General features: G+C 36.8%; 1 long non-coding RNA gene across 1 annotated transcript; it reads left to right on the forward strand.

Annotated features, from left to right (window-relative positions):
- Positions 1–5,550: 5,550 nt before the first annotated feature.
- Positions 5,551–32,928, forward strand: LOC143172772 (uncharacterized). Its single transcript, XR_012997409.1, has 4 exons — positions 5,551–5,596; positions 8,408–8,490; positions 31,761–31,960; positions 32,802–32,928. It is a non-coding gene; the product is annotated as an uncharacterized LOC143172772 (long non-coding RNA).
- The last annotated feature ends 17,846 nt before the right edge of the window (positions 32,929–50,774 follow it).

Here is a 50,774-nt window from a genome sequence, read left to right on the forward strand (position 1 = left end):
CCGACCCAGGTGCAGGACCCTGCACTTGGCCTTATTGAACGTCTTGAGTTTCACATGGGCCCACTTCTTGAGCTTGTGTTAGGAGAGCTAAGGGACAGTTGGAGCTGAGTTTGGTGAGGGATGATAATAATAATAATAATAATCATCATCATCATCATCATAACAACAACAACAACAACAGTTTTTACTGGTATGTTGGCCAGAAAAGGAAGATTGAAAAAAAAGTATCACCCCCTCGTTAAATAAGACAGGACAGCTGGTGACAACTGACATGGAGAAAGCTGAGGTACTCAACATTTTTTTTTTCCTCAATTTTAATGATAATCTCTCTTCCCACATCTTTCAAGCCCCTGCAACTCAAGACAGAGACTGGGGGAAATGAAGCATCTCCCATCATAGGAGAAGATCAGGTTAGAGACCACCTGAGGAACCTGAACATAAACAAGTCATAGGACCTGACAAGATACATCCCAGGGTCCTGAGGAAATTGGTTGAGGTAGTTGCCAAGCCATATTTGAAAAATTGTGGCAGTCAGGCAAAGTACCCAACGACTGGAAAAAGGGAAACATCACATCCGTTTTTAAAAAGGGTGAAAAGGAAGACCTTAGGAACTACCAACCCATCAGCCTCACCTCTGTGCCTGGTAAGATGATGGAGCAGATCCTCCTGGAAGACATGTCAAAACATATGTAAGACAGGGAGGTGATTAGAGAGACAGCCAGCATGGCTTCAGTAAAGGTAAATTGGGCCTTCTACGATTGAGTGGCTCCATGAGTGGACAAGGAAAGAGCAGCTGATGTCACCTACCTGGAATTCTGTAAGGCCTGTGATACCATCCCCCACAAAATTCTTGCCTGTAAATTGGAGAGATATGGGTTTGATGGATGGAGTATTAGGTGGATAAGGAATTGGCTGGATGGCCACGTGCAAAGAGTTACAATAAATGGCTCAATATCATTGTGGAAACCAGTAACTAGTGGTGTCCCTCAAGGGACCATACTGGGACCAATACTACTTGATGTCTTCATCAATGACATAGCTAATGGGATTGAGTGCACCATCAGCAAGTTTGCAGATGACACCAAGCTAAGCGCTGCAGTTGATATGCTTGAGGGAAAGGATGCCATCCAGAAGGACCTTGACAGGCTTGAGGAGTGGGCACATGTGAACCTCCTGAGGTTCAACAAGGCCAAGCACAAGGTCCTGCACCTGCGACAGAGCAGCCCCCCATATCAATGTAGACTGGGTGATGAATGGATTGACAGCAGCCCATCCCCCAGAGAAGGACTTGGGGATACTAGTGGATTAAAAATTGGACATGAGCCAGCAATATGTGTTTGCAGCCCAGAAAACCAGTCAATTATATCCTGTGCTGCATCAAAAGAAGCACGGCCAGCAGGTCGAGAGAGGTAATTCTTCCCCTCTGTTCTCATAAGACCCCACCTGGAGTACTGCATCCAGCTCTGGAGTCCTCAGTACAAGAAAGACCTGGACCTGTTAGAATGGGTCCAGAGGAGGGCCACAAAAATGATCAGAGGGATGGAACAGCTGTCCTATGAAGAAAGGCTGAGACAGCTGGGGTTGTTCAGCCTAGAGAAGAGAGGCTTTGGGGAGACCTTATTGCGGCCTGTCAATATACAAAGGGGGCTTATAAGAAAGGTGGAGAGAGACTTTTTATCAGGGCTTGTAGCAATAGGACAAAGGGAAATGGTTTTAAATGAATGGTTTTAATTAATGGTTTTAAACTGAAAGAGGATAGGTTTAGACAGGACATAAGGAAGAAATGTTTTAAGATGTGAGTGGTGAAACAATGCAACAGGTTGCCCAGAGAAGTTGTGGGTGTCCCATCATTGGAAGTGTTCAAGTTCAGGTTGGACAGGGCTTTGAGCAACCTGACCTCATGAAAGATGTCCCTGTCCATGACAGGGTGCTTGGACTAGATGATCTTTGAAGGTCCTTTCCAGCCCAAACCACTCCATCATTCCATGATTTGTAAGAATCAGACAATATCCTATGTCACAAAGGATTAGCAATGCTTTGGTTATATCAGTCATGGTAAAAAGTTGTCATCATTATACATGATTGTAATTTTTATCTATATGTACCCATGGTGACTGTCAGAGAAACAGAATGTGCAGACTGGCACATTTGCTATCAGTTCAATATTAGAGAATTTCTCAGCATACAGCTACCACTGAAAACTATGATACTAACATCTATGTAGTATGGCAACCATTTTAGCACTCTCTCTATATTTTCCTCCGTACTTGCATTAATTAAAAACATTGTGTTTGATCTTTTGATGATGCTGGTAATCCATTTTTGTGTGTGTGTGGTCTTTCCACGTATTTCTTTTTCACCAGTGAGTTGCTTACTCCTTGAAACTTGTCTTCCCTGAGCATTTCTCTGTTTTAAGTCTACATATTCCAAACACCCCAAAGACATCTTAATATTCCTGGGAAAGTTGTTTGCTCAAGGAATGCCAGTGTGCACCACATTTGCCTATGTGTACATAAATCTTAGTTTCTAGTTATGTAATAAAAAGGCATAAATTCTTATTGTGCTCATGTTTTAGTTAGCAAAATAACCCCTTATAGGGGTAAATGTAGTGGAGTTACTAACAGTGAGGACTCTGTTATGCAGGGCTTTGGAAGCAGGTGCAGAGGAACTTTCTGTATGAGAGGTAAGCCAAAAAAAGGCCAAAACCTCAGAGTTTTGGAAGGGGAAGAGAGCATCTGGCAAGAACACTGCACCTAGTGCAAGCCAGAAATACAAAGCAGCTGACGGTGAAAGATCATGTTTATATAAGAACCACCAAATTGCTTCTCTGAGCCCCAGGTCCTGACCTTGCTTCAGCACTCCCCTGGGAGCAGTTCTGAAGCCTTCTCTCACCTGCCAAAAACTACAGTCAGCCCTACTGTCCCTTACAGTTATTGGGCTTTGTGTGATTGCAGCAGAGCAGTTCTGGTCTGACCGTGCCCTTTCCCGCCTTTCGTAAGTATTCCTTTTCATTCACACACATATGGGTGTCAATGTAGACGTTTCCTCATGCTTCTGCCCAGTATTTAAAATGCTACTTCTCTGCATTTTCTATTAATTAACAAATAATTCTTCTCTTCTTTCAGATTTGCATGTCATCTGTACTCTCAGTGCAGTAGTAAATCACATCTGATCCTGGCATGCTTCAAATTTAATTGAGCTTTACAACTTGGATTTTGCTACTAAAAAAAAGAAAGTAATCACAAATTCCTGAAGCCCAAGTCCCCAGTTAGTCTGAAACACCACGTGAAGAGCTGGCACAGAGACTCCTTCCACATCCTCTTTCCAGTATCACACAGACCAGTATATGAGATTATATTAAGGGTAAAGTTCCTGTCTGGTAGTCTCAGAATGGAGCCACAAGCTGCTTCCTCTCTGTTTTAACCGCAGTACAGCAATGTCTCTGACCTGCAAAATGCAAATTGGCTTCAATGGGAATTTGTCTGAATAAGGACTGTGGGAGCTTTGCTTATGGAGAAGTGCAAGGGTTTGCAGGCATTCCATCCATTATATTTTATTGCATGCATGCTGGTACTTGTCCCTGCTCACTTCCTCGCAATCCACGGGGAAAACTTGTCAATGGCTCTGAAGGAATTGTACTCATGCCTGGTGTTTATACAATAAGAGTTTATACTTCCACAAGTATCTCCTTGTATGGTATAAGGCCACTCTGCAATATTTAAGTGCAAACGTGAAGGGAGGGGCGGTTTTCTTTGGGAGCGGTAGCTTCATACTACATGGGCTTTTACAGATTGCATTACTGAGTACTGTGTTTCCCATGATGGCAGTGGAAAAAAGAAAAAAGAAAAATGAAATTTGATTGATTCCAGATTTAAGTTTACTTGCCCTTTTTTTTTTTTCTTTCTTTCTTGGTATCTCTTTGATGATTTAAAAAAATAATTTGGTTTTATACTCTAAATATTGAGGGTTGACTCCCTCTATAATTAACACAAATATATGAAAATCTCACTACGAGGCCTGAAAAACAGCTACTTCTTACCCATACTTATATTTCTTATTACTCTATTTTTAGCCATGCAGATGTTATATTAAAACTGTATGCATGTTAATAAGCATTTATTATGTTTTCTAAAACTCCCTTTGCAGATATGAGTTTGTGAAGTTAAAGAAGTAATGAAGCCATTAAGGCCTCATTCAAAGCCAATTTGAAAAAGGTAAGCACAATAAACATAATAGATCACTATTCTGCTTTGGAATCTCTTATCCAGTTGCAAAACAAACAACCCAAACTGGTACATAGGCTTCCAATAATTTAAGGTTTTGTGTTGGATGAAAGCTTGAGTGTGACAATCTTTTTGTTTCCATTTAAACAGAAGCACTGGATTGGATGAGCAAGAGTTCTCTTTTGTTCTAAAAAATAAATCAAGCATTAATTTCTCCCTGTAGGATCTCTTTTCTGTAAAGTATGAATAAGGATGGAAATCTGTGCTACTAAACCTCAAGCAGTGAAATCCTAAGTCTCTGGCACCTAAGTCAAGAAAGGCTTAAAATGCGGAAATGCTTTTATAGAAATATAAATAATGTAATTTGCCTCCTGAACCTAATCTTCCATCATTATCCAGAAAAAAAAGGCAACAGCCACAGTATAATTTTTACTTTAATTAACTTTATGGCTTCAATTCAGCAATTGTATTACAGGGCCTGTGAAATCCTATTGACCCAGTGGGAGAGCTCCATGCAACACATGCCACAAAACAAATCTTTTGGCTTACAGGTACGATGGGTGGTTGAATGCTGCCCAGTTTGGGATGCAGTCTTTCTTGTTGGGGCTAACCTGTGAGAACAGGGGAAAAAGTCCCTTTTAAGAGGCAGAATACTTTTTCTTATCAGCCATCATGAGGACTGTGGTCTGGGCTTGCTGTCATCAGTCACTGGCTGCAAAGCTTTCTTTCACTAGACTATGCGTACTCTATATCTTAACCCAATAACTATAAAAAAGTCCTCCAACTTTCAGTTACAGGAATTCCTATTTATTACTGATCTGGCTCATGGGTCTTAGAGCTATTCCAAAGGCTAGTGTGTCTTCATTTGTTTTGATTCAGTCTTTAGTTTTGTGAGTATAATTTTATTCTCCTTAAAATGTTTTCATTGTAGGATTTTTTTCTGGATGCTGACATGCTCTATTGTGCTTAAGCCAGACACTATTTAATTCACTATCATTTCCCCTTTTATTCTGTATACACAGATAAAAGAAAGCTACTTGGGCATATGTCCTGGTTTCGGCTGGGATAGAGTTAATTTTCTCCCTAGTAGCTGGTACAGTGCTGTGTTTTGGATTTGGTATGAGAACAATGTTGATAACACACCCATGTTTTAGTTGTTGCTAAGTAGTGCTTACACTAGTCAAGGACTTTTCAGCTTCTCATGCCCTGCCAGCGAGAAGGTGGGAGGGTGCACAGCCGGGACAGCTGACCCAAACTGGCCAAAGGGGTATTGCATACCATGTGACCTCATGCTCAGTATATAAACTGGGGGGAGTTGGCCGGGGGGACGGCGGTCACTGCTCAGGGACTGGCTGGGCATCGGTTGATAGGTGGTGAGCAATTGCATCATGCATCACTTGCTTTGTATATTCTTCTATTATTATTATTATTATTAGCAGTATTACTATTTTACTTTATTTCATTTCAATTATTAAACTGTTGTTATCTCAACCCATGAGTTTTCTCACTTTTACTCTTCTGATTCTCTCCCCCATCCCACCAAGGGGCAGTGAACAAGTGGCTGTGTGGTGCTCAGCTGCCGGCTGAGGTTAAACCACAACAGCATATTAGTGCAATTAGAACATCTTTTGTAACTCTTGAGGAAAGAAAAGATGTTTGATTCCCTGCCCCCATTGCACCCTCAAAGATACCAGGCTCATTTTGGGTGTGCTTTGGATGTTCTAATTTAGTTAACAGCATAAAACTAGTCCCTTCTCAATCTCATAAAGAAACTGCTGTCTATTTAAGTGAATCTAGGAGTTCTTTTTCCCTTGCTATGTGTATTTGATGTTGTTTCAAGCAAAACTATAGTGATTTATTTTGTTATGGTTGCATGCCCATTGGTTCTGTAGGATAGTTTTGAGCATATGAATAGCTATACAAATTTCATACAGTAGGGGGTTTTTGGCCCGACAAGCTTGTAGACATAATATGCTGTTCCTGGTGAAACAGTGTTGTGGCTCACAGTTAATCAAAGTCCACAAATGGATGCAATATGCTTAGTAATACAGACCTGAATTCAGTCAAATGATGCAATTTTTGTTATTGTTCTACTCTGGAGGATAGAGAGTTTGCAGATTTTCCTTTCTTTGAAAGACACTTACCCACATAGACATAAGAGGTCAGGCCAAATTTCATAAAGCCACTTAGGAAGAAGGCCAATTTTATATGACAGTAACAGATTAAGCTCAAGTGTTTATTTTTCAATCAGTTCTTATTGATTCAGAAAACGCAGCTATTTAATTGCATATTCAGTCTTCCTGGCCGTTTGTAGCAGCTACTTGGTATGCCAACTGTATAGCAGCCTAAGGGGCTACATTTTCAAAGCAGGGTGCACAAATCCCATTAGGAGTAACTGGGACTGGCTGTTAATGTGTAACCCTCCATGTGCATGCTTTTGAGAAAAATTTAACCGGAGATGCCTATGTCTGAAATGTTACATCTGTATCTAAACAGCAACTGTATTCAAGACCTGTTCTGCTACTGTATCTAATTTTAACTTTTTATCTTATTTTATTTTATTAAATTGACTAGATTAGCTGAGGCTTCTGCAGCACCTAGCTGAAGATTTAACGGTGTGGTCCTGACACACACTGGTGCAGCCTAAGCTCATTGACTGTGTCCTTCCCACTGTGTAACTCAGTGACTAACAAGCCACTTGTGGTTTTAGCAGAAGCCAGTTTAACATGAATGGGACCTTTGTGGAGCATTTTGTTCTGTCTTTCTCTGGAGCAAATGCCAACATGGTCGAGATCTAGAAACTTGCTGTTCCATTGTAATAGGATATGCATTTAAATTAGAGCTCTGTGAGCTGAAGGATACTCATGTTAGCATCATTTTCAGTAATCCGGTGGAAAATCTGCAAACCCTGCCTGAATGGCTGGGCCTGAAGGGCTTAGAGGCTGGATGCAGGCTGGCAAAGAACACCATGTATTTAATGTAGATATTTTGTTTCTGCCACACCACTAGCAGTAAAACATTGCAAATAAATCCTATTATTTTTCCTTCCTTTCTAACATATTATTTCCACACTTACGATTTCAGAAAGATGTTATTTCCAAAGTCTGGGTTTAAAGCTTAACATGTCTTGGATGACACCTGTCTCAGTGCTGTTGGTTTTTTTTTCTGTTGTTTTTTTTTTTTGTTTGTTTGTTTTGTTTTGTTTGTTAATGTTTTATCATCTATAAAAAGGTAAATTTCCATTTGCAGCTTAGCTCTTGAAATACTACTTGTTTTATCTTTGGATTCAGTGTCTAAATCTGAATTTATCAAGAGGTTTTTTCTACTTTTTTTTCTTCTTTAAAATGCATTTTTTCTTTGGAAAGGAGGAAAAAAAGTAAATCTCTTAAGTCTGTCATGTAATTAAAGCCAGACATGCTCAGAATGCTTCATGAGTCTTAGTAAACTAGTGAAATAGATTTTTATTTTTTTTACTGTGAGATTGTAAAGTGCCTCAGGACAAGTAGCACCGTGTGAGAAGTGCTGTGAAAGAGTAGCTCATATCATATTAATGTCAAGGAGAATTTCAGAGATCTCTGTACAAACTAGCTCATTGAGGAACAATTACAAAACAAGTCTTAGAAGGAAAACTTATATGCATCTTAATGTAAGATATTGCAGAAAGTAAAATTCTGTTTTGTTATCTTAATAAATGCATGCAAGTATTAGTTAGGCAATCCTTTGCTGTTTTAGAGCAATATAACTTTTTTTTTTTTTTTGTTAGGGAAAAAAAAAGTTTGGCTGGATTTTGCTAGGAAACTGAACTATATCCACAGCAAAAGACAAATAATAATAATAAAAAAGTTACTCCTAATAGCTAGACTTCACATGACCATTTATGGACACATCAGTATGGAGATACAAAGGGGGTTTTTCCCACATCAGAGTATGTTGTCCTTTTGAGACAACTGATCTGGAGGTGGATCTTTTACTTTCTGCTGTGTTTTTTCAAACATTTATCTTTTGTGAATTATTTTGAAAAGTCATTCCAGTAGGACATGAAATTGCCCCTCAACAAATCTGCTACACAAACACTTCTAATACAACTTCACTTTTAATGCAGAGATATGCATAGGAAGCCTTCAAGTTTCTCCATTAAATGTGAGGCACTCTTTCATTAAAGTAATAAAAGCCCTTACTTTCAGGTAATATTCCTGGATATATTTGGGAAGAAGGCAAATAGAAGGCAGTAGGAGTGAGAGCTCAAAATTCACCACTTGCTGAACAGGTGAGTTATGTATGTGTATGTGTATACTCCTCCTACCCTTATAGTATTCCCAAACCAGGCTTTCAGTACAGAAGTCCCACTTGGTACCGGACCACCTCTTCTGAGTTTAAAAATCCTGTTTGAAAGCTTCTATTACTGAAATGTAACTCAGTTAAAGTGTCAAACACAACATTACATGAAATGGGAAGATTTTCTTGAGAAAGCTGTATAACCTAGTGAACACTATTCTCTGCTGAGAAAGGCACAGAAACTGGTGTTCAAATAAATTGCAGAATTCAGGAACAGTTCTTATTTATCCTCGGTGGTGCTTCTTACACCTCCATATGTGTAAAAATAGATTCTTGCTCATTTTTTGAATCCTACTTCTGTTAGAAGATTAGGAATAGTGCCTCAGATACTTTAAAAATATTTGAAAGCAAGTTCACAAATTTTTTGGAAATAAACAGAAGCTTCAGTAGGAAGGCTGGGGACATCCAACACATTGACCCAGACCTTTTCAAATATTTAGATCTGAGAAGCTATCTGCAATGATATGCCTTCATGATTTGGATTTTGGTGATGCCCATACAGATATATGTTGACAATTTGATAAGGGTCTAAGGACAGCCTCAGTGGAAAGGAATGTCTAATGTGGTAGAACTGTGAGTTATGCCCATGGCAAATACTTCAAGAGAATGCTGTAAAGCAAAGAAAAACAAAGAAAAAAAATGAAACAGTGACACGAGAGACTCCCAACTAGCACTGACATTAGAAACAACCAAAAAAATGTTTTTCTAACTGTTAAAATATCATAATTGAGAGAAAGTGTGGCTGTAAAGAAGTTTTCTTAAGGTTATATGTTATAAATAATTTTCTGGAGTCCACGAGACAACAATCTTCTGATCCAATCTTTCCACATCCTTACAAGTTTATTTTTAAGATAAATATTAGGAAGAGGAACTGAAAATTAGGGAAAGCAGTTTATCCACTGTTTCTGTTGCATTTGATTATATATGCCATCTCCTTGTGGGACGATCTTGTGGTAAGTTAATTTAGGCTAATTCATTATTTACTACATCCAGAAAGCAAATTAGTTAATTACTACTTTGGCTCTCTGCTCTTCTCTGTTCTGCATGCTTTTGGCAGAACATTCAACCGAGTTTGTAAGATGTCTCAAGGTAAAGAAGGACACAGAATCTGCTTTTCATTTTTCTTATTGGAACATTTTGCTGGTGGCTAAAGAGTGAGTTAAAAGGAAAGTTCTGTACACAAAAATTGTCTGTGTTCTCTTGTTTCTGCTTTTAAAATCCCATCATTCCTTTCCTGTCTGTTGAAGTGTATAGCATTTGGAAGCTTTACTTGCCCCTTGGTGCCTACTAACTCAAACATTTAGTTGTACAGGTAACCAATTTGAAAAATTGCTTGTTTAAAAAAATACAGATGCTGTTATGTCATTTGAACTTTGCACTTAGGTAATTTTGTATGACTGAAGGCTTCTTTCATTTTTGTCCAGCTCCTTCAAGTCATAAAAAGACAAAACTAAAAAAAAAAAAAAGTAAGAGAGATGTGGGTAAGACTAGTTAAGCTTGCAAATAGAAGACATTTAAACTGTAATCTGAACTCTTAACAGCAATTAAGCATCCTGTTCTCAGTGCTACTGACATGGCCTTACTTGTATATGCCTCTATTACCTTGCAATAATCCACTTAGTAAATAACTTACCTTGGCTTGAAACTTCCACCTAAGGTAAAATACAGCATAAAGAATTGGTAAAGAACAGTAAAGAATACCCGGTGAAGTTTCTGGTTCCAGTTTTGTTTTAAAACTCAGGAAGGAAAAAACCAAAAGTACCAGAAAAAATAATTTCATGGCCTTTGAGACCTTGATCACCCTTGGCACCCCTTTTCCTCAGGAGTGGTCGGAGTCTCTTCTGTGCTGGGAGTTATAACAAAGACAAACTTTTCTGAGCAGTGGATATGGAGCAGTAGTACATACTATTGCAAGAATAGAAAATGGCATCAGCTTCATCATCTTCAGACCCAAATGTCTTCAGTTTTACTCTCCAGCCCTAAAAAGCACAATGAGTTTGCATTTGTGTATAGCTTAGTATCTGTTAAGGCAAAGCACACCCAGACAATTTTTAAACCCTTAGGCAAGGAATAGTGAGCAAGTTATTAATAAAAATCCTTAATTAATGAAAAAAAAAAATTTTTGAGTTTTAAAAAAATCTGGGACTTAAAGGTTTGTTGCTTTTGGTTTTAATGAGCGGTTTACTTATCACTGTTTCATCACAAGGCTCTATAAATGCACGTGTGCTCTTCTGCCACAAGAACTACTACTCAATGCAGTAAATGTTAAGGCTTTAATGCTCACTGCATCTTATTGATTTTAGGTTATTAAAAAATCCATGATGATTTGTTTTCCTTCCTGTTGAGTTATGAAGTGGGGCAATCTGAAGATAGAATTTTTTAAAGCTGAAATATATTCAAGCATACACATACTTCAGCACCAGGGAGTCCTTTTGCACTGTGGACCTTTCCGCTGCCTTTGCTATGTAGTAAAGTTTTATCATATTTTTTGAAAATATGCTGATGAAATGGTGATAACTGTTCGTATTGAGGCAAAGAGAAGCTGGCAACTTACATGGAAGTTGTTCCTGTACAGGTGATCTGTTGGAATCACAGAACTATCAGCATTGGAGAGGAGATAAATCTATGGGTTTGACAATATAGAGTGGGTAACAGAAATGTCAGGTAATGTTTTCCTGTTAGACATCTTTTGAATAACTAAATAGAAGATTTAGGTCAGTAGTACACAATAGTAGATTGAAAGGACTACTTTATAGCATTAAATCTTGTAGAAGCAACATCTTCTAGAGGAAAGAAAATTGTTTTCTTTTTCATTGAAGCTTTTGGGGAAAAAATGTTATTTTAAAACACAATTAAAAATACTTGATTGACACCATCTCTGTGGTTTTTTATATACATACACAAATATTTTCTCTGTAGATAATTATTACAGTTCTTCTGAGATGAGGAGCTGCTTTTCTCCTTAATAGGACTTAGAATAATTCATTAAAAATCTTTGCTGAGTGTGAGTATTTCCCTCTGAAGGTTATTTGTATGACCACTTTTTAGAAGCCTTTGATTAGTAAGAAGTGGGATTCCTGGAAAACCAAAGGAGATTATTTGAGAAGGACTTCACATTATTAATGATCTTTCTTTTTGTAAGCATAAAGTTCAGCCATAATATTTTTGCCTTCAAGAAAAATCCCTTCAGTAAAAAGCAAACTTTTTCTTGACAAAGATTTAAAAAACCTACTGAATGAGTTTTCTTCCTTTTTTTTTTTTTGTTTTTGTTTTATACTATGTAAAGCTCAGAAGTTTTCAGTTGCAAAGCACTGTCATTGTGCTGTGAAAACTTCATAACATTAGTTTGTCACAGGATAAATGATGTTCCCTCTTTACTAACTCACAGCAGCCCAGTTCATGCTTTATAGATCAGTACCAACTCCCACACCCTTAAATGTTACTGTCAGGTCTTGCAAGTATTGTAAGCACTACTTAATAAACAGGCAGATGTTTTCTTAACAAATGTTTCTGAGTTTTTCCATACAGGACTCTCTGACTGACAGTTTATACTGCAAATATTTTGCAGAGTTCATAATAATGTTTGTGCTTCACAGTGGTTGAAAAGACGTGTGAGAAGGGCATGCCTGCGGGCTAGAAAGGTCATTCTGTTTAAGAAAGGTGAGATGCCTCCTCTGTGGCTGTGGAGAAACGCTCTTGGTTCTGGAAAAATTGTGTTTAGCAGGTAATGGTATCAAAATGTGTTATACTACAGGAAAAAAGAAGTGTTTTTTTCTGTATTTAAATGGAGGCAATATATACCTTTATTTTTGTAAGTAGCTGATTCTTGAAATCCTTTTTTCTTTGATTTTTTTTAAACTTGTGTTGCATTTACTCTGCTTATACAATAGACAGCAGTGCCTAGCAAGTGTAATTATTGTGTAGTTCTAGTTTACTTCAAATTTTGATTCAATCAGAATCCCTAAATCTGACAACCTATAATCAAACAAAGGGAGTACTCTAGTAGGTGGGGATTAACAGAAGGGAATTAAACTGTCATTTTTCAACAGCTTAGACCAATATGAAAGCCCATTTATGAGTCTCTCAATAAATATCCCTTTTGTTTTGTCTAATTGCTGGTTTGAATGTATCAGACTCATCAATGGGATTAGGGTTAATAGATGTTTGGTCACGCATAACATGCAGAGGAGGAATCTGATACACACACACACAAAAATTGCACTTAATGAGCTTAGCAAATGTTTGCCATATTTTTAATGAACCCTGGGGCTGTCATTTAGAAATGCTTAGCAACTGCTTTTCCATCCTTGAAAATAGACCAACTGAAGGACATTAACACTATGTACACCATAAATAAAGTGAGCTATTTAAAGATGCCAACTGGGAGGTGGGAACGATGACATTTTCTGTGCAGGAGCCAGTGATACTTAACACTTCGTGTGTGTGTTAGATCTCTCAAAACCCAGACAGGCATCTCTGGTTTCCTACAGAGAATGGGTGTGAGTGTTTGAGGGAGATCAAATAACTGCTTTTAAAAAAAAAAAAAAAAAAAGTCAAACCTGTTTATGATACAGTTTTCAAAATCATTATTCCCTGACTTTTTTTTCTCACCCTCCTCATCTTGTTGCCAAATACTTGCAGAGAGGATTTTAAAAAAAACAGATTATTTGTTTGCATCATCTGCTCCCAAGCTTATAATTTCTGCCTTTGCCATTAAGCAGAACGCTTCCTTAAACAAGTGATGTGGCAAAGAATGGGCATACTCTGGGGGATTGATTGCACAGTAGATTTAATGATCCATTCATTAACCTCTGGGACCTGCGCCTAAAACCAATGCAGGCTGATTAATGGAGAATTATTGGAGCAAACCATGTGTCATGTGGTGTAGTTATTTTGACTGGACATAAAAGAATCAGGTTTTCCTTAGGGAAGGGCTTGATTTGATATAATAATGCAAAAAGTGTCATTCAGATGGATTATGTCTAGAAGAAATGAATGCTTTTTAAGACTTCAGTTACCATAGAGGCAGTGGATCTAAGATCTTTTGTCTGCACACAGAAATCTTTTGAAACATCAGCTCTTAAGACCTTGGATGGGGAAAAGAATCTGAAAACTGAACTGGCCTTTAAATGCTTGTTCCTGCTGCGATCAGTCAAAGCAGACCCTGCTGTGTCATGTGGGTAATGCTTTTTAAAATCTGAATAGCTGAGAAAAAAACAATATCATTAGCTTAGAGAGTTCACAGATGTCACCAGACAAGGCTGTGACTACTGAAAACTTGTGTTTCACTAGCTTATTTTTAGTTAATACAGTAAGGAAGACTTGCATGCTATTTCTGTTATACTAAAGTGGACGCCCCAGCTGGTGTAAAACCAGAGTGGGTTTATAAGGGAGGTGAAACAAGAAAGGCCTTCAAACATCTTTCATCTAATAATGCAAATGTGAATAGAAACAGTGTTGAAATTCAATAATTATGTCTTCAGTTTGCTTGCATGATGTTGCCTACGTGAGCAAGAGGGACGAAGTTCCTTTTCTCTCATTCTACTTTTAGCTGATATATTATCCTTCTTGAAATTAGAGGGGGAAATACGATGACTATCCTCACCTTAACTTTGACTTCCCAGCACACATATTTCAAAATCTTGGAAACAATCCTTTCTGCTTTTCATTTATAAAATATTTTATTCAGAGAACTAAATAACCCTGAAGTTCTCTGTTGGCGTGCAGAGACTTTTTCGTCTACCCCGAAATCAGTTCAAGACAACTAATACCTGGAAATGTTTTCATATATAATAGTCAAGCTATGCCATATACAAAAGCTTTTGGCCTTATTTCAAATCTCCGGGAAGAGGCACCTACCCTACAAAAAACTACCTCTATGCTATTTCATTTGTGTTTATGTAAAATAGACAAGTGAGCTGTTCCAGTGGTATGTTACTCAAAAGCAGTATGAAGTCTTGGAACTGATATGAAGTGGTATGGCCATTCACAGCTCTACAGGCTGTGTATTCTGTTATGGTTTTTGGATAGGGGATTTCAGACTGCAGCTCATATCATCATTGGTAATGTAGTTTACATGTTTTACTGCCTTATTTCCAATATGCTTTATTTCTTTTGGACCAATTTAACTTGTATTTTCCCACTGATATTTTTATATAGGAATTTTATAACTGCATAGCAAAATCTTCACATTTCTTAAACTGTTCAGGGTGAATATTGCTTCATCATACTTCAGAAAATAATCTAAGACTAAATGTTGACAAGATCACTTTATATACAAAATACAGTGTACATTTTTGACCTACGTAATCTTAGTTTTAAAGAGGTTTTCCAGCTCTTACAAGAAGAAAAATCTTTTCAGTTTACAAAAGCTCAAGGAGGAAAGATACAGTCTGACACCAAATCTGACTTCATCACTGTTTGTGTTGCTATGAATAAGAGATGCCAAAAAGCTAATAAATACCAGGAAAGAAAAAAAGGCCCTGCTGAGAGTGGAGGCAGGTTCAGGAGGGATTGGACTGACTGCATGGCACAAAGGAGGAAGCAGGTGTTGAGCTGCTTGGGGAATGTCCATACACATGAGCAGTATAAATCTCTCCCCAAAACAACATGACTGTGAGGGAGAAGGTAAATGACAACGCGGAGTGTATCAGAATAAAAGACAGTGAGATCAAGACTAGGCAAGACCACGCATGTTTCTTTGAAAACTTGTGACTTCCGCAGCTATTCGTCTGGATGCAAAATTATACAGAAACTATTTCTTGACCTCACCATTTGTGCTGCGGAAGACTAGTAGTGCAATATGCTGCCTTTTTGGGTTGAATTTTCTACAGGACAATGGGAAGTGGTGGCAGGCTCCTGCCCAGTCCTTCACACTGCTGTTGCTACAGAAGTCACGGAGGGAGGCAGGGAGTGCGATCACTGTTAGCACAGGCAGTTTTGTACCAAAGCAAAAGGCATTTATTTGGTTATGTTCCACTTCCCCCAACTCAGCTTTGTTTTTTTAATACAGCCTCATGCAAACCCATGGAAAGGTCTGCAGGGCTTCAGCCCTGAGTTAGTGCTCCATATGAGGATGGACTACAAGCTGGTTTCCTTTGAGAAAGAAAAAAACTGTAAATACTTCCTAAACTGGAAAGGCTATTGCAAGTCAATTTCAGGCACCTGTGCCTCTTGGCCTGAAGATTTTGGAAAGAGTGTGGTAACAGGTACTGCTCCTGCATCTGCGTGTGTTAGCCTGTACATGCACAAGAACACACTGAGCATAAAACCTGGGGAAAGCTCCCCAAGTTCATCATGGAGACTGTCTCACCTGATGGTCTCCTATAAATCAGTAAGATTGATGCCGTTGTATTGGTCAACATGTAAAATAACCTGTCATCAGTACAGAACGTGATGCGCAGAATATCAGTGTAACTTGAAATTCATAGCACTTTAACACCTGTTTCCATAGCTACAGTGTAATCCAGACATCTGAGAGGCCAGCCTGCCTTTGCCAGGCCTGTCATTTCAGGGAAATAAATTAAGAAAGCTGATCGCAAGGCCTGGATTATACAATTTCTTTAAAGTATAGCAACCAGACCTGAAGTCTAACCAGCAATGAACATCATTTGGACGAAATGGCTAAAACATATTTCCTGTAGCCTTTGTAGGAAAATTTGAATGTAGCCTCCTCTATATCTTTTTTTCCCGCCCACAAACAATATTGTATGTTATACCTGGCAGTTATATTTGCAGGACCATATTTCTTGATTTTTGAGAGGTTGTACTGTATTCTTAAGTGAAGCTTTGAAAAAAATAAACAGATGGAAAAATGGGAGGGAACAGGCGTAGGAAAGAGATACAGTTAAGTGAATGCTAAAGGGCAAAGCTTCAGTGCCAGACAGTTATTTGCATATGCACAATATGTTTCTGTCTAGAGGCATATTTTCTCAAAGTCTGTGTGTATATTTCTATGACTCTATATTTATCTGTATTACTGGCAACATATGTATGGCTATGAATAGAGTTTGGGTGTTTGCTGAATGATTTATGATGCTACTTAATTTTTTTTTTTCTTTAAATACAAACTGGTATTGAGAAATGATCTCGTGCATGTAGGGAAATCAGAAAGAAATACAGGCATCACTTCTTAAATAGAAAGCACTAGAATCCACAGAAGATGAAGCTATATACATATTTGTGCTTAGAGGGCAAATATATAATGGGTATGCATGCATGTTTTCTAGGCCAGTTCATTTGTAAAATGTTTAACAAGGGGCTGAAAGCTGTCCTAATATTTGTAGGACTGAGGAGCAAGGCTATACTCTGCAAAGATAATTCTCTGCTAGCCAGATTTGGCTAGCAGAAAGGATCAGAGGTTCTTTTAAAATCATGTTTTGCACCCACTAATTTGTGACATTCCAAGAGAGAGGGAGGAGAAAGCTATGTAAATGTCTCATAGCTGCTAACTGCATTAGGTAACTGCCCTGGTATAGCACTACAAAGGGTCCACGTGGGTAAATATTTGCCATCATCCTAGAAGAAGGGCTGTATTACTGTTGCATTTAGCAAATGGGAATACCAAGTATGTCTATAGTGGAGAGTGGGAAATACACTCCTTGACTATTAGGTAATTTATCACCAAGTAATTTATGACTAAATCACATTTGATTACTTATATCAGTAAGTACCAAAATAAACAAGACAACTTTGTATGACTTTAAGTAATCAAAGCCTCGTATCTTTTCTTTTAAAGGCAACATATTTGTTTGGCTTTGCTTCTATAAATAAATCATTGTCCTTTTATTGGCATTAATATAATGGCACCATAATGCCATACTTGACTTTTCCTTTTATAAAGCATCTTACTGGTGAATCGTCACCTAATAATATAAGAGATAAATCCAGGCTGAAATATGGCTTAAATACTTGAAGGACATAGCCAGATAAATTCAGTGTTTCTATTCGTGGGTATAGTGGTGTTTTTTTTTCCTAGAGGCGGATATAAAGAGGCATGATATGTTGACTTTGACCTGTCATGCTGAAGCTATTACAGTCTGCCAAATCAGTGATCCATAAGCTAAAGATTCTCAGTACAAGTCTTGACCCAATAAGCTGAAATGTCTCAGTAAGTGTTGTTATGGACTTTTGAAAGAATAATAAAATGGATTCTTTGCAGGGCCTACACAATTAATAATTCAGTAGTCTGAAAGGTCTCTGAAGATACTGCTCAGAAGTAATAAGTAAATAACATTTTTATACATTTTATTTCTGTGGTTCTAAAGGTGTGGGTTTTCTTTTTATATTTCCTGCAAAGTTTCCAGACAAAATAATGTCTCTAAAACTACGTTAGTTTTGGTAGTTGTTCATAATTCATAAAAGGAAAAGCTACCTGAATCAATTTGTTAAATGCATGGTTTGGAGTATTCTTTCCCTTTTGACCCTTCAGAAATTCTTAATTATGACTCATATTGCATTGCTACGTATATACTTGAGGCTTCAAAAGGTTTCAAATCAGGTCAGCAACCCTGTTTGTCTCATGGTTTAATCCTTACCTAATCTTACTTAAATCTTAGTTCAAGCACTAGATACTATAACTCTAGATGCTAAGAGTCATCATTTCTTCTCAAGATGCTGAGATGACACTACTTCTTAGTAGAAAGAAATCAAAGTAAGGACAACAGTTTAGGAATTTCCAGCGTCTCTGTGTGATGGGAGATACCAGCATATTTTAGAATGAGATACTAGTCCAGTCCTTTGGATGACATTATTACTCAGTAATATACTAAGGAATGGTTCAGCGAAGATAGGTTTAAGTGAAAGTCCTAACATTGCTGAAAATGAAAATAGTTGGGTCTACTTGCCTCTGAGTCCAAATGTTGTGTCTGTTTTTAACTTTGTCCCAGAAATCTATAAAATAAAATAATGAGCTTGTGGGATGGAGGTGTGGTGTTGGGGGAGTAGTTTTATGACAAGGTAATGACATAAAAGAACACATGTAAAATATTTTAATCCACTCTGATTAGCATATAGAAGTTCTGAAAAATATGAAATGGAAAGTTTTAATTAAATAATGATAAAAATCATTAAGATAAGAATATTCTGTGGAATTCAACAATCCAGATTCTGATAGAGGCTAAGAATGTACATGCTTATCAAAAAAGATTAGAGAAAGTCATGGAGGGTAAGTCCAACACAGCTATTATATGCAGGAACCAGCAAGTCTGTAAACCATAGTCACCCAATGCCGTGAAGATGTGCCAGGGAAAAGCATCACATTATGCATATTTTCTTTGTTTTATTTTTCCCTCTGTGTCTGCTCCTGGTTACCAACAGAGACAGGATGTTAGGCTAGGTGGAGCTTTGATCCAAGAGAAGGCAGTTCTTATCTGGAAACTCTTGACCCTGTAACTTTTTATGTCTACCTTCTCTGTTTTAGATTTGCATTGCTGCAGAGAGTAGTCTGGGTGTGTAAATGTATGCACAAACAAATGTGGAAAAATAAGAGGAAAGAAGAATGCTTTCTGATGTAATTAGGAAAGAGGACAACAGAGATTTACTGCAAATTCAGATCCTAATGTGTCATTAGTCTTTAGAATTTATTAGACTCAACAGTTCACTTTAAACACTTTTGTTGTAGTTGTTGTGCACTTTTGAATACTTGGATTATTCCATTGCTTGGAGTTATGAGCACATCCAAATTTTTGTGTTAACAAAAATTATGTTAATGAGTTGATAGAGATCCACTTTAAGGAAAAAAGAAAAATAGAACCCCCTAGTTAATGTTGTTAGTATGTTTAAATGCTTATTTTTGAAGAGGCATAAGTTTGAGAAGATGTATAAGAAAATCTACAAACTTATACTTTCACACTGAATAGAATACAGGTAAGTTTTTTAAAGATCTGTGTAGGTCTGGAAAGATGAAATCTCTTAGGTATTTCTTTCAGTCTCTAAATACCTAACATAATTGGTCTTAATTCTTAGGTTCATAGGAGCTTTTCCAATCTCAGAAACATCACCTCCCAACCCTTCAATATGCTTCCAACCTAAAAGCTTGTTGAGAAATTTTGAACTTGTTGGAAGTAGAGGGTAGTTGGAGTCTATTAAAAATCAGGCAGAATTTCCCACACTTTACCATAAATACTTAAATAGAATTAAAAGAGGTCCTGAATGTCTTGTCTTCTCTGCTCTGAAGGGCATCCTGAAGATACAGTCAACTTTACAACTCCATTAACTTCCAGTTATGGTAAAATACAAACTTACAATAAATTTGTTACTTCTTTAGTTCCTGTTTTCTTTCTTACTTCCCATTTTGCTCGCCATATTCAGCTTTCTATTTGCCTAGACTTTTCTTACAGATCATCTAAGAAGGCAGCTGTTGTTGGTATTGTTAATAATTGTAGCAGATTTTGGTTCCTCCTAACGGATTCAGAAAATGAAGACACAGACTATCTCCCTTGCAATGCCATTTCGGGTCAAGTGGCAGCAGGTTGCACATCAGCGCTTCTTCATAGACTTGTCCATTTTTAAGCAGTTTTCCATCAGCTTTCAAAATGGACAAAGAAACATTAAAAAAGAAGGAACTTGAGCCAAAAGGCAGCTTGTCCAAAGCTCCACTGTGGCCAAAGATGTTTGGCACTGCCTGCCTCAGACTTGCCATCAGCCAGGATATTGATGGACTTAGCAGAAATGACTGCTGTTTCACAGAAGATGCCGCAGCAGCACTTTGCAACACGACTTTCCTCCCTGGTGCAGCTGAGGAGCAGCCAGCCCTCCCCTGGACTGGGAACAGATGGCAAAGGGAAAAAGACAAAGCTTTTGCTACCTACAGCTACCACCAGCAGTTCTGTAATACCTTTGATCGCATTCAGGCCCTTTGCTCTACCCTGGTCCCAGAACTTACTGGAGTGCTCAGAAATTTTGCTGCTCCCTTTTATCTTTTAAAAACAGAGCCTGACTTGTTTAAATTTTCTTTTTTCTTTGGTGGTTTTTTTTTGTTTTTTGGTTTTTGGTTTTTTTTGTATGTGTGTGTTTTCTTGACTCTATGAATAAGAGGAAGGAGGAAGGGAAGAAATAATTTCCAAGGACATGAGCTTTTGTAAGGTTCTCTCCTAGCCTCCTACCTCAGGTTCAATCTGTTTAAATAAATGGCATGGTAGCAAAGGCTGGAGCTGGGCCTTGTTCTGTAATCCAGTTGCCCAGAGTCAAAATGTGCCAGAGGTGACATTTGGTGACAGGATTTAAAATCAAAGACCCCTCTCTCTAGCAGTGCTGGCCAGAGACCAGGGCTGATGCTGGGCTGGCTCTGTGAAGGTGGCAGAGGCTGTTGCCACCCCAGGCTGGCATGTGTCACAGGCAGCAGCTGCTGATGGGATTCAGCATTGCTACTTTCCTCCTTAAACACAAATAGCTGGACAGCAGCAGCTTTGGGAAGAGACGTGTAGGGTTAAGGAGTACTGGGACTGTTTTGTTTGACATAAGAATCTCTAAATATCTCTAAAAATTTGCAAATTCTTCACTCTTTTCTGGCATTAAAGTCAGCTGGTGCTCTGAGATGAGGAAATTGAGTGAACCCATCAGTTCACTCACCTTCTACCTGAAAGCACAGTGCTTCCCAGAGATAACTAAACCTCAAAGCAAATCTGACCTAGTGCTTTTTCACAAGACTATGCCAGGTTCAACAGTCAGACCCCTGGAAAGATTCATTGCAGTACAGTAAGAGTAGTCTTAAGGTCTCCAAGTGTAAATCTAATCTCACATGTCTTTCTCTAGGATAAGAAGTCATCCCAGGTTGCCCAGAGCTGATATGAGTGTCTAAAAAAATTAACAGCTCTTTCTACTGGTTAAGGAAGGAAAATGTGATGATGGCTTTCCAGTTCATTCAGCAGTGCTTTTCCCTGAGTTCTCCTTAAAGTGGTTACAGTTGCACTTCAGTATTGATTTGGAAACAGGGCCAAAAGAATACAAATATCTGAGTGAACTTGTGCTGTCAGTGCTTGTAACCCATGTTTGCAGTTTGAGTAAGCCAGTGTGTGTGTTTTCCAGGAATTTATTAAAAAGCAAGTAGACAATTAAACACACATATGATTAATCTACAGAATGAAAAGCCACAATTAAAAATCGAATCAATAATTCAAAACATTCAAATTAGTTAAATAAGGAAATTGAAATTAACGCATCATGCTGTGAAGCTGAGATTACTTTGCATAGATTTGTATTAATACTCATTATGGGGGATTTGGAATCTTAAATTGACAAGAAAGTTAAAAACTCAACCAGGATTTTAGACAATCCAATGTGTTGACCCAATTAGGTGAAGTATATGTGTCTGTAAGACTCACACAAGCATTCTGCACATGGTATCTTACCAGAAGAGGTAGCCCAGTGAAAATCCCTTGATTCATGTTACAGAAACAGTTCAGGCACTTAGAGCAACTCTGGTTTACCACTTTCCATCATTGATGCTACTTTCTTTGGGGTTTTATACTTTACTGTGTAGAAAAACAAAGTCTGGAATCAAAGCAAAGGTAATGGGTTAAGAACAACATCTTTAACTCACAACAATCTATTAACTCATTTAATGACAATTTGGCATACAGAAAACCTTTTTAGGAAGCTATTAAAGAATTCTTCCTCACAGAGATGTGCACATATCTGTTCTCCATATACAGACATGTCAATGACAGTATAGAGATAGATGTTTAAAATAGACCTATTAAAAAATAGGTGTTGATAGAAATCAAGAGAAGGGTGTAATTTTTCTCAAGTAACTCACAAAAATGTCATTTGTTATCTGAAACTGAAGTTCTGTTCAGGCCTGAAAATGCAGAATCCCCAGACAAAAGGGTCCTAGTTGCTTACTTCTTCCTCCATGTGGTCTATTCAGAAAAGGAGAGACCATATAGTTTTGTCTCCTCTTCATGACATAGGAGGACTGCTTTTCTTCTGCACCTCTTTTTACTCTTTGAAATTTATTGCCTCGTGTCTGCTTCAGAGTTGTTTCCAATTGATTCAAAATCAGTTAAGTGAATGTATGTTTTCTGAACCTTGTCTTCTGCCTAGTCTCTAAGCATTTCTAAGCAGTCTCTAAGGATTGTGGCTCCATCACTGAAAAAGTATTTAATAAGATCTGCTCAGGTTTTCCACAGATCTGATTTTAGTCTAGAAATGTGAAACAAGATAGCAGAGTTAATAATGACATGCATTTTCTGTATTCTCATGTGTTGTTCTATGTTCTAGCATTTCTTACATTATTTTGGGCTTCTCAATAAAGAATTGGGGAGCAAATGAAAGTGGATTTATTATTTGTGTTTTAAGTCAAAAGCCATTGGGACAAACTATATTTTCTGAGAATAATTTCTATTTATTATTAAAAAAGATTTTTCTAGTCTTATCTCTGAGCTTGGACTATGATCTTTGTGTAGTCATTGCTGCAGATTTTCATATAGTGTAGTGAATTATGTGAAAGAAATTAGACCATACAGTTCTTCCAAGATAAATTCTGCTGTAGCCACATAAGGATTACTGTTGTCAGTCTTCATAGTAAAATCAATAAAATTGTGGAGATAATGCTGCCATTAAACATCAGTTGCAGCTTGATCTGTAATGTGGTATAAATTAGAAGAGTTTTCTTGCATCTGTATGTAGCCAATATGAAAAACATTTTTACTTTTTCTATCATTAATTGTTCCATTCAAACTTTTACCCTATTTTTTATGATAAATGCTAATTTTCTTCCTCAGCAAAGTAGTACATCCCAGGAATGGGTTTTTTTTTGCAATTGAGAAGAAACACACACATATAAAAACAGCACAATGACGAAAGGTGGATTCACAGAAAAGAGCTGCAGCATTTATTCACCCATCATAAACTAATAAATATACATAGGTAAATAAATTCATTTACTTCCTGCTAGCCCTAAGGTATAGCTCCACTTACTTTCTTGACTGAACAAACAGTTGATGGATGATACACTAGTCTGAACACAGTGGTTGTTGAGATACTTCCAAGTACAATGGACCTGGTGGCAGAGGGGTGAAAGGAGAGGACTGTATGCTGAATCTGCTTAGTGGTCCTTAGAAGTGAGTCTGGCTGCAGGTGTGTGGATGCCTGATTGCTAATTGAGCCTCCCAAACAAGGTGCCATTTACAAACACAAGTGCTCTCTCGTGGGCTGTAGGTACCACTGACATGCATGAATACTGAAAGAGAGGCTTCAACTGGATTATGGAAAATTACTGAAGGTTTGCTAAGGAAGAATCTTAGTGAAGATTTGTAAGACAGAAATGTCCATTCCTGCTTATTTTTAAAAGATATCTCAAGACTATGACTGTAAGAAGGGGGTTTGCAAACACTGTGCTGAAATTAATTGGCTTATCCAACATGTCGGTATGAAGCCTGACAAAAGAAGTTGTGAGAGATAGGAAAATCTTAGTAAGCAAGCTCTCATACATTGTTTATGATGTAATTTCTATTACATGTATTTATGATGTAATATTATTTATCTGCTTGAACAATGATAAAATATTAAACAAGGAAGAAGGTCTTTAAGCATGCCAGTTTCAAGCTGATGGAAGGCTTAATTAAAGTCACTTGCTGTGGGTTTTTTTTTCCATTCTGTCTGTTGCCTGCATTCATCAATGGTCTCTGAGAGGCTCTCACACTTAAAAGTAAAAGAGTAAATATTTTCATTGAATAAGCATTTAAAAAGCTCTGTTTTCCTCTCATCTATAAAATCACAACCTAGATCCCTGCATTTAGCAAAAGTTCATTCATAATCACATACATACAACATCCATGCTGTCTGGCTGTTCCTTATGAACTTATTGCTCCTATACATGACTATTTAGAGTGACCACTTCATAGCAATCCCAACTAGCTACTTCTACTTGGCTCTTCAAATCAGAGCACTTGACGATAAATTAGGAAGTTGGCCATGAGCTCCTGGCAAAAAAAATAAGATATGCTAAGCATAAGCTGAGCTGAAAGTTATCACACCTGCATATTTTGTACTGTAAAGAATTGCATTCTGTAATTTGAACCAACTCAGTTTTATTACTTGCTCTTTAAAACAAGATTTTCTTTCCATATGGTATAGGTCACATGAAGCTGTTTCTACACAGCAGGTCTGTGTAATCACTGCTATCCCACCTTTCCTCTTACTAAGATAGCTCTTACAATTCCTCAAGCTGCCCTCACCTAGGAAAGAAATGATTGAGGAATTTTACCCTTTTGAAGCTAATCTCACTGTTTTGTCACGCACAAGTTGCCCAGATACATAGCAGTAGTTGCATAAATGATATGTACCCAGCTTCTATGCTGGACAGCAAATAGGTGCCAGCAATGTCACTTCTCGGCATTCTCAAAATCCATTTCAACTGCAGTGATTGATCAATAATGATCACTTGTTTTCTCCTGGTCAAATAAAATCAAATGAAAAAACCAGCTTCATTTCCAACCTCCTCCAATCTGTGGAGTCACAGATTGGAGGAGGTTGGATATGAAGCTGGTTTTTGCATTTGATTTTTCAGATATACTTTTCTTTTTATCAAAAACAAAAGTGGGATCAAAGGAATGTGCCTTCGTGGGTACACGACTCAACTAACTACTGTGCTTAGCCCATGCTATTTATCAGGTACGGCCACATGATTTAAATAAAGAAGACACATGGTCTATAAAGAAATTTGGTTTAGAGAGCCTTTCAGACCTCTTTCCACTGAAAACATTTTCTCATCGTTACAATATAAATTTGGATATACAGCAGTGAAGTTTTCTTTTGTTAACTATCTAATAATAGCAATCCAGAAATCATCCTGAATACATCTGTATATTGTGAAGAATATAATATGTATGCCATGCTCAGTGTGACATGTAAATACTTAAGTCTGAGAAGCCTCCAGCAATTCCATCTTCTTTATAATTATTTTATGGCATAGTTGCACTAGAAAATAATTTTTCACACAGCTTTTAAATGGGATATTGCCATAATTTGGCAAAAAATATTTGGAGACAAGCTATTTTTAAAGCTGAATTTACTCAAGTATGAATTTAATGAAGTGTATTACATATTCTTGTTTTTTTAAAGTCCCAGAAGAAGTGGGACTTTTGGCAGGTGTAGTAAACCACTTTTCACCTGCCAAAGGAAACCAAGATAGTAACTTCATCATACTGCAAAACCATACTGAAATTATCTAGAGAAAACAGGATGTTTTTCCTCTTCTGTGCTCACTCGAAAAGACCGACTCTTATAAATAAGGTCTCAGATCCCCAGAGCATTAATTTACATGAGATTTCCTCCTTCGGTCTTTTTGTTTTCTCCTCCCTGCCCCCCTCCCTTTTTTTTTTGTTAAATGTACCCAGGGCTCCTTCCTCAGAAAAGTCCAAAGAAGTCCATAGATGGATGCCTTTCAACCTTTCCTTCTAGTTATATGGCTTTTTATAGCAAGACAGTTTTGCCAGCAGCCTTACAGTTATATGATATCTGGAGATTTTTTTTTTTGTCCAAGATCAAAGCAGAATAAATTAAAGACCTGTTTTAAGGGATAACTATCTGCTTCTTGCTGACATGTTTTATTGAATTTTGATTTAAAATGAAAAGGAACCAAGGACTTAAAGCTATATGAATTAAAGCCACATATGCAAAAATGATATACACACTTTTTACTTTTGTTGCTGTTATAGAACTGGGAGCTAAAATGACACAAATGAGATGAAACACACAACAAAATAGTATTTTGTATTGTAAATTAATTTTGTAGTACCCAACTGAATGACCTTGTATATCTTCTTAGGGATAGCAATGGAATGAGCTTTGAGGGTTAGCCTTAAAAAGACATGCACTCTCCATATAAATCAAGCTCATTCATATATTGATCAATAAAACAAGACCTAGAGCAACTCTTGAAGGACTCTTGTTATAATAAATTGCTTCTCTCACATAATATAATCAAGTACAATCTGTTCAAGGTCCTTTTCTGCAATCATCATGGAACCATCTAGATGCATGTGCACAATAACAGGAAATGGGATCATAAATACAAAGAAGAAGTCCTTTTACTGTTTCTCAGACAATCTGGACGTAATTCAGCTAAACAAATGGATTTCTAAGTGTTTACTTTCTGCTCTCCCTCACTGCAGTATAGATGATTATTTCCATGGACACATACAAGCTAGAAGTCAGAGGAAAAAACACCAAGTCCACTGTTGTTTTAAGCTTTAAAAAAAACCCCTGACATTAAGCAACACAGATATGTTTTTAGTAGCTGAAATGTATGGTGTATTAGGTCTTGAATACCATAGTCTTGAAAGTCAAAAGCCCTAAGGGCAGATCAAGAAAGAAACCTCTCATCTATCCCTTACAGAGGTCTCATGTCTCACTAATCCTAGTGTCAGGACTGCAAATTCTGGGGAGACAAAATGATGCATTCCAAAAGCTTGAAAGGTCTTTTTCTTCTGTTTTAAAAGTAAATTTACACTCATATGAGTGCACCTCTGCACACATCTAAGCATGTGCACATTGATATATCCCAATTTCTAAAATCTTGAATGAATGGGTAAGGTGGGAAGGAGCATTGGTTAAGTTACAAACTGTGATCTGAAATTTGTAAGTTTCTCTCGCAAAAATCATGGTCAAAGAAATTCCTGAGCAATGGAAGTGTTGAAATTTGAATCCAGACCTGGCTATTTAAATCCAATGTTGCCTTCTGAATCCATATGTAGCAGTGGCATGTAAAATGTCTTATTTACATAAGCTTTAATGACTCCATAATTCATGAGTGGCAGAATGATTGAGTTACAAAGGTCATTTGGAATAAGTGAGCATAAATTGCGTATTCAAAAGTCAGCCTATTGTATGTTCTGCTTATGGATCATGATTTTCAAGAACTATTTAATTCATACTACATGCCTTGTACTTGAAATAAAGCAGCAAATTTCTCATAGTGGCAGTATATATCCACTGAACACAGATGGAGAAGTGAGAGTAGCACCAGGGTATTTTGTGCCCTTTTTTTGTGCTTTAAACGCAACAGGGCCATAGAAACTGGAGACAAGATGGCTTTTAGGGATAGTAGGGTGGAAGGCACAGTTGAGCAAACCAATCATGATGTTATGAGGCAAATATTTTAAAAAAATGGGGTTTGGTTGACAGTAGTTGTAATCAAATGCTCACACAGTAATTACATACTTTCAAATGCACAAGCCAAGATTAATATTAGCTGTGGATTGTCATCATGTAATAAAAGGAAGGAAAGTCTTTGTCATCTTAGTGTGCAAGATGACAAAGTGAAATGTGCAAAACATTCCAGTTTCACATTTTGAAAAAGGAAATGGACAGCTCTGCAAGTGATTCTAAAGATGATGCAACTACTTCAGGTCAGTGAAGTTATAGCAATTTATCTCAAAATTGCTGAAGAGATTTCCTTACATTGGTTTTGTATGTGTATGTTTTAATTTGAAATTATGAAAGACTAATTAATTACTAATACCATAAATAAGAATCAGGCCTTCTTAATGGTAATACCAATTTGCTGCAACAGTTTTCACCAGTGCTGCAAAATTTCTGATTAAAAAATGTTCTTCTCTTTTATTCCACAGCACTTGCATGTATAAATTATCCAACTAGAATAAAATGTGAAACTGATTCTTATAGTGCTGTATATTATCAAATACTACTCCAATAAATGTAATTAAAAGAACACTGCTTAAAAAAAAAAATCTTACTCTCTATGGCATGTATTTCAGCATAATAACACTATATACATTATGAGTAAAAGAGCTGCCTGTGAATATGGTTCTTGGTTCTTCTATAGAAAGTGAGCATACAAGATGGCTTTAAAGTCTATAGGTATGTATTTCTGAAGTGTTTGAACTCAAATATAATATTTAAAGGCTATAAATAATTTACATTTAATGTAAAGTGTTTTCAACGGCAGATGGTGTTAAATTGACATATTTGTGATGATTTGTTACAAAATTATTTATGTATAGATGTTTTCATTTGTTTTTGATAGGTCACTGTTTAAAAAGTTGATGGGAATTGTAGTTATTAATAGCAACTACATATGGCATTCATAACGATCTATCTTTCAATTTATTACACTTACTGTATTAAGAATATTTTGTTAAGAATAGACCAATATATTAAAAATTTAAGGTATTTTTTGGAAAATGAGGCTTTTTTTCTCTTAAACAAATGGTAGGATTTTAAGAATATCTTACCTTGTTTTTTCTGGACCCTTTGAAGACCTTATTTTGATGCACAACCACGGAATTTTTTGAAATACTGAATTTGGGGCAGTGACAAGAGAGAAATAACGAATGCCAGTTTGCTATTAAGAATTAGCATAACTGAAAATACCAAAATATCCTAGTAAATCATAGAACAGTAAGCATCCTCGCCTGTTAATGCACTTCCTCTCTGAGTTTTTCAACCAGTTTCACTGGAAGTAACATAAACATGCATACACTGACAGAAAAGATACATAACAAATGATCTTCACTTCCTTGCATGCTATCAGTATACTGTATGTTTAATCCCCTTGAAAATGGCTATTGCATGTAACACTATTCAATTATTTAATTCTTTGCTAATATCTCTATGCTAGGAATTCTTGCACAGTTCATACTAAACCAAAAACTTACTTTGCTTTTTTTGTATTACAATTGAGGACACACCTATGCAGTGTCATTACCTAATTAAAAGACTGAAAACAGTTAATTCTAGAAAACATGGTGAGTTTATTTTCCTGCTAAAAAATGAGATTGATTAGACAAAAAATAAGGAGACTCAAACCTTACAAAACCATACAAGTGCACACACATGCTTAAGAATTTCACTTGCTTGCACAAAGCAGGTCACAGTGCTTCTCTGTGCTTGTAGTCTATTTTTAAGGCTTAATGGAAGTTTAAGTGTAGTGATAGCCTTTTGCACATAGAAGAAATTCTTGCCAGGAGTAGTCTTTCCTGCAGTATTTCTAGAATGTCCTGTTTCTACAGAAGAAAAAAAAAAAAAAAAGAATTCTAACATTCCCTACTTTTATAAATTCCATTTCAAGCAGGACATTTCAGTGAATTAACACATACGGGCATTAAAAGGAGTTAACAGACACTCTCCAGGTATTTCACCTTAAATTATGTCAATTCTAGAATCAGCAATCAACTCAAGGATAGGGACAATTATTGATTGTTCTTTTTTTACACTCAGAATGCATGACTACCCTGTTAAAGTTTACACCACCCCCCACCTAATTTTCAAACACCACAACCACAAAACTATGTATTAAATATACCACCTGATGCATGTGTTAACCTGTATTTCATTTTTATTGGAAAAGCTTATCGCTCAATTTTTTGAAATCTACTTCTTTATCTTGTAATGTTGTCATGCATTTGAAGAGTAAGAATAGGTAAAATGGTAAGTATTTTATAGACACTTTTGTTAAAGAAAAATCAAGTTCAGAGAGGGAAAAGTGGGTTTATGCAAGGTTTTCTGTTTGGAATTGGGACAGGAATCTGCCTTACAAATTCTAGCTTTCCTTGTCTGTGATTTGATTTAATTATTTTTTATTATTATAATTTTTAAAATTTTTCTGTCCTGGTGTAACTGCATCAATGAATGTGGTAGGTACTGATTCAAAGTTTAGAAAAAATACATTCATAAGGAATGAAAAGCAAAAAAAAAATTGCAGTGTAAGGTACAAAATAAAGCTAACATTCATTTGTTTAAGCAAACAAAAATTTGAATGACTGTGTTCCTCTTTTGCATGTTTTAATATATTATATGAATGAGTGAAGTGCATGTTTTTGAAACTTGGCATTCAAATAGCTTCCCTGAAGACTTTTTTTTTTGTCTGATCAAAACTGAATTATGTTTCTTTTCTGTAGCCAATATTTGGAGTAAAAATGAGGAAAAACTGCAAAAAATTTGTCCCCATGTCTGTACTAATAAAGCTTGAGTTTCTATTAAGCTTTGCTCTAGGAAAATCACAGTTCTGTTTTGGAGTATGAATATTTCCATATGTAATTAATTTAAATATAACATAAAAGCAACAGAACCCAGATGAAATAGACAATTATCCTCTTCATAAGTTCATTAAACCACAAACCAAGGCCATGCTTAGAGTCTGGTCTTCGTCTTCTTTCTTTTAGTACTCATCTTTATTTGTTTTTCTTGGTCTGTTTTGAATGCTTAAGGGAATCAAAGGAAGAATGTTATACAAGGAAGAGAAATACAATAAAATACATCAGAGGAAAATAGAGAGTTACTCTTCATGCAAGGTTATTAAGGCATTTGTCTTTTTTTTTTTTTAATTTATGTGAGAATAAGTCCTCATTGTCAGTGGTCAAAGGAAACTTAATTTGGGAAACCTAAAGTTTCTCATTAAATTTGTTTTCTATTTGTGGGATAGAGGTACTGCAGAAACCTCTGATGGCCACATGCTTCTGCATATTAACCATGCAGAGTATGAGAAGGTCTAAATACAGATCCTGAGCATCTCTATCTATATCTTCTGTCATTTCTCCTAAACTCCACTGTGCAGTCATACTGACCGCACGTGGACTATTGTAACACCTGAAGGCATCCTGTTTATGCTCTATGAGGTATTCATTCAAGATTTGCTAACTCCTTTCCTTTTCCCCATGGTTATATCAAACTATGTGCAATGCATCTAATACATTGCTAACACTATCTTTTCAGAAAAGGTATTGTTCCGCTGTCCCAAGCATAGCAACATAATATAGTTAAGGGAAGTAGATGGCAAGTAAAGTAATAGATTTCAAGGCCAGAAGATGCTACAGTGATAAACTGCAGCATTTTCTCAAGTGGTTTCTGTTTCAAGTTTGTAATTTCCTGTTGGACCAGAGCGTGGCTTTTAGAAGAGGCATCAAGGCTTAGTATAAAGATGCCAGCTGACAAAGAATGTAAAATGTTCTGCTGTTTAATTACCTCCACTATAGAAATGTTATCTCTAGAGTAGTTTTAGCTTCCAGTTTCCACTTCCTGTTATGCCTTTGGCAGTTATGTTTTTTAAAAAAAATGATTTTTTTTCTCATTGATTACTTAGTCACTTAAAGCTGAATTGTCATTTCTGCTTGTAGTGAACTTAAATTGATTGAGCTTCTCTAGTCTTTACTGTGAGACAGATATTCCTAAGTTCATCCCTATCTTGTATTTCTTTTAATTCTTTCCAGTTTGCCAACACTTTTTTTTTTTTTTTTAAAGTGTGAACAGCTCAACAAGCTACCAGAGGATGGCAGAGAGTAAAAACAGGACAGTGTGTGAATCTACAAAAAAGCTGAACATCTCCTGACATACAGATCAAATCGAGGTTTTAAGATTGACATGCGAGTGCATTGTTTCTTGTTCTTCACCAGATGGGTTGCAGCTGTGGAGAAAAGGGCTGAGAAAGCAGAAAAGTGAGAGTAAGCATGCTGTAGGATAAAGTGCTGCTTGTAGACAACTGTAGGGAAGACAAGTGTTTCCTCATGATGGCTTTGGTTAAATCTCAGTTGGATGTAAGGGCAAGGTGGTCCTTTTTCTTTTTCTTTTTGTTTACTTTGTAATGTTGAGATTATCTTATTCTCAGAAATGAGTGAGAGATAATGTTTCAAATTTTAGGAAAATTAGGTAAAGCTGATGATTTGTAGTTGCTGTTCTAATATAATTCTGCCTTTAAACTTATGTAATACTTACACAAGTGTGCAGACAATTTTCATTCCTTATTCTTTCTCCTCTGTCTCATTTCTGCTATACAGCACAGGATAGGATTTATGTCCCTAAGAATGTATTTCTCTTTATGAATTAGCATTAGAAATACTGATGAGAATTTGTGTCTTCTGCCTTCATTTTACTAAATGCATAGTAAGAATCTTACTGAGATAGCTATAATACATTAGCGAGTCTTTCAGGCTTGGGGAACACTTATTTCATTCAGAGTTTTTGTTTGGAAATGACCACAAGAATCAAATCAACAAATTTTATGTGAAATGCTGTTGAAAGGAGCTTTTTGTTCTTTTACAGAAGACTGAGAATTCTAATTTGGGCTACTAAAAACCAGAATAGCCTCAAATGCAATCTGCTTCTCTCTCAAAGAGGAAGAACATTGTCACTAACTGCTCCTTCAGCTTACTCTACGAATAGGATTAGAGGGACTTACAGCGTACAAAAAAGTAAAAAGGAGATAATTTAATTATGGAGGAAAGATATCTTAAATGTCTTTTCAAAATACAGGAAAAGAGGTAACCAATTTCTTTTTTCCCTAAGGCTCACATTCAGGATGAATTTACATGGCAATTACTGAAGAAAAAATAATTAAACAGAATGTTCTAAGTCTGACCCACAGCAAATATTTATGGAGAATGTATAAACCTCTAAAATAAATGTTTGTGATACGTAATTCTGTAGTTCTTGCTTATAATTGAATTATGATATATAGACCCTAGTGAATGGTTGGAGAACCATAAAACAAAGCTGAGCTTACCCCGCTCCCCCCCAGCTTGACTACAATTAAGAGACATCTTATAATTTAATTATAAGGAACTCTACGAACCATATAATTACACTGCAATGAAATTTTTGCAAAGAAAAATCTGTCCTGGTACACTGGGTGAAGCCTTCCCAACCCTTCTCTGCCTCTTAATTTCTATGTTTACTTGGGCAGGTAAGCAAGTTTCAGCTGGATGAGATAAAGGGTTGAAGAAAGCAATGAGCATGTCCATTCCATATAATACACATATCCATGCCCCATACAGGCTGCTGCTTGTTATAACCTGGAACGTCCAGAATTTCAGGTCCTCTGATAGACAAAATATCACTCACTGCCTGATAAGCCAGGTAAAGCAAATCTCATAGTTCAGTGGTGTGCTACCGCACACGTTTCAAGCAGTCGCTGATGTTAGAGCAAAAGGAAGAGACACAGTAGTGATGCTAAAGGGGGAAAAAATCACTGGAGCAGTAGAGTAAATCTCTGAAACAGTGCAAAAAAGCAATCATTAGGGCAGTAAGAGGAGCAGCCTTCCAAGTCACCATAGCAGTTTAAGAAGTGATTGCGGAAAATATGAGGGAAAAGTAGGCTGGAAAGAGAAAGCTTCTGTGAGAGTTCATGATCAAGAATGAGGCAGCTGTAACAGGTAGAGATGGAATAAATTTTATGGAACACGTGATTCCATTAAGTCATGACATCAAAACACAATTAAAATATCTATAAAGGCAGAAACTATAATTACTGATGGTGCTGTGGATGTCATATTCTATTTTGTTGTATAATTAGAACATCCTAATAAAATTGCTTCTTTTACCCTTATCTGTCTTTTTGCCTCATGTTTAGCGCAAATAAATTGAGGAGCATGAAGTATGTAGAGAAGCATTTGGCTTAGAAATAGTTACACTGATGTTTCAAGTTCACTGGTTCCCCCCTTTCTGGGGATCAGTATTTGAAGTTAAGAACTTTACTTGTTTTTGTGTAGCTTGCTTTCCAAATGTACTTAACAGAAGGGATCACTTGACACATACAGAATTTAAGCCAGTGTAAAAAGCCCAAACAAAGCCTTTTTAGTTGATGTCCTCCACCTCTTCCTGTTTAGGATGCACTATTTGGTGTCACCTAGCAAAAATCTTAATGAGCTTGACCCACTGATTGCCTGCACACACATTTAGTCACTTTACTATCACAGGATAACCTTGCTGCCCTGACACCTCCTACGTGTCAGGTATGCAGCTGCTATTTCTGTTAATCTTCTCAATGCCAACTTTTAAGTGCTCCACATTCAGTCATAAGGCAATATTTCACACATTCATAATTAGCATGATTAGTAAGTCTGGTGATAAAGAAAGGAAGCTGATTCGTGCATGGTATGATAGGCCATAGCTTCTCAAGGCTGTTCTATTTCCAATAGATTGGTTGTTCATTTATACCTAAGAAAATACTAATATGTCTCACAGAATCCTTGGAACAGAATTTTCTTCTTTTTAAACTCAAAATTATGTTGTGGTATTCATTATTAGGGTTTATGTTCCAAAAGAACTCCCTGTATCTAAAAATGTGATTGTTTAGGAAGATTTTTGGTCTTTGGAAAATGCTTATGAACTAGTTGCTTTTTTTACAAGTATGCTGACTATTCAAAATTACTTTACTATAAGAGAACAAAGGATAGTTAATGTGTTGTAGACATATTTGATGTTCAGACTCAGAGTCTTGTTAATTAATTGTTAACTAGATTAATTAGTTCACTAGCATGGTGACTACATGACTTACTAAATGTGACATGCATGTAACTGTCTTCAAGATAACATGCTATACAAAGGCAACACACACTTTAAGTCAGTTCTACATATTCATGTAGAATCATGATGAATCACATGAATGAGTTTTAACTCTTCGGATTTTATAGGAAATCACAAGTGTTGCAAAATCTGTCTTCCATGGATCTAGTCATCAAGCTGTTGTAGTTGAAGGCTATCTTACTTTAAATACTGTGTAAGTGATCACAATTTGTGGGGACAACTAGTGTGTCACATGAGTTTAGACATCATGGTTGACATCTTGTTTCCCAATGACACTTAAGGGATAACCTCAACAGGTTTAGACAGAAGAGCTTCCAAAATGCTTAAAGTCACTTAAATCACTTATATAATTTGGAATATATTACCCAGAAGTATTTCATTCAACTAAGGAATCTTTCTTTAGATTTTAGTAGTACTTGGTAGGGTTCCAGGGAACACAGGAGATCTCGACAAATTTAGTTTCTTTTTCCTTTTTTGCCTGGGATGCTTAAATGCAATTTTCTTTAAAAAGACACAAAGTTCCAAGACTGGATCCTAATCTGATGGGATAAGAAAAAATAATACAAACCACTTACCTGTTGGTGTTTTTTTCCTTTCAGTCTTTGGTAAAATTAATCAAAAGCCTCAAATTCTTTCCATTTATCCCAGGAATCTTTGTAAAGGGCCAATTTTTTCTTCCTTTACTTATTTGAGAAGTCTTATCAAGTCAAATTCTTTCATCTCTCCTCCTGTCATTTATTAAATTCTCCTTTTAATGGTCCATGTGTATGCACAAGTTTGACTTCAGGTGCGTAATCCTGAAATCTTAATATGCAACTTTTTTCATAAACAATACAAAGAAGTTGACAGGTCTGAAAGGGGCTTGTGTGAAAAGATAATTAAGTGCTTTAGAGAGTGTCAAGAGTCAATAGCTCAGCACTGTCAGCATTCTCGAGTGTTACAGGCTATAATTAGATGGCATGGAGGTGTAAGGGATGTTTGGCAGTTTATTTCAGCATGATCTCCAGGGTAAAAATAAAGAGCTGCCTCAAAATGAGACACTATGAGTGAGGAGAGCAGGAAGATTAAAACCTCACACATGTTTTTTAGTGACTTACACAAGTTGCTACTTTGTGAAGATGCCACTGTTTTCAAAATTTCCGTCTATCTATCCAGCCAGTTTTATCTTATGCCCTAAATTTTGATTATGAGGTCACTGGTACTTTTTCTAATTTGCCAATTCTTTCCTAACTTGCACTTCCTCCTGTTTCATTACGGCACTTAGTGAGTGTCCTTTAATCAATAACTTCATATACAATAAGGCATATGTTATTACAAGGATTGGCAAACACTCCTAACCATGCTGGTTCAGAAACAAGACACAGCCACTTGTTACCAAGTACTTGAAAGTTGCCAAGAAAGCTTTAATAAATACAGACCCTGAAATCTTACTGTAGTATTCATGTAACAGAGCCAAAGTACATGACAAATGTGCAAGAAAAAGAAATCTTTTTTTAATTTCTAAACACTCTGTTGTAAGGACAAAAATATTAGCTGTTTTAGAAATTACCTAAAATGAATAGAAAAGTAAACTTAAGTGGCTTTGATATTGTGTTTAAATACACCAGTGAAGATAACTCTCTGCAAAAATGACTGCATGAGATGCTTGGGTTTCATGCAACTAGTCCTAAAGCAGACAAGATGAAAGGACTTTCACATCCTCATATGTGATCTCTATTTGAAGACCTGATCCTAAATGAAATTGAGTAGGAAATTGACTTACCTAATTAATTGAGTAAAAGTTTCAAAAACACCTATTTGATTTAACTATTGCTATTTAAATCATGCAATAAGACTAGCTGGTTACTTGACTACTGGATTGTGTACTTCTGTAAATGTAATAATTTACTTCCTTTCTCTTTCACTCATGCACTGCTAACCCTACCCCTTGCATTAATACAGCACCAGCCATCTCAAAATCCCAAGGATTTAAATTTTTGTTCAAGATAAAATCTGTTATACCTGTTCCTTTTGAAATGTTAGAAGCTCAGATTTTATACTGAAAAACAATTCCCACCATAACTTATGTTTTTGACTGCAACCAGTTTTCTACATCTAGTATTGTAATTAAAGGTTAGCTATATAAGAGTTTATGTGATTACAGTTATGATTATTAAAATATCAGTTGTCCACATTTCCATTAGCATTCTACTTGGTAGTTAGCAATAAGCAGAAATAAAATATTAGGACTTTTAAAGCAGGAGATTACCAATTAGTGGAATTCTCCAATGGCACAGAATAATTATTAATTATCATCATCATCACTATTCAGAAAGCAAAATGTCTCTGGGATACCTGTGTGCTTCCTTCCTGCGCTGTTCTCCAACGTCAGCCTTATCTGCTCTCAAATCCTGGAGCAATATTTGTATTAACTAAAGAGCTGACTGCAAAGCAAATGAAAAGTTAGTACTGCAGGAAAGTCATGGAATGGAGCTAAGTTTTGTTTGGAAGAAGGTTTTTTTCCCTTTTTCTTCTTCTAGACATTTCACAAACTATTTAAAATGACAGCTTCACTGGAGTGGTCTCTGAACATCTTCCGGTCATATCCCTCCCCTAGCGCCAGAATGACATTTCTTATAAATAATCTAGAAAAGCTGGAAGATCTGTTAAAAAAAATTGTTAGCTACCAAGCCACAGGAATTTCCTGAAAGTAGGCAGAGAGAAACAGTCACATTTTTACATTCCTAAAAAACAAGTTATAAAAGCATTTAATGTACTGAAGGGAACCTAACAGGAAGATAAGCTGGTGGCCTTAGTTTGGTTCCCTGCTCCACTAGAAATTTTCTGTTTGTTCTTAAGCTGGAGCTCCAGGCAGGAGCTCCAAGAGCACAGAACCTGCTAATTTGACTTGAAGCTTACCTGCTGCTCAAGACTGATGGCACTCGGTGTCTGAGTGCACCAGAAGAAGTGTGCTAGGTCTCCTGAGTTACGTGACTAGGTACTATTAGGTAGGTCCTCCTTTTGCTCATTCAAGCTAGTCTCTCTCCCACGTCCCACCAGAGGGTTTCCCCAGACCTCACCACCTCCTGTATTCCCATAACTATTCAATAACAAGAAATTGAGTAGAGAAGCACTTCTTTCTCCAACTTTTGTTAGAGAGATTTGACCTTTCCTGATCCTTGAAATCAGGAGTTTAGCTGTTTTCCTTTGGAAGAGGGTTTAGTGCTATGAAAGCCCACTGTTAGGGAATAAGAGCCACTTTCTGTTAACTACTCCAGCCAGCCAAGTACTTAAAATCTGTGCTGTTTATTGTGAAGTCCCATTCTGTGGCACTCCCTTACCCTCACCCTCATCTCTTATATTCCTCTATACCAAACCTGGTAATGAAAACACTTTGAAAATTATCCTCTGATAGGGGGTTGTTATGCACTTGATTTTTTATGCAAATAAAAATTACATAACCCTTATTTGAATTGTTTGGACATTTCCAAGGTATTGGAAGGAGGATGACTAGGTACAATTTAGTGAGACTTGCAAAAACATTTGAGAGGGGTCATATAAAAAGGCTGTTATAGAAATTAAACAGTTACAATGTGAAAAACAATATAACATCATGGATCAATATCAGCCAAAAGAAAGCAAGCAAAGACTGAGATTAAACTAACGGTAGGTGTTGATAGCACAGCACCTTGGGATTCCATACTGAGGTCCTATGTAATGCTTTAAGCACATATACAGCCAAAAGGGAATGTGATTAATGAAATAGCACAGTTCCAAGTCATAAGAATTACTTAGGTGTTTCTAAGGACTGTGAGAAACTTCAGAGCTATCTGATCGTGCTAAGTAAACCCAGTGATTAGGATGGGACAATCCAAGGAAAACCTTCACTTGCTACCCAGCTTTTGTCTTTAAAAACTTTTAAATCCCATAAAGGGAATTATATAGATAGCATGTTACAACGGTAAAAAATTAGCAGTAATACCCTCAACTAAAACTTCCAATTTTCTAGCAATATGGGTCTCCCAATCTCAGAAAGGATATTGCAAAAGTTAAGTGTTCAGTGAAAGATGAAGGAAATTATTATGAAGAGGGGTCTGTTAAGGGAGTTGAAAAACACTTTAGAGAGACTGAAAAAGGATTTTTTTTTAATGTTAGAAAGGAAATGAAGAAGAAGAAACAGGATAAAAATTGAAAAAATAGTAAATGTTAGAGAAGCAATAACAGAGGACATTCAGTTCCCTATTGCATAGCTCAAGAACAAGAGATCATTCAAGAAAGTAAAAAAATGTGCCAGTTAAAAACATTAATGTATATTTGTGAATGCAGTGGTCCACAAAAAATCCTTGTGGCCAACAATTTTTCATAAGTCTAAAAAAAGTTTGGAAATTATAGGACAATAGAAATGCTTAGAATTTTAATTATCACTGCAGCCAAACATTTTTGGGAAGTATTAAAACTGTATTCTGCAGGGTGTAAGAGCATAATTAACTAAAGAGATTAGGACATATAGTATTGATACAAATTATTCCATGTCTGCTGAAAATGAACTATTCTTCTTTCTCTGAAACTTTCAGAACTGGACAGTCTCCAAAATAGAACAGATTTCAGCATGCTCTATATCCTATTGAAATCAATGACATAACCTTTTAGATTTCACATTCTTAATTCTAGTCCCTGAATAACCATACGATTTTCCATAACTTCATTTATACCTCAAATGCTCAGTTAGGAAAATTAAACGTACATTTATCTTACATTTGTGATTTTTGTGTCAATAGATACACACTGAGCTAAATCCCTATTGCAATGCTTAAATCTCCTTGTAAGACTAACCTCAAAGTGATTTTGAAAGTAGGATTTAAGATCCTAAATTATTTCGACACTGTAAAAATTATGTTAACTTAATATATAATAATAATTAAAAAATCAACACAAAGGGGTATAAATAGTTTGTTTCCAGCATTAGGCAGCATGGTTTTACTCTGGAATGCAACCTGGTAATTCTGAGAATTGCTTGTGGTCAGAATATAGCTTTATTTTTTTCCTATCCAAAAGACAGAAATAAGTGCTAAAATACTAAGCCAGAATGATTTCTCTAAATAGCTACAGGGTGAGAAATTATTATACCTTAGTGTTTAGAATGTTTTGTAAGTTGTAGGAGAAAAACAAAAACAAAACCCCCAAACCCCCAAAGCCCTCTCTGACAGTCTTAGAAAAAAATTAAGGAACAAAATTTTAAATTGCACCTCTTGACATTAATAATTAATGAGAACAGAGATGACAATTTCTTTTACATATGTGAGTACAATACAATACGCAAAACTGACTCATCTGGGAGTATGATTGCTCTGTTTGGAATTCCACCATAGTTGGAGCAAGTGAGGGAAGGATGAAGAAGGGAAGGTGAGGACAACGTTTGTAAAATAGGCTTCCAGAAGAGGAGGAGATAAAAGATGTTGAATAGGATTTTAGACTTTAAAAAAAGACACTGACACATATATGATCTTTTCTAGGAAAATCATTTTTAAAATTTAGTTTTTTAAGTTCCAGAAGTTATAGTTCATGGAGGCTGGTCATATTTTTCCTTTGACAAAGATCTTTTCTCATTCATGGAGAAACTGCTCACTGCTGTTTATACCACTGATCTCATGAACCTGTTCTGAAGTCCCTGTAAGGTTTTGGGTCCATCCAGTTCTGTGAACATGATTCCTTTACCAGCAGCAAGAAATATCCTATATTATAAAAGTTTACATTTCTGAACAAATTCTGGCAATCTGATTAAACCACAATCCAGTCAGAAGGTATAGGTGGAATTTCTTTTTAGGACCATTACTTTCCAAAGTCCCTTGACTTTCACCTCATGACATCCATTTGCTTAATGTTTCTTCCTATATTGACACTCTCTTCTCCTTTAAGTTTTGAGATGGATTCTCAGACACTGACACTGAAATGGTTCTGAATAAATCAAGATTTGCCCTTAGTTATATTCTTTTAAAAAGACTTTGCAAGATTGATTTTGCACTTTATGTCTCCTTTTTGTTTTCTCCCAAGGACACATTTTATATCTGGATAAGTAACTTTATTTAGCATCCTTGCTTATTTCTCACAGTTACCTCTGTTACAAGGGAAATGTTTTATTTTCTCTTAGCATGCAAGCTACAGCAAAAAAGGAAAAGTTTAAATTTCCCTTAATTCAGTTAGTCATTAATTTAATCTCTGTCTCTCCATTAAAGCACACAATAACCAGAAATTCTAAACATGTAGTGGGGTAAGGTTGTCACCATCACACCTGTGCTGCTCATGGGCTCTGCCTTTATTGTGTGGCTAGGACTTGAAGCCTCATCCAAAGTAGGTGAAATTACCAACCAGATCCTTTAAAGAGCATGTAAGAACTTTTTGTAGTTCTTCTCAGTTTCTCAGGTGGAATGGTGGTAGGAAAATATAACTAGTTGCCTTTTCTTGGGACATTCACCTATAAAAATGTCAGTCATCTAAACCTGAGATATGAGGAAAATGGAAAAATGTCAGCTGGGTTGTATCCTGAAAAATAAAATGCTATTATCCTGCTAATTTTGCATAATAAACAATATTCTTGAAAAACATAAAGCAACCTAGTTCCATTTACTCTCCTGTTATATTCCACCGATTTCCTCTGCATGTTGCAAAGAAGAGTGGTCATTTATTATATATATTTGATTTGGAGTCTTAAATCTCTCAGCAAATTCCATTTTTAGATCTGGGATCTCGGGGTACACTATATGTTTAGCAGAAGAATCTAAAAAACATGGAAAATCCAAATCAGATCATAAAGGCCCACTCCTATATCACAGACTTAGGTTTGGGACAAAAATTCAGGTAAATGTCTTTTGGGTGTTTATTGGCATTTATACTATGTTCCAATAGTAAAATCAGACAAACAAAAAATCCCTAAACTTAAAGTTAATAGTCTGGCTTCATCCCCAGTGATTATATTTTGGCTGCCTTTACAGGGTGTATAACTAGTCAGAACACCACCACACTGAACATGTGCTCTCTCAGGTCACATTCGACAAATTCTGAAGGGATTTTAGGTTTTATCATAAATATTCTATCTATGAGGTCTTCAATCTTGTGTGCTTGTTTCTTAAATATACTAAGAGATATTCAATGAATATTTTATAATAACCAGCAGTTGTTCTACAGTAAGTTGTGTGGTTTCAAAAGATGCAATTCTTGTGAGTGAGTGAGTGAGTGAGTGAGTGCAAAAGGATTTTCAGTGTACTAGATTAGATGCATGTTCACATACTTCAGGGAGCCTGCCCCCTTTATACAGTCTTGACATGGGGGCAGGATGAAGATTGCTGATGAAGATTGTTATGTGTCAAAAGGAGTATGATTATGTGACTCACCTTGTTTTCCATTATATATAATTTAAAAGCATACTGTCACGGTATTTTTCATAATTAAAAAAGTCCTTTCTATTGTTTATAATTATCCCTTTAATGCTTGACATTGAAATCTGTTTCCTTACTGATTTATTTTCCCCTTTCTTTGGAAGTACTTGTGGATGAGTTATTGAAGAGTTATTTATGAATGTCGGGTGACTCAATTCTTATGCTTTTTATTAAAAGAGGGGAGAGAATTTCTTTGTATTTCACCTAGATGGTTTTCTTGACAACCCCTTGGCTGCCCTCACTGGATTCTCAGATCCGTGTTACGTCTGTGGACAAGCTGAATGTGGCAGTGCAGTGCTTCCTTGTGTAGTGCCTTAGTGGTCCATGCTATGCAGAAAAATAGGTATGTGAGGAGAAATGTCTTCAGTTAAAAACCTGAGCCTGAGTCAGGGTATCTCTTCCTTTAGGAAGACAGATGTGAGGACATAATATACTCCTACATCAGTTTATTGCATGATTTTCATCTTTTATCACCTAGTCTCCATCACAGAGAGACAGTTCCAAACATATTGCCTGTACTCATCGATATTATCTGTCTACTTTTTTGAACCTCCCTTAAACTCCAGCAATTCTGACAGAGAAGTTTGCTAGTTTGCATTGCATAAAATACTATGGCAAATTTTATAATTCAAATATTGTGAGGCTGAGATACAAGGTCTTTACCTAATAATTGTCTCACTGAGTCACAGCAGATGTTCAGCTAGTCCATTTTCCCATTCTTCACTGATATGACAAGTTGTTGCTTACGGATAAAGAAAAGGAACCAGGTAAATACAGATTGATCCTTCCATTCTTTTACAACCTCTCACTTTCTGGAAATCTGCAATTTAGCTGAGCTGAAAATTGCATCTAGACTGTGTTTTTTAGTAGACCTTGATAGAGCCTTCTGGTGGGTTCACCTTGGCCAGCTGCAAGGCACCCACCCAGCCACTCTCTTACTATCCCTCCTCAACAGGGTGGAGGAAGGGAAGAAAATAAGATGGAAATACTCATGGATTGAGATAAAGACAGGCAGATCACTTACCAACTACTGTCATGGACAAAACAGACTCAACTTGGGGAGAAGTATTTTAACTGATTACCAATTAAAATAGAGTTGAATGGTGAGAAACAAAGACAAAACCTAAAACATCTTCCACCCCCTTCTTTCCAGTCTCAACTTCACTCCTTTATTCCTGACTCCTCTACTTTCTGTCCCCGCACCCCAAGCAGTAGAAGGTGGGATGGGGAATGGAAGGTAGTTCAGTTGTGGTCAGTTCATAAAAGTTCCTCTCTGCCACTCCGTCCCCCTCACACTGTTCCCTGCTCTGCCATGGAGTCCTTCATGGGCTGCAGGGAAATATCTTCTCCACCATGGTCTCTCCCACAGGCTGCATAGGAATCTCTGTTCTGGTGCATGCAACAGCTCCTCCTCCTCCTTCTTCAATGACCTTGTGTGTTTGCAGGGTTGTTTCTCACACTTTTTTTCCCCTCACTCCTCTTCTATTAATTTAATTGTTTCAGTGTGTACTACAATTTAATTGTTTTGTTTAAAAAAGTACTTCCTTTTATTTTAAACTCACTGACTGCTGATTTTAGTTGGCTCCTCCTAGGTTGTGTGTATGTGAAATGGTGAATAGCCATACCTATTCACTTTCTTCATGCCATTAATGATTATATAGATAGCTGTCAAATTCTTGGTCATCTCCTCCCTAGATTGAAGAGCCTCTTTGGTTACTCTTTTTACAGAAACCATTCCATACCCTTGTCCAACCTTCTTGTCCTTCCTGTCTTTTATAGTTCTGTTTCATCTCTTTTGAGATGGGGATATCACAGCTGAAACTGTGATGTCACCAGGGTTTAGACATATTTGTTTTAATTGCTATTCTTTTCCTAATAGTTGTTAGCATTCTGGGTTTTTTTTTTATTGTTGGTAAGCATTTCAGAGAGTTTTCCATGGTAGCTCTCAAATCCATTTTCTTTCCAATAAGATTTAATTTAGTCGACATATTTTCTCTTTGTTCTTTATTTTAATTTAGCACCACTTAATTTAATCTGTTTTTCCCTGTCACTCTCTATTATGAAATTCTTATGCAAACCTTAGTAATTTTAGATATCCTTCCATCCACTGTTGTATATCATTATCAATTCTTTTTTCAAACTGCTATTTCCTGATAATTTATAAATACAATGAACACAGTTCCTAGGAAAGATCTCTCTGGTGGACTTTCCTGGTAGCCTTCCTCTATACTGAATGTTGACTGTTTATTGTTACTCTTTTCTTAGTATCATTTAACCAGTCATGAATTCATTGGAAGACCATCCCTTGTGTCCTCCAAAAGTTTGGCTTTTTTAGTAGCTTTTAGAGAAAGACCTTGCCAGGAGTTTTCTAGAACTCCAAACATACTATGTGAACTGGAAAGCCTTTGCTATTTTTGCAAGAGCTTAAGGAGTGCTTGAGTTGGCTCTGCCTATTCCTGCCACTACAAAAAAGGGAAGGGGTTCAAGACTAGAAGAAGACTCGCTGGCCAGGGATAGATTGATGTAAAAGGCTTCCAAGTGCCTTTGCAGCCTTCTGCTTTTGGCTCCCAAAGTTGTAGTTCCAGCTGAGGTGATCCAAAGAGATGGTCTGACCTCTTATGGGGCTGCCTTGAGTTTTTGCAAAGCTATTATTTCACCATCTTCTTAATGTTGTCTCCCACAGTACCTACAGCAAACATATCTCTGTTCAACATAAAAACATTGAGATGTTTTAAAACCACAAAGCACTGCTACTGTGTGCAATATGCAGTACCTGAGCAGAGGTGAAACTGTGAAGCTTTATGAGAAGACCTGTGAAATATCCACTGGGTCACATTTTGGCATCTTCTTCTCACAATACAGCAATTGTAATTTTTTCCTTCATGTGCACAAAACCAATTAAACAAAGGAAACATTGTAGTTTTTCCTGTTTTGAGAACAAATGACAGTTTCAAGAAAAAAGCCGCTTCATACAAAAATACCAGTTTGCCAGGATCACTAATGCACTTGGATGACACTGCCAGCAATGGCATGCAGTAAGTACTATAGTTACTAAAATGGTTCGTACTTCTTTCAGGCCGTCCTCATCCTTTAAGACCTCCCTCCAGCTTAAGGGTCTCACTCAAGAGTAGGGAATCTGTGTCCCACTCCTTGCCCAGGACCTTTAGAAAAACAGTCTGCTCCTGTCATGGACTAGGCTTCCTCTGATAACTGATGTGAAGATAAGCAGAATTGTTTGTACTTGATAGTTCTTTTAAAGAATGTTCCCCAAACAGCAGTGTTTACGTTCAATGAGTCTTTCCCTTGCACAGGATGCAAGAGTTGGCCATAATGTGGCCCTAAAAAGGGAGGTAATTTATTTGGGATGATGGTTCTAGACATATGCACAAAGAATTAATTCAATTTAAGAAAAGGAGGAGGAGTCAATGAGACTTTCTGAGGAGCAGAACTCTCTGTACAATGGCTATTCTGGACTAGGCAAAACTTTCCAGGACTCTCTGTGAAGAATGAACTTCCATTGTCAAGCAAATGTGCTAAAACCCAAATCAATCTTCCTCTAATCTCTCTGTCAAACTTCCTCCTGCCTGAAAGGAGAAAAAACCCAACAACATAAAAGTAAATACTTAAGCCTGCACTTCAGTAGCATATAGAATCATAGAATCATAGAATCATTGAGGTTGGAAAAGACCTCTAAGATCATCGAGTCCAACCGTCAACCCAACACCACCATGCCCACTAAACCATGTCCCTAAGTGCCTCATCTACACGTCTTTTAAATACCTCCAGGGATGGGGACTCCACCACTTCCCTGGGCAGCCTGTTCCAATGTTTCACCACTCTTTCAGTAAAGACATTTTTCCTCACATCCAATCTAAACCTCCCCTGGCACAACTTGAGGCCATTTCCTCTCGTCCTATCACTTGTTACTTCGGAGAAAAGACCAACACCCACCTCGCTACAACCTCCTTTCAGGTAGTTGTAGAGAGCGATGAGGTCTCTCCTCAGCCTCCTTTTCTCCAGGCTAAACAGTCCCAGTTCCCTCAGCCGCTCCTCATAAGACTTGTTCTCCAGACCCCTCACCAGCCTCGTTGCCCTTCTCTGGACACGCTCCAGCACCTCGACGTCCTTCTTGTAGGGAAGGGCCCAAAACTGAACACAGTATTCGAGGTGCGGCCTCACCAGTGCCGAGTACAGGGGCACGATCACTTCCCTACTCCTGCTGGCCACACTATTTCTGATACAGGCCAGGATGCCATTGGCCTTCTTGGCCGCCTGGGCACACTGCCGGCTCATGTTCAGCCGGCTGTTGACCAACACCCCCAGGTCCTTCTCTGCTGGGCAGCTTTCCAGCCACTCTTCCCCAAGCCTGTAGCGCTGCATGGGGTTGTTGTGGCCGAAGTGCAGGACCCGGCACTTGTCCTTGTTGAACCTCATACAGTTGGCCTGGGCCCATCGATCCAGCCTGTCCAGGTCCCTCTGCAGAGCTTCCCTACCCTCGAGCAGATCAACACTCCCGCCCAGCTTGGTGTCATGTGCAAACTTATGGTGCTTATAGCCAGATTATGGTCCTGGAAATGCTTGTTCAGATATATAGAATTTACCCCAAAACCTTCCTTCTTCCTTAGAAATAACCCAGATGCCTAGAAAAATGCTTAGAAATGTGTACTCTGCACATATCCAGTGTTGCTTCTATCTCAACAGACTGAGCAGCCTAAGTCCAATATCATAACTGAGAAATAGTTATTTCTCTGCATGACTCCTACCAGGCCTCTGTGTAAGCACTCTCCAGGCATGCACTACTGCCATGACCGGTTAAGATCTCTGTAGTGAGGTCAATGTGCTGGTTATTATGAATCACATTTTAAGCTACCAAACTGGGATGCCTGGGTGTGAGTCAATTAGATTAGATCCAGTCTGAGAGCCAGACACCTCACACGAAATTTTGTGTTCCTAGCACTGCAGCATGTAAGCCAGTTTTTGCATTCTATCCTCAAGTCTGGAAAAGTTACTTGTGGCATCAAATTCTTTATTAGATCTGGCACTAAATCATCTGCTTCATGAGTTTTTTCCATTCCTAATTTTGATGACTGATAGTCACCAGTCTGACAGATAGCAGAAAAGTAGCTGTTCATTTTCTAATATCTAAACATTTGCCATTGTTTATGCCTTTTAAAACATTCCTTTTTTTATTAAGACTCATCTTGACATCCTTTTAAATTATTAAGGGCTAGAGATGTTCATTAAGAAAGACATTAGAAGACATAGTAGAAACGGATAATTATTTAAGGCTCAAGAAGGGGACACGATGCATTTTAACTGAGGCTTTAGTGGATTGTTAAATTAAATGAGTGGTTTAGTAATAAACAGGTTGGAGCTAATCAGTTGAGTAAAACTATAGGGAGACTGTGTAAGTGAGTTTGGATTTGAAGGGTTTTACAAGTAATCACACTTTGAGAACCACATCTGCTTCATATTTTTTTAATAATAGACTTGATGACTAGTTAATGGTGCACAACATCTAGTGTTCCCTAAAAGTGGTGCTGGCAATGAGGCACCATGAGAGGCCTGAAATTCATTAGCATAACAAAACAGATATTTGTGATAATGAGAATAATTTTTGAATAAGAATTATTATTTAAATCTTGTTATGAATTGCTGCAGAACACATCTTCTGAGAGTTTATTTGACAATAACAACTAATTATTTGAATCTGTTTTCATTTCCTGAATTCTTCAACTCTTCTTCATTATCTACAATTTGCAAAGATACAGTTGATATCTTTTGTCTACCAGTAGGAAAGGATAATTGGAGTTAGCCAGACCTGCTGGTCAAGAGAGTCAAGAGCAAGTAGTAGGATGATTTATCTTTTAATCTAGCTCACTTTTGTCACATTTTGTAAAAAATAGAAGTTTCCTTTCTACAGCAGATTAAGTGTTCTTGTAAAATATATTAGTCACAAATAAATGGCTTGCTAGGTTTTGGAACTTAGTTTAGTGCAATATAGTTTATAAGATTTTTTAAAATTTATGAATCTGTAAAAAAAGCTTAAAACATTTAAGAAAACATAATTATTTCTCTGTGAATTATTACAGGGAGAGGTTAGAGTCTTTGTTATCAAATGGTTGTGACAATGTTCAAGCTGTGCTGGTTTGGTTGGACATATGGTACCACTTGTGGTTTGATTGGATGAGCGTCACTGTTAGATCCAATTTAATAGACATGTCATATATGAGATCTACATTTTTCTTCAGTAAATATTTTCAAATTTTGTTTCTATTTTTTCCCAGTTTTCTTATTACTGTTCATTTAAGTATGCATATAAATTAAACTCAAAGACACAGGGCAAATAAATCCTTAAAAAGATCAAGTATAACAGTTCTATTAAATATTTTTGTTTTACTCAGTTCCACAAGATGTAAAAAATAATTTTATTTAATTTTGATACCATTAATAGCAAAAAAAAAAAAAAAAGCAGTAATGATGCTGAGGAGAGAATAGGCTTCAAAACTGGAATGTCCTTCTACCCTGACAGCTGGTCTCTCAAGTTGGGGTGGAGCTTGTTGGCAGAAAATGGTAAAGATCTTGATACATTAGTGGATGAAAAGTGGAAGACTGTATTTCACAGGGATTAGAAGTTTTACTAGATACAATATTTAATCTAACTTTTATAGAAAACACAGCAATGTCAACACTACAAAGAGCTGATAGTCTGTTAATAAAGAAGTGCTGGGTATTTAAAACTGTTGGAATTCTTGTTCGACAAATCACCAAAGAGCTAGAGCACCTTTATGTCACTCTCTTATTAATTGATGGCAGAAAATGAAAAAGCTATTTGTGGATTTTGGAAATAGTTAAGTCATACTGATTGCAGAGCAAAATACACATCTAAAAGAAGAAATCCAAAACTAGTCTCAATTCATGCTAAATACTTTGTCCTCATCCTCCTTTGCATATACAAAAGAATGGTAAGGAAAATACTAAGACACAGTCAAGGACAAGAAATTATTTTGGGAGGAAGGATAGGTTTTGGCAGTGACATTACTAGGAGCAACTGAGGAGAATATGATTTCTCAGCCAATATTTAATACAGTGTCACAAGCAGCACTTCATTGCTGTGCCCCTGACTCTCCCTTGTTGCCACCTTACACAGGTGGTAAGAAGCAACTGAAACTCTTTCCCCATCTCATCTGTAAGGAGGACACATCTCAGCTAGGTTCTGCCCATGCACATACAAGTCTCAGTTCTGGTTTGTCCTGCTTTGTTACAGCAGACTGATGGTCTGTCTTTCTTGTGAAAGAAAAAGGCAGCAACAGTTACAAGATTATACTTTGGGGTTTTTTTTTGTTTTTGTTTTTGTTTTTGTAAATAGAACACCTTTTCAGAAGCCAAACTAACATGGAATTTAGCTAAGACCCTATACCATTTCTGGGAAGGTAAAAATCAAAGCAACATCCTTATCAGAGGCAGCTCCTCTCTTTTCATTGAGTAAGTTCTAATACATCCAAAATTTTTATTCATATTCTCTATTGATATTAAATACAAGTCAAATTGGTCTTTGTTCCTGTTCAACATATTACTACTCTCTGGTCTTCATCTAAAGATACAGTTGCACAGTATCTGTCCCTGGTGTCATTTCATGGAAATGCACTTGTTACTGACCTGATATTCATGATGCTCTGACATGAGTGTTAAGATCTCAGGCGAGCTAGGCGATGCGTAGCAAACATGTAAATACAGACACATGTATATATGTATGTACTGTACCTATACCTTTCATTTATTTTTTCTATGTAATTGTCAGTGTGTTCCTTTTGCATTCATGAAATATTATGGGCTCCCTCTGGTGGGCCAAAACAATACCTTTATATTTTAGAGTCATTGTAGGGTGTTGGGAGTCCATTTAGCCTAGTGGAAAAGAAGTGTTTGTTCTGTGTATCTAAGGTTTGGAGTTCTAATCTGGATTTCTTATCTAATTTTAATTTCTTTACAGCTTGTGTCTGTCTCAGGTACACTGTATTTTCAGTGCTCAATTCTCATCATTTAAACTTAATTTACTTACAAAATATTTTAATGAAGAGACTAAATAACCTGCACTAAAGCTGAAGGCTCAGGTTTTGTGAATACGTGATGACTATAACCAACAGGAGCAGTAAGTCTCTCAACTGAATCACACAGATACAGTTGTGATAGATCACTAAGAATTCAAATACATACATGTATTTTTTTTTAGAATATCATTCATGAAGTTATTTTGCACACTAAACCTAGTTGCTCTCAAGAGCTTGCTGTGCCTGTATCTCATAAGATGAATTGCTTGTTCAAAATTGGGACTGTATCTTGGTTGTTAGTGATTTTTCTGTAAAAATATTTTTCCATTAATTTCTACAGTTTCTGTGGAATTATGGTGATCTCATCTCTGTGAGGTGAATATTAAACTTTCTTGATCCTTTCCTCCTTAATATGCAATTTCCTTAATGTGGCTATTTTTCATACTTAATTCATACTTAATTATGAATTGATTAATTCTTATAACTTTCCTAAA

Source organism: Aptenodytes patagonicus, chromosome Z, assembly GCF_965638725.1.
Source record: "Aptenodytes patagonicus chromosome Z, bAptPat1.pri.cur, whole genome shotgun sequence".
NCBI lineage: Eukaryota > Metazoa > Chordata > Aves > Sphenisciformes > Spheniscidae > Aptenodytes > Aptenodytes patagonicus.